Source organism: Malus sylvestris, chromosome 8 (assembly GCF_916048215.2).
Source record: "Malus sylvestris chromosome 8, drMalSylv7.2, whole genome shotgun sequence".
NCBI classification, from domain to species: Eukaryota; Viridiplantae; Streptophyta; class Magnoliopsida; order Rosales; family Rosaceae; genus Malus; species Malus sylvestris.
Window position 1 is genome coordinate 13939586 of NC_062267.1, and position 58320 is coordinate 13997905.

Consider the following 58320-nt stretch of genomic DNA (forward strand, 5'->3'; position numbering starts at 1 on the left):
GGGAAGTGATCCGCCCCGAGCCTGGATGTGACAAATGATATTAGAGCCAATCTCTGGCCGAAAGTGTGCCGACGAGGACGTCGGGCCCCTAAGGGGGTGGATTGTAACATCCCACATCGCCCAGGGAAGTGATCCTTAAATGTATATTTACATCCCTACCTAGCACGAGGCTTTTTGGGAGCTCACTGGCTTCGGGTTCCGTAGGAACTCCGAAGTTAAGCGAGAAGAAAGCCAGAGCACTCCCTGGATAGGTGACCCACTGGGAAGTTGATCGTGAGTTCCCAAAAACAAAACCGTGAGGGAATGGTAAGCCCAAAGTGGACAATATCGTGCTACGATGGTGGAGCGGGCTTGGGATGTGGTGCACCCCGAGTCGGGATGTGACATAAATAATACAAACAAATAATTATAATGTAAATTTGGGTATAGTACAAACAAATAAATAATATATTGTTATCTGATTCACGTAATTTTTCCCACTTCCAAGATTAGTATTAGCTTGTGCCAATGCGTCTCTCCACGTACTAAAAGATTGGCTAAGTAATTTCCAACGACTGGACATCGATTCTTTGGTTCTTTTCCCACCCATTTTCTTAAGATAATTGGTATGAATAACTTCAACCCATTTTCTTCACATTTCTCGCAACTGCATCTCATTACCCGTAAGCAAACTATGAGTAACTTCAACCCAACTAGTACACAACACATCTTCAACAAGTGTCCAATTTGTACCTGTATTAGTAGTCATTTTGTTGAAAAAAAATTTGGATTGAAACTTTAAGAGAAAGATAAGAATGTGGTTGAAAATGGTTGAGAAAATATGAAATTGTGGTGTAAAATAAATGATAATGAGAAGGTATTTATAGAAAAGTAAAAACAATTTTTTTAAAAAAATTTTTAAATTTTTTTTCGGATTTTTAAAATTTTTAAAATTTTTAAAATTTTTTTATTCAACTAAATAATTTCTACTATTGGATTTTAAAAAAAAAATTTTAATTCCAACACTTTAGATTGTGCCACATGGCACAACGGTAACAATTTTGAATTTTAAAACTATTTTTTTATTTATAAAGGAGAATAATATCAACCGTTGATCTCAAATCCAACAGTTGATATTAAATAAGATTTTTTTTATTTTTTTACCGTTGCAAATCTGACGGTCCACATTTTCTTGCCGTTGAGATCCAACGGACCATGGGAAGCCATGTGGCTTCCCAACGGTAACAATTTGAAACTGCGCCACGAGCCCCATTCACTGAAAACATGTCAGGTGACGCGCCCCCATGCGCGGGTGCACTGCACACACCTGACAAAAATAAAATAAAAAAAGGGGCTGACATCAGCCTTACGTCAGATAGCCTTCGGGCTTGGGAGTTGGCAATTTGTGACAGGCCTGGTGCTCGGGCCTGCCCTGTCCCTCGGGCTCCCACACACTGGAGTCAATAGGCCGGGCTCTCGGGCCCTGTTTGCTGGCCTGTCCCCCGAGCTCCAGCCAACGCTGGAAGTGCTCTAACCAATATTAGGGTAACATGAGCATTATGCAAGGACATGATAGCAATGGGAATTGGTAGCAAAACCTCCAAGGCAATAAATAAGGCGCCCGACAAAGAAATGCATATGTACAATGTGCATACCTTTGGAGCTGCAGCCGCATTCGGAGGACTTACTTGAACTGAGATCCACATGGTGATAGACTCGTTCCATGCAAATTGTTCTCTCACTTATGACACATCAAGCCAAAACACTAAGCCAAATGCCATTTAAATTAATCCTCAAAAACATCAAGTCTAACCTCAGGAAAAACAAGGCTCCCTCAACTGAGTTGCAAAATGTAAAGGAACAAAAAAAATATCCAGCAATCAAAAAGAAAAGGGGCAAGTAAACCCACGTCGAAGATAAGTTCTCCCATATCTTTCCTCTCTGCTGCAACCATGTAATGTCATTTATTTCTCATGAAAGTATTCTATTCTTCCTCTTTTCCTTCTACCAGTATCCTCTTGCATGCTTCGTAGCACATGAATGAAATCCCTGCTGCAGGCACCAACTTCATGCAGCTCGGCCCTAGCCCCTTGTATAAACCCTGAACCCCGTCATGCTCAAGTATACTGGCGAGGGCGTGAAGCACATTCGTATACTGCCTCCCACCGAGGGCTCCTACCTGCATCTGTTTGCGTGCCACTTCAAGTGGGAAAGTTGCAGTACTTGAAATAGCACCGGCTGCTGATCCAATTAAAAGGGTTTCAATGTTTCCAATCTTCTCCTGTTTGAGAAACTTGCGATAGGCTTTCCGTAATGTATCATAAGCAAAGTAATTGGTGGCAGCATATGGAATTACTCCAATAAGACTAGGGGCAAGACCTCTGTAAAGCTCTCCCGGTCCCTCTTCTCGCACTATTTTTAAGAATGCATCCAAAAGGCCATCATAAACGCCTCTCTGCAGATATAACAACATTATTATGGGATGCAACAGCCATACTTGAGATAGGCACACACTCGTGCTAGTCCTTACAATACCTGAATGGTTAGCCGCGTCTTAAGTAACTCAAGAGGGTATGTGCAAATTGTCGAGCTCACTCCAGCACAAGCACCTGCAATTAACGAGGCAGGAATTGGAAGTTTGGGCTGCTCTCCAGGTTTTGGTTGCAGTTGCTTGTTAACCGTATCATAAGCAAACAGCTGCAAATAGAAAAAGGTAGCACAAACAAAACCAATTAAACATGCAGATTTGAAATCCTTCAAATCTTTGTAACGAATATCATATTCATGCAGGGAACTTCCAAAGATTTTCTCGCCAATTTTAAGTTAACATAACATGTACACACCAAAACAATACAACAGCTACTGTACACTGGACAGGTGCCTTAAATCTCTTTATCTGTTTGTATACACTATAAACAAATGTTTTCTTGGCCACACAAAAAACAGACTAGGCCAGTTCAAACACGGTACATCAAAAGGAAGTTGCTTTCTGCATGAAGCAAGCTTCATCTTTTCTGTATTGAACAGAAGCTAGATGGGTCATCTCCTTTAACATTATAGTGGTTCTCCTCAATGATCGAAGATGCTATAACTAAAAAAAGAACTAAATGGAGAACTGATTAGCACGTTAAATCAACAATTTGCAGCAGCATTTTCCATACTATAACTAATGCAGAACACCGTACCACGAATTCAATTTCTCCAATTCACACAAGGTTCCTCCTTGAGGTTCTGCATAAGGTAGTTTACCGTACCTTGCAGATCATTTGACTAGAATGAAAAAGCACTACCATGTGCAACTAAAAGCAGCATCATACCAAAGGATTGGCAGGTTCCGAACTATATGATCTAGCAATCTAAGCATGGGCTGACTCATAGGTGCAAGGCACTTTAACTAAGATTGTTGCATATACATCCCAGTGAAGGAAAAAAGCTGAAAACAGAACTGTGATCCCATAGAAAAACATCATGATACCTTGTGGAAGCCAAAGACCAAGCTTTTCGGATTAAATCAGAAATGTTCTCAATTATAAATTTCACAGACAGCTCAATTCGTATTGGACGCACTTGATATGTTCAGAGAAACAAAATACCACATGAAAAAGTATGAAACTTGACTTACTCCTAGCTTCAACAAACAAAGGGCAAAATTAATTTACACGCAATGCTAACAACCAACAGAGGCCATACTACATCTAAAAGAACTTGTCACTAAGACATTAATTACACCTAAAAAAGAATAAGTCAAATCACTAACCATAGTAACATCACCAATATGACAAGCAAAGCACAAAAAAGTCGAAGATATCAGACATGTCTTAATCCACCATAACCCAAAACAAGTTGATACGAAAGAAATCTTCCTACCTCTATCGCCTTGCTCGGTGCAACCCGAATCACATTGACTAGATTTCCTCTAAACAACCCCTTCCACCCATCAGTCTTCATTATATTATTGAACACCTCAGTAGTAGAATGCCCACTACTCCCGACCATCAAATGCGTCCTTATCGTCTCCAAGGGCGCCACAGCCGTGCGTGAAACTGCCCCGGCTACTGCACCACTTATTAGTCTCCTCAGTGAAGGGTTTGCAATCTTAATCTTCAATTTGAGACCACCCTTCTTATTCTTCACCACCCCTTTCTCTTCCCCAACCCCAAAATTCTTAATCCCCTCCACATACTTCATGTACTGCTCGGCATACGGAAGCTTCACGGCCCCGCCATCACTGCGTGGATTGGGAGGGTCCGGCGAGACCCCAAACCCCACCCCCACTTGGCTAACGCTTGCAAATAAGCCTCCGGGATGGTAACCCCCCTCTTGGGGACTCCATTGAAATCCTAAATTTCCCAAATTGCCAACAGAGAGAAACCCATCACTCTTATCATCGAAAACTTGAATTTGCTTTCTAACCATTGTTCAAAACCTAAAGTAAAACGCTTTCTTCTAAAATTTAGTAGCAGATAAAAGCATTTTTGGCTACGGTTTCAAGCGGATTCACAGTGCTTGAGAGGCAAAGATTCGATTTTGGGCAAATGGGTAATCGAAGAATCCATTTTAATAGATGCGTACGAGGAACAACAGCGAAGAAGGAAAAAAATTGGGTGGATACAGAATTGGGTTTTGTTTTGATTCGGGAAGGAGGCGATGAAAACGAAAGGGGGAAGAGTAAAAGAGGAAGAGAAAACCTAAGAGGAGAGAGGAGAGGTAGGTGGGAAATGGATTCTCTCTGCTTGTCTCCCACACGTAGTCGCAGCTCCCTCTCTCCTATTCTGTGGTTTGGTGGTGGGGGTGGTGGTGGTGGCTGTGGGGGAAGGGGAAGGGGAAGGGGAAGTTAGTTTTGTATCCAGGTTAGTAACGTACAAAGCTACTTGTGCCACTGAACCCTCCCCAAAGAAAGAATCCTTTGTCACTTGTGTAAGCAAAGGTTGCGTTTCGGTCGCTCGAGGATTTGAATACGTTTCTTCATTTTCTTTTTTTTTTTTTCATAAATGCTTGGCTTTTAAACAGTTAATTTTGGCCATAAGTATTTTCATTTAAAAAAAATGCGTTGAAATTTATTAGACCATCTATAATTCTTAGGTTAAAATTTAGAAACAACTTTTTTGTTCCAAACCTTAAAACCTAAATTTTTAGCCTCATATTATTAAAGAATGAATATAAAACAAAAAACATTAATTAAATTAAATGTGGACCCGTTGGATAACTAACGACCATTTGAATGTGAGCAGTTGATCACAAAAAGAGCCGTTGGGCTCAACTTTATTGCCGACAAGTGTCCAAATGTTGACCCTAAAAACTACCAAGCCTACGTGGCGCGTAGGCCGAGTAATCTATAAGTTAACTACGTCCTTCGGTGAATGCGGGGTGTGCCAACTCGTCGGCCGAGCTCGGCCGAGGAGTAAAATTTGTTGATGTTGCGTTGGATGCGCAGCTGACTTCTGCGTCGTGCGATTGCGGCCGAAAAAGGAACACGTCTCGGCCTCTTGGGCTCTCGAACCTGAAGACAAGGTTACTATTCTTACGAAGTTCAATATCAAATTCGGTTTTCAATGTGCCGAATGTAATAACTGTAACACCTCACTTTGCCGAGAAGGCTAATGAGATGACCTCGACCAATAAGGATTTAGAAATCCTTCTCGACCGAGACTTGGATAGGTAATCAACCGTCCTCGCCGCAGTGCTGTTGATGCCAACGGAAGATGCTGCGAGACCGGCTGATTCTACGGTGACAGAGCTATCTACACCGACTTAAGATATCACCGGTTGCTTTCACAGTGCTGTTAATGCCAACGGAAGATGTGTCAGCGAAAAGAGAAAATAAAAAATCTCAAAGTTGTTGAGAGAGTTTGCGCAGGGCAGTTTTGTGTGTTGAATTGGAGGTCCCTTTCCATTGTTTGTAGCCTTGTATTTATAGGAACGAGCATGCCTGATGTGGCTTGATCTTCAAAGAATTGTATTTGATCTGTGGTGTGGTTTGCATGTGCAGATTAAACTCCCATCAGCCCTTATCTCAAATTGGATCATTACCAATTTAAAAAGACCATGAAAAAGCATCCATGTTTGACGGGATCAAACAAATATAATCGCATGAGGTCATCATGCAGTTATCCAACCAAATAAAACTTTGTTTAATTCAAAATCTCCACATCCTTATTGGTCCTTGGCCGTAGGATTTGATGGAGTCAGCCAACTAATTTGCATATATTAGCATATATTTTTATGCTAATAATTATCCCATCTAGGATATGAGCGGCTCCATTATCAGAGATTTCATCTTGGCATCCCACGCATAGAAGAAAACCATGCATCTTGACAATTCTAATCACACCCATCATGTTATCCCAATCTGATAACAAGAATTCCAAGCCCACTTGAACTGTACTGCTTGCTTGAAAATATAATAAGAATATGCCAAGAGTAATTAATATTAACGGATAAATATTACGATAAAAATCATAATACTATCCTTTAAAATTGCTTACCCAACGGCCTCGATTACTTGGGCCGATGGTGTAAAATCGGGTCCAAACACCAACACAACTCACGTGGGTGGGGTTGCCACCTTTAGCAGGCACTGGAGAGTTGGGAGAGTATGGCGCGTCAGTTGGGAAAGTGATCTCCAATTGCTGGTTTCCCACTCGCACAAGTGGGCCAGCTCACTAATTTTGGCTTAAATCTTGGCTGGAATTTGACTTTTTTTTTTTTTAGTTCTAATACTTTTAACCCCATTTTAGAATAAGGATTGGAATGAAATGTTTTGGAGGGGGAGGGGGAGAATAGAAGGGAAAATTTGATACTTACTCCATGTGTTTTTTTAGAAAACACTATTATGATCATTAACCACTTTTGATTTTTTGAGATTTTCGTCCAATTTATCATGACTTTTTATTTCGATCAATTATTCTCTAAATCTTTACAAATCGTCAATTACATTCTCACTGTCCTATTTGATTTACACATGACTCATCTAAATGCTGAACATAACGATATAATCCTATTAAATGGCTCACTTATTGTGCACATAATAAATATGGACCAAAGAATGACGGAAAGTTTTTAAGAAGAAATTAGATGATGGTGAGGTAATTGCATGTTTATAAAAAGTTTAGGGTGGGAAATCGACTTGACTTAAAAGTTTATGAGGGTAAATAGGCGAAAACGTCTACATTTTTTTTTACCAATTGTAGTCGGAATCTATTTTGGTTGTTAGAAAGTGATTCCAGCCCTTTGAAAAGCAGTCCCATGAGATATTAGTTTCATATCCCTACCTAACAGCCACATCATCCCATTCACTTTAGAGGACTTACCAACAACTTCAAGACGACACAATGACATTGTGGACTAATAACACAACACAACATGTTTAAAGTTTCAAACATGACGTAACATGACTGGTTTGCGAATTGATTTCAGATTTACTTAGATTAAGAATTTCTCATATCTAAAATTTTGAATGCGAATCTCACATTCCCGTTGCAAAACCAACATGTCATAGCCTCGTCCTTGGTAGAACTAAACCGATGTTGAACTGTTTGGTTCTCATCACTTAGTTAATCAAAATGCGTGATCACACGATTTGAATCGAATTATTTGACAAACAGTTCGGACTTTTTTGACATAATTAATCAAAGGAGAAAAGTGAGGCACAAGTTGAGGGAATTAAGTAATTAATAAAAAATTTGAATTTGTAAAAAAAAAAATTTGATTCAGCAGTGAATTGGGCAGGCCCGGCCCAGGCCCAGGCCCAATGCAGTTAGGTCGAAAAAATTGGGGGCACCAAAATTATTAGGTTGTATATTTATATATGTTTTTATAAGAGTATAAATTTATAAAATTTGGTTTAGTGACAAAGAAATTTAAATAGAACTAGTGGTTTTATTGTTTAAAATTAATGAGGAGGTCTTAGGTTCAAAACACCATGTATACTTATTTACATTCCATATTTTATAAAAAAAATTTAACAGTATAAAGTTATAAAATTTGGCTAAATGATGAAGAAGTTTAATTGGAAGCAATGATTTTTGTTGTTTAAAATTAACGACAGGTCTTAAGTTTGAAATGCCATGTGCATGTTTATTTTTTTCAATTTTTACAAATTTTTGTTTTGTTGTTAATTTATTTACTAGCTAGTAGCTATGTAGGTTGCTATTTTTAAATATCTGTTCCAATTCAAGTCTAATCTTCAATAAAGAGTAACGCGTAGACTAAATTTTTAGACCAAATTTGCAAATAATATTACGTGTTATCAAAATGTTTAATTTAGTATTCATTCATTACTTATACATATCCTTAAAAACTCGAAAACATTATTATTATTTTAGTATCATATCAACAAGTTTAGTAAATAAGATAAAAATACCTCACGATTTATACAAAAACACTTTAAAAGTTCAGATAGAAAACAAAACTCATAATCTATCTACTTGTAAACCCGAAGTTTTTTTGTTCCCTTTTCTCGATACAAAATAAATTAGTTATTTTGTATTTCTAAATTATTAAGTTTGAAGTGTTTTCTAAATATAATTTTATCGATGTCTTACGTGTGAAAATAAATAATTGTTTTTATATGAAGTGAGGGCACATTTTTTAGCGTTGCCCCGCGTCTCAAAAATCTCTGGACCGACCCTGGATTTGGGTTTCCAATAAAACAACTAAATTTTAAGAGGCACAATAAGATTGCAATTAATTAAGGGAGCATATAAATAATTAATCGCTTTATAGATAATCCAATTTTATTTTCATTAATTTAAAATTGTAGTTAGTTACAAAGTTTAATTTTTTTGTAATTACTCATTAATTAGACCTTTCACGGTCAATCTTAGTATTTTTGGATAGAGCTCGATTCTACAAATGCGTATGCGAAAACCATCTATGAAACGAAGTTGCAACGAAGGATAAATAAGCGAGCAAAGGCATTGGTAAAATGGTCATTTGGACCTCTATAAATAGAATGCTTCAACAAAGTTAGAGCACACTTTCTTGTTTTGGAAAGCTGATCTATGTGTGTTGACTCGACCAGGTAATGCGACCCACTTAAGCAGAAAGTTTTCAATGTGGATTCACGACTTTTTTCGACGAATCAATCATCATCACCACTACCACCACCACCAAACTATAGTCCTCGGCTTCCTGATCACAACCCACCCAAAAGTTAACTCTGTTGGGCCTTCGTTCGCAGTGGTTCATGCTGAGTTTTTCCTCGACAGCTGCCGGTTTCTCACCACTTTCCAGCAATTTCTCTTAACGGTGATGGTCACCACCACCGAGGTTGGACTCGCCTCGACAGCAGCTTCAAATCCTAGGTCTTAGATCGTCTATTGGACATTGGATGGTGGTGCGTCATGGGTGCATCATTCAAGGTCACGAGGCTTCACCGGCGATTTTCACTGTCTTCCAACCACAACCAGGCTCTAGCCCAGGTATAAAACTTACTCCCCTTGTTGTTTACTAAGTTTTTGTGTATTTTGAGCATGCTTTGGATTTGGCTGGATTCTGGCTAAGGTTAACTAGCCCACTGCCGCATGCAACGTCGTGTGAGCCAGATAGGCTAACTTTGTTTTCCTAGGCTAATTTCGATGACCTAAACTCAATTTTAATGTCCATCTGATAAGATTCCATCGTTTGACCCTTGTTTCGTAAAGGCCCCTCACTCGTCTTGAAATTGTAGTATGTTGTTGTGGAGTGACGTGACGACCTTAGAAATTTATGGATCAAAAATCCAATTTGTTGATCTTCCGGATTTGGGTTACGTAGTGCTGTGACCCTACCATTGACCATGTTAACCAAGAGTTGACTTTTGGTCAACATGTTATGAAGTATTGTTAAGAATTGAAGTTAGCATTACTAGAGATACGATAAATCTTAGTGGGCCTATTTTGGTTAGTAGGCCACCTGGGGTATGAGACCTTAGTTTGCGTGTGAGTGGCACCTTACCTGAATTTACGGGTTTATTCAGCTCCTAGGTGAGATAAATGATATGTGCAATTTTTAGTGTGAGGAAATGAGTCGGAGACCATTTAGTAGAAATTGTACGTTGTGTGACTAGTTAATTGGTTATGATCATATGACGTATGATATATTATGTGTGATGAACTGGGTATGTTCTTGCAATGCAAATCTTGTGGGTGATGCATTTTGCATGATGTATGATGTATGATGGTTGATGGTTGATGCGTGATGTGTGATAATGAGATTGCACCATGTATCAATATGGTACATGGATGATCTTGCCTGGTTAATCCGCATTGGGATCATACTCATCCTAGGGGTGACTCTGCCTGGTTAATCCATAATTGTGGATCACTGCCTACTTGGTCACATTACTTCTGTGGGTAGTCTCACTTGATTAATCCGCAATGGGGGATCAAACTATTGGACCCTTGCCTATAGTCCCGCCTGGTTAATCCGCATTGGGGGGACTATATGCATTCGAGGGGTGACTACACTTGGTTAAGGGATCACTGCCTACTTGGTTACTTGTTTGCATATGTGATCCTGCCTGGTTAATTCACATTCAAGAACTACACTATTAAATAGATGCCTATGATCCTGCTGGTTAATCTGCATTGGGGGACCATACACATTGAGTTGGTTCGAAATCCCACTTCCTATTTGGTTCCATTGAGTTGGTTTAAAATCCTGGATTCTTGTGAATACAGTTGCTTAAGGTGGATTCTTGTGTTTGTAATGAGATTACAATGTCATTATTTTGGAACCCAGGTAAGGAAATGAGGTAGATCTATATGGAGATTGGCCCTATTAATTTTGTGAGGTGACATTTGATCGTATTGGCTGATCAATGTTGTTAGATGTTAATATTGTACCGCTTTGGATCATTGAATTGTTAATTGTTGCTGATTGTGGAATTGTCGGTAGAAAGCATTGTGATATATGTAAAAGATGAAATGACATTTGTAGCATCACTCCGCATTGGGAGTTGTCTAGAACTTAATGTTTGCTGCTAGTTAATATCATGAGAAGTCTTGAAAGCCATCGTGAATACAACACTTTGGAGCTTAACAAAATGGAAAACTACGAATAACTTGATCCTGTCTTAGGGTATATAGACAGTCTAACCCAAGAGTTGTACATAAACAGTCTAACCTAAGGGTTAGATGCAACCATAAAATAAACAAGAGGATGCTACGTTGTTGAACTACTGGCTTTGTTAGTCAGGTGCTCTGGTTATGTATTTATTGAAGTACTGAACCTAGCTTGGTTATTTGTGGCTGTCCCAATACGGCTCGACGTCACGAATACCGAAAATTGGTGTGAACGAATCATATAACAAAAGCAAATGTTTTACAAACCTGAAGAATCTAACCAAACTTTTGTTCCTTCCAAGTGTTGTTCACTTTAATATACACAATACATAAGTTATGCAAGATATTATCTGTGAAATTTATTATACAAAGCACTCTATTCTATCTATTTTGTTTATATAGGTGCTTTTATCTTAAGTTAGAATAGAAACTGAGAGTGTCCCAATGCCTACACCACATTCCTAGTGTCTATTTATCCAGTTCAAAGGCCTGAACAAACTTGGGTGCAACTTGGAATACTGACGAAATTCTTACCAGAACGCCAGGTATGGTTTCAACCTTCGTTATTGTATCCTTCATCTATAATACCAGGTAGATCCAATGCAAATCTTTTTTTGCAACACTTATGAGCAAGCTTAGAGGTCGCACTTGGTGCGATGGCAAGTGCCTTCGCCCATGAGCGGTAGGTCTCGGGTTCGAGACTTGGGAGCAGCCTCTTCATAAATGGGGGTAAGGCTAGTCGACATTCACCTCTCCCAGACCCTGCGTAAAGCGGGAGCCTTGTGCACTGGTGCACTGGGTACGACGACTTATGAGCAAGCTTATATTTTTCAGTTCTCGCCGGAACTTTAATCCATATTTTTCACTGATAACTTGAAACTTTACAAAACCTAAAAGGAAACAAAAAGTTGTCTGTGTGAGATTATGATGAGAAAAGAATGAGACTATCAAACAAAGGCTGGGGAAGGAAGCATTAACTTCAAAATCATTTGAACACCACTTATCGTTTTGAGTTGTTTTCACAGGGAGTTTGATGGTCAGAAAGAAGCTTCGAATCTCGATTTTTTTCCTATTTTAATATTTCTCCACAGCAATATAAACCTTATATTAAAAAATTAGTATTTAAGACTACAAATTTATTTAGATATGGCCGCAGTTTTGAGCTTCCATATAGGGAAGAGCAAGTCAAGGGAGTGTTAGGAATATATGAAGAATGTGATGGACTGGGTTGTTGACACTTGTCACAATCCTAGATTAGTTAGTTAGTTATAATAATTAGATTGGTGAGATTGTTGTATGGGGATAAAACTGAAGTTGTAGAGCAGAGTGCTCATTGATTCAGATATAGGAATAAACAAAATACAGATTGTTCTCTCTCCCTCTGGTTTCTTTCTTCTATCTTCTTCTTCAACTATCTTAACATGGTATCAAGAGCCATTAAAGCTTGATCAGCTTCTTCGATCCTTTCTTTTGCTTCCGCTACACGAAATTCTTTCTTCTTCTGTCTTGTGGGGTGTATTAAGATTACCCAGTTCTTCATGGTAACTCTAATGGGGCTTCAATCTTGACCTGTACCATTTATCGAGACATCTGTTGGTTCTTAGTTGCTGAGCACTGCTTTCTGCAACTATCAGCAAGAAGTTTCAAGAACCAATTATAAAATCCAGACAGGTTCCTCTTTGATACAATCTTTTATCTCTCTGTGATTTCTCTGTGATTTTTCTGTGATTTTCTGGGCATTTCTCTTCGTCCTCAGTTCTTCGATTCAGTTGGGTGGTTCTTGCACACCAAGTGTTTGTTTTTATTCCTCAGTGAAAATTCTTCACCATGGTTACTGCTTCTCAACTGCAAATCTTGCAGTCTCCGATTACTAGGTTGATCTCTTCTGTATCATCTTCTGTGTCGGTTAAGTTGGATGATTCCAACTATCTTCAATGGCATTTTCAGATGCAATTACTGCTTGAAGGTTATGGGATCATGGGCTTTGTTGATGGTTCGACTTGCTGCCCGTCTCAATTTTCGTCTATCTCTTCCAGTGATTCTGAAGCTTCGTCAATGGGTGTTGGTTCAAGAATTGAGTCTGATGACTACAAAGCATGGAAAATGCACGATTATGCTCTGATGTTGCTCCTTACTGCAACACTTTCTTCATCCGCAATTTCCTATGTGATTGGTAGCACGAGCTCTCGAGAGATGTGGGTTCGTCTCCATAACCATTTTTTCTTACCAAGTACAAAAACCAGTATAATCAAGTTACAGACTTATCTTTACAACATGAAGAAAGGATCAGATTCAATTTCCCAGTTTCTTAGAAGAATTAAAGAAGCAAGGGATGGACTTTCTGTTCTTGGTGTCACACTTGTTGATGAAGACTTTGTGCTCATTGCGTTGAATGGCCTCCCTGCAACATACAACACATTTAAATGTGTAATCAGAGGGCGTGAGGGTGTTATTTCACTCGAGAACTTTCATCAACAATTACTCGCTGAGGAAGCCATTGTGGATTGTGCTTCTGTCACTAAATTTGGTGACTGTCAGACACAAGGTTCTTTCTTTCCTCTCTCTAGCTCTCAGTTACATGCTGTTTCAATTATGGTTATCATGCTCAATACAATTTTAGTTCATGCCAATCACGCTTAGGTAATAATGTTGATGGTTATAATGGTGTGTATAGAAATTTTCGATTCAAGAGTCGTGGTAAAGGGAGGTTCCATTACAATAATGGTGCAACCTACAAGTCTTTTCCTGACTGTTCACCTGGAATTCTTGGCTCCCCGCCATCTCCATATTTTAATTCTCCACCACCTGATTTTCCTACACATCAAATTTGTTCACAGAAGGATCATTTTGATGATGATTGTTATCCCAGACATAACGCTCAGTCTTCAGTTTCAACCCCTGAATCATGTCAAAGCACATTGGATCAACAATTCAAATTAGGTTGTCCAGTTATCCTGCAGAAACATGAAACACCTTTACAGAGTAATTCTGATGTTGAAATTCATAGGGTTTATGATTGCAAGTCTGGTTCTCTCTCTGACTTCATTGTTTCAGAAGATGAAATGTTTTTAGATGATGCCAAAGACCAAGTTTTTGAATGTATTGACAACGAAGGTCCAGAATCTCAGTTGATTTCAATGGGTTTACAACCGTGTATTCAAGTGACATTTACGGTTCTTAACTCTGACAACAAGACGGCCAAGATGAATGTTAAGGAATGTTGCTTGCCAAATGCTTTGAACTATCCCATGTTGGAGGAGTATGACTTCAGAAATGATACAGTTAACCCTGATCTAGATATGGAACTAAAGCCTCAGGCTCAACCACGACCTTATCAGGAGCAGAGCTTGAGTAAAATATTTGGGAACGGGAGAGCAAGATCTGGCATTATTGTGCTACCCTGTGGTGCCGGAAAATCTCTAGTTGGTGTTTCTGTAGCTTTCCGGATAAGAAAGAGCTGCCTTTGTTTAGCAACAAATGCTGTCTCTGTTGATCAGTGGGCTTTTCAGTTCAAGTTGTGGTCAACCATCCGCGATGATCAAATTTGTTGTTTCACATCTGATAGTAAAGAAAGGTTCTGTGGAAACGCTGGGGTGGTTGTAACAACATATAACATGGTTGCCTTTGGTGGAAAGAGGTCAGAAGAATCTGAAAAGATTATTGAAGAAATAAGAAATAGAGAATGGGGATTGCTTCTCATGGACGAGGTGCACGTTGTTCCTGCTCAAATTGTTGCACTTGCACATGAGTTCAGAAGATTTTATGTATTCCAGTTATGCAATGGTGGACCTATATTTGATATTCAGTTAGGCTATCATATGAGAATTTGTGACAAGGGTGGGGGCACCAGGTCTACGTTGATTTGGCAAAAGGAAACATTAGTGTTGATTTGGCAAAAGAAAACATTAGTGTTGATTTGGCAAAAGGAATCATTAGTGTTGATTTGGCTACTATGGTAGACATGATATAGCAATAATATACAAGCTCAAGTTGCTAGGAGGGTTTTCTTATTGCAGAGACTTTGTGCAGCAGCAACCTCACCTCCAATTGCAAGGAATACTGCACTAATGATTCTTTGAGAACTTGACTGCTTCAACCTCATGATTGGATGCCCCAATCTTGAGTTTGAGGGGGAATGTTAGGAATATATGAAGAATGTGATGGACTGGGTTGTTGACACTTGTCACAATCCTAGATTAGTTAGTTAGTTATAATAATTAGATTGGTGAGATTGTTGTATGGGGATAAAACTGAAGTTGTAGAGCAGAGTGCTCATTGATTCAGATATAGGAATAAACAAAATACAGATTGTTCTCTCTCCCTTTGGTTTCTTTCTTCTATCTTCTTCTTCAACTATCTTAACAAGGAGAACTCCCATATTGACCATCAGTAGTTATACATAACACTTTATATACCTTGCACAAAGCATACACATCGTCGAGCTTAGTAATGCAAGCTTGTAACCCGAGTGGGGACATCAGGGTGTTGGAACGTTGGTTCGGCCTCAGCGGGTTGGGTTTGTTTGTCATGGCTTCATTCTGGTCCCCCCATATCAAGCTGGGAGTTGGGCCACGGGGTTTGGGTGAAAGCTCATGCTTCACGGTTCCTAGAGTGGAGGGCACCGCGTAAGGCTGGTTTCACAGAGCAACGATCACCTCCCCCTCTCAGCAGTGGAGGGATAACGGGTCGGTTCCATCCGGATCCACCATGGCCCGCTAGACTGGCCCAATTGGACCAACGTCTTTTATATATTTGCTTGTGTGGCATATACAGTAATATATACCGACTGTAGAAAATCGTAACCGATAACAACCATTAAGGGAAAATAAAATTTAAAAAAAAAAAGTAATTTATTACTTTAGTCTAAAGAAGGCTTTTCAATTGCACTGTACAAATGAATAGTCTTTGGAGCCGAATTTCACTTTATTTACGAGGCTGCCATTGACTTTCTCTGCCGCTGATTTCGTGGAAAGGCAGGGGTGCGATGGTCATTTTAGTCTGTAGGGTTTCGAACGGGTTGGGTGGGTTAGCGAGTTTCAATTCCTTTCTTTCTGAGCTGCAGTGGGACTCGGTGAGACCATGCCGTCGGGAGAGAGAGAAGGAGAGGGAGAGGGAGACAGCGCGAAAGAGAGAGTGGGAGAGGGAGGAGTAAGGATCGCTCGCCGAGGGTTTCGCAGTTGGGAGGCCATGCTGATGGAGATAGAGATAGAGATCGGAGAGGGAGAGGGAGAGAGGGAGACAGAGACAGAGCGACAGAGAGAGAAGGAAAGGGAAGAGTGGGGATCTCAGCGCCATTGCTGCAGATCCTTGATCTTCTTCGAACCTATCTCCGTGTTCTTCTCACCCTCTCACAGTTGCAGCATCACTTGCCCACTTATTCACTCACTCACTACAGGTACACCTCTTAAACTCTCGCTCACTCTCTCTCCACTGAAATTTGGAGGTGATCTTCCAACCCTAAATTGATATATTTCATACCTTGATTTTATCTTAATTTATCTGGAATTGATCTGCATATGTGTAGTATAGACAGTTTTATCTAATGTTGATTTGTTTTCGTTTTTTGGGATGCTTATTTTCATCTGGAAACAAGGATGAGCATCCAAAAGTTTCAATCTTATACCCATTATTCAATACTGGCTCAATAATCATCAATTTTCCTCTGACTTTGCTTATGAATTCTGATATATAATCAAGGACACACAGGCGCACCAACGCTTCCATTTTCCGGTGAAAAATCACCACAGAACCACCACCGCTTCTCCCGTGCACGTGTCGACCATCGTAGAAAGGGTTCCGTCGGGCTCAATCAGAGTGGGTTGAGGACAGTTTGCAGAGTGACAGAGGGTGCTCCGCCTCCACACCAAGGCCAGCATCAGCCCCACCCTCCTCATCTCCAAGAATGTACCAGCGCCCCGATATGCTCACCAACCCCGGCGTCAACCCCCAAGGCCAAGCCCTCGACCCCCGCAAGATCCAGGACAACTTCGAGGTCCATCAATTTCTCTCTCTCTCTCTCTCTCATTGGGATTTTCTTTTTGGGTGCTGGATTTTTATGTCTTGAATAGGGATTTTGTTTTTGGGTGCAGGATTTTTATGAGGATCCGTTCGAGGAGCTGAGCAAGTACGGACTGATCGAGAGCTTGAATATCTGTGACAATTTGGCTGACCACATGGTATAATTTTTAATTTCTAGGGTTTTTTTCTGTGTAATTTTTTTAGTTTTTTTGGTATGTTACAAACATGATGGTCGATGTTCGTGATGCTATGGTGGTTTTATCTGCCGCTGTAATATGCTTCGTCGAAGTCCTTTTGATTGATTTGTGGTCAGTAGATGTATTGTGCTACATGACAGTTTGGTGTTTATTGCTCATTATTGCTGAACTTCCAACTTAGAGCTGAGCTATTAATGAGGACTGGGTTTATTTTGAATTTTCGATTGATTGAATTTTTAAACATGCTGTCTATCAGGGCTGGCCTTGAGACTGTTGGATTTAGGATGAAAGCAAATCGTGCATTTGCACAATCGCACATAAGAAACTTCATTGTATAATGTTAGAAGACCATATGTATGTAATAGATTTTCAATCATTTGAGTGAGTTGCTCAAATTTTAATATGTGATGGTGTTGCATAATTATTTCCTGGCTTCGCATTATCATAAACTATGACAGTTCCATGAATAAGATTAAATAATAAATCTGGTTTTGTTTATTGGAATTTGCTCTGTGGTTTTGTTTATTGGGATACCTATTTATGCATAAAGTTGTGCGACATGCCTTTTAAAAGGAACTGTTTCATAGTTGTAGAATACTCATCCCGAGTAGTTGAACGTTTAAGAATAAGTTGCAGCAAATTGTAAAATAACGGTTTGACAATGGCGGCTTCTTAAGCGGAAGATCCTATTCAATTCTCTATCTCACTGTTGGATTTTCCATTCAATTCCTTATCTTACTGTTGTATTTTTCATGGGGGTTTGGGTGCACAATTACAGGGAGAGAAAGAGAGGGTGGGTGCGGTCATTTTCTCTTTCTAAATCATTCCTTTCTCAATTTGTGTCAATGGTTGTTGGTGTTCGTCTTCCTCCTTGAGGTAAGGACTTTTCAATCAATTTCTGAAGATTTAATTTGGGTTTTACTGTTTCAGTTCTAACATTCACGGATCTATGAGCAATAGTTTCAGATCTAATGGTTTTGTTTTTAGAATTTTCGTAGCTGTGTAGTTCTCCATTTTTTTTTGCTTCTGAATCTGAAAAATGGATTGAAATCTTTTTTTTTTTTTTTTTTATTGCAGTAGACATAACCCAGAATTTATTTTTTCATTTGGTAAATTGGGTTGTAGTTCAATTGATATTTAATCATGTAAATATGTTTGCTTTTTTGTGTTTATTTTTTCTTTGTAGATGGAGAGAGATTGCCTTTGGCTGTTAAGGAGTTGGGCACATGTGATCTTTACTCTCAGGTGAGGCTTTATTTGATTCTTATTTTTCAATCATGTTTCTTTTTTGAGAGCTACATCTTTCAGTTTCATAATTTCTACTGCAACCCATTTTTACTTAGATGTGCTTCAAGTAAGATTTACATATTGTCATCTTGACATGTTGGTTATTCAATATTTTCATAGGAAAACTAATGAAAAGGGCTTGAAAACTTTGAGTTTTAACGATAAGGACAAAATAAAGGGTAAAGTGAATAGTATTAGGTTTGACTTTTTAGTGTAAAAATGTGGTTTTTCGTTAAAACTCCCTATTTTCATTTATGCCCTTTTAGACTTTTAGTTGTTTGAAAGGACTTTCTATAATCTATTTTATCTAAATGAAGCTAAATTTAGTAGTTGTCTTTGTATATTGTATTTGCATTGTTAAATGGTTTTTTTTTTTTTTTTTTGCTGAAAAATATAAATGATCACATGTAACAAATTTACAAGTTAACTACTTACATTAATAATTTAATGAACGTTTAATAGATACATCACAATTTTGTTCATAAGATTTGTACAAGTAAATCAACCCCCATAAATTCTATTTCTATTAAAACAGAACAGAAATGCTCCTAATGCTACTCACCAAGGTGCAAAATCATCAGGAAGCATTTTCTGACTCTTTCAAAGCCCCTCTGGTAGGATTCCATTTTTTAGCCCCAATTTATTTTCTCTGTTTCGGTGCTTTTGAAAAGTTTCAGTTTTTCGTAGTTCTCTAACCCATCAAACAGAGTACTCATACATGTACACACACACACACACTTATATATACATATATGCACCTTCTTTAGTTTCTCTGTGAAACATGTATTCACTCTGTTATTGTAAAGAATGTTTGATTTAGTGACTTAATTAATCTCAACTAGCCTACTGTAGTTGAAGATTTGGATTTTACTTTAGTTTATTTTAAATGAATGGTTTGCACTCCTAATTCCATGTCTTTCTTATGTTCATGGTTTTGATTAAGCTTTGTGACCGTGAGGCAGTGTGTCTAAACCTTCAGTTGGTATTTCTTAATGAAAGAAACTAATACAATAATCAAAGGTCCGGTTGGGACCCTTCTTGCGCGGGTTAGAAAATCACTTCTGAGAACAACTCCTCCCACTTTTAAGCATGTCGGTGAAGTACATAACTCTCGATTGCCACTTTTTGAAGATTCCCTTCTCTCTGTTTTGAGATTATACTCTTTGAAGAGAAATCCAATCTTCGTATTGGATATCTGAACAAGCCAATCCATGGGTTCTGCTCAGGTAACTTAGTGGTGAATTAAGTACATTTAATTATCAAATTCTTTCAAGCTATTTCCAGTCAAATGTGCTAGCTCTCTGTCAATTAAATTGTGAAATTAACATTTTTTATATTAACCAGCGGAATTGCTTAATTAAGATGCAGACAGGTTGAATGTAGGCTTAGGTTTTGGACTTAAAATTGTTTGTTTATAGCCTAAAGCAACCAACCCCTCTCCGCATGGCATAAACTCTGTATTATCTTAGGGATTCGTGGTTCTCTTTACAAGAAACATGCTTGACTGGTGGCACAAAAGAACTGTCGTCAAAGAGTGATCTGTTGATTCTTGGGATTTTTCAAATTAATTAGATCATGCCTTTTTGTTCTGTTTTGGTGTACCGAGAATTCGGATTTCTTAGAGGTTTTAGGATTCTTTGTGTGTTTTGTCCATTACCTTGCTTGGTTATTAAATTTTTATTTTTTTAAATCTTGAACTGATTAATTCAGTTCTGGTGATGGGCTTGCAATTGCATAATGTTATGATCTTCTGAAATATATTTTTGTTTGTATATGTAATAGCTGCAACCGTTGCCAACATAGGTGTTTTCAATATATCAGTTGGTGGTTTCACAGTAAAAATACCGAAGAACGAAGATAAATAGTTTAATTAATTTAGTAGAAATGTTCATTTTTGGTTTCTCGGTAATTATAAGTTTGAACTTTTATAATTTATATAATCATTTTGGAAATTGATTTCACAAGGAATATACCGAAGAAGAAAGTGGAGAAATAGCCGAAGAAGAAGAGTAATAGTTATCCTTTTCTGTTTTGGGTAACAGTTTCATCCCTGTTTGTTTTTCCTTCTGTCCATGAATTTGTTTTTAATTAATTTACTCTAAATGTTCGTGTTTGGTTCGTGGGGAATTAAAGTTTGATAATATATGGCTTATTGTTCATGAGTTGCGATCACTGCAACAATGTCTGACAATGGAGACCGTGAAAAAAAGGTGGGGTCTAGGATTTGGCTCAGCAGCTGCTTAACCAGCCAATGGATGAGGACGCTAAAAGGTCAGATATGTGTACAGGGACCAGGTTCTCTCTTTTTCTCTGCTCTCTCTAAAATCCAGTTCACCAAATTTGGAAATGTCAAAGCTCAAGTTATTTATTTGTGTAAGTTGTTGAGATACAGATAAATGAAATGAATTTTTACTTCATGTGGGAAAGAAAGGTTAGTTTAGTTGTCATTACTTATTTGGCTTATTTGAAATCAAATTTGGTCAGATTGGGTTTAGCTTAATCATTTGGTTGCGTACATTAAATTGTTGGTTGGTGCTGATTGTTGGAAAAAACCACATTTGTCCATCCTTCTGGAGTGGAGCACTATCTTTCTGATAGCATAAATGCTCTGAGAAACTGCTATGGAGACAAACGGTTGTTTACTCCGTTCTAGGTATGTTTTTCTTTGGTATTTTAGAGGGATTCTTAACTCTTCCCCATTGTAATCTTAACCTTTGTATCTATCTCTCCCAAAAGACGATGAGAGTAACAACTGTTGAAAAGCAAATTCTCAGATGTATCTGAGCTTATACATACATTGGACAAAAACCGAATCTTAAAATGGGGCAGTGAGTTCTGCAACATCCTGGTGCTGCATATATTGTCACACTTTTAAAAGTTGTATTTCTCAGATATATTGGGAATTTAATTAGTTTTATGTCATTTTCGTAGGGCAATTTAGTAGAGATTTAGCACATAAAAGAAGATGCGTGAATCAACCTAATAGTGATTTGGTTCAGCGTAAAGACTACTGCTAGGGCACTCAAGTCATTTTCTTAATTTATGCACATATATATTATACGTAACCAGCACATGTTTTCAAAGGATGTTAGTTAGTGTTCATGCTCTGCTGATATTTTATTATGTTCATTTTGATTTTGTTTTTCAGTTGTGGTAATAGGAAGTCTTTTTTTTTTTCTTTTTTTCCCCCTCTGTACAGCTTTTCTAAAATTCAACTGTTGTTCTCAATTTGGTTATTTGAACCGAGGTCAGTTAGGCTGTGCCTTTGGAAGGTCTCACTGCTTTTAAAGTTGAATGGTGCTAACTGAATATAATGCGTTCATTCTTCAGTGTGTGTGTGAGAGTGTATGTGAATGCATGCAGTGTGTGCAGTGTCACTTGGGCCGTTGGCTTTTCAAGGTATGTTCATTTATAGAGATTTGTAACTATTGTTGAATTTTTAATGTATGCTTGGATTTTAAAGGGGCACCGTATTTATGGGTTGTTGCATGATTCTAGGGAGATAAAGAGGGGATTGAGAGGTCATGCTAAGGAGAGTATATTACTTGCCACTGAGGAATATACTACATATAATAGCAATTTGATGATGTGTGGCATGCTTTAACTAAGGGATATTTTTGTGTAGTAAGAAAGCCGTATAGTCACATTTTTGGTTTTTTTTTTTTTTGGATTTGGTAACTGAAATTTTATGTGTGAACTACATGTTTCTTCTGTTTCTTAAGGAAACAGAACTTTTTTGGAAACCATCCTCATTCTAATCAAAGACGTTCAGTTTCTTCCCACTCATTGTACAATGTGTTTATATGCTAGCCCACTTGAATGTATATAAAAAGAAAACTACTTATCTTATCGACCTCATTCACTCATGTATCCCTCTGTTTGTTCATAATTGTGTTGAATTGATTCAACTTAAATGTTTTGTATTTATCCGATTACACCTGAAACAACAGGTTCCCGCAGCAACGCGCGGGCATATTTTCTCGTTTGAGCTATTTGGTACTTATTTATGCTTTGGTGGTGATGGTCCTCCTGATTTTGGCCGTGCCAAGCTAGCAATTGTGCTGCAACAAAGCTTCGAACAAATAATTAAACTTGCTGAAAACATATAATTTGCACAATCATCTTCCATTTTGACAATGGCCTAGCAGCAGTCTTGTTGAACGGCGACTTTTCGAGTCCAGTAAGATACGCAAATCTCATGGTAACAAGTTGAAGAAGCAGTGTGGGAAGCTCCAAGGCAGTTTAGCTTAGGATCAGGGTGCCAACATGAGTACACTGGAGCAGCTGCACGCGTTTTGGGTGTTCAAAGGCCTGCACAAACTTGGATGCAAACCGGAACATTGACGGACATTCTTACCGGAATACCAGGTTGTTTCAGCCCTGCTAGCTAGTGCCAGCTGCACTTTTATCTCCCAACTTGTTTTCCTTGTCGTGTCCATATCATCTAGAATACCAGGCTGGTCTAATGGTGATTTTTTTTTGGAAAACACTTCAAGTAATCTCATTTCTTTCAGTCCTTGCTGGAACTTTAATCGCGATATATCACTCATCACTCGGAACTTTACAGAAAATAAAAATAAATAAAATGGTGTTCGTGTGAGAATGTGATGAGAAAAGAATGAGGCAATCAAACAAGGCCGGGGGAGGAAGCATTAACTTTCATAGGGAGTGTGACAGTGGAAGATGGAGAGGCTTCAAACTCTCGATTTTTTCTTATTTTAATGTTTCTCCACAACAAGGTAGACCTTAACTCCCGTAACTTCTCTTGCATATACAATTTTTTGATTTAGATATGGCCATAGTTTTGAGCTTCCAAAAAGGGAAGAGCAAGTCAAGAGAGAAGCACCAACTACAATTAGTCCCACATCGACCATCAGCGGCTAAATAAAGCACTTTATATAACTTGCCCAAAGCTAAGGCACCGTCGAGCTTATTAACTCAAGCTTGTAACCCGAGTGGGGATATCAAAGTGTTGGAACGTTGGTTCGGCCTCAGCGGGTCGGCTCTGTCGTGGCTCTATTCTAACCCGCCCGTTCCAAGCCAGGAGTTGTGCCGTGGAGTTTGGGCGAAGGCTCATGCTTCACGGCTCCTAGAGCGGAGGGCACCGCGGAAGGCTGGAATCACAGAGCAACGACCACCTCCCGCTCTTGGCAGTGGAAGGATAACGGGTTGGTGCCACTCGGATCCGACATGGCCTGCTGCACTGTCCCAATTGGACCAACATTTTTTCATCCTCTTTTTATTGTTCTTATCATTTTTTTTTTGGTTGCTTTTTTAACGAGTAAGGGATTTGAATTGGTCGGAAGAGATTCGAATTGGTTAATTTCTACTTGTCCAACGGTACGATATAATTTGTATAACTACTGCTTTTGACATTGTTGATTTCCAAGTTGTATAAACAATCATTGACAAATGTTTTGAACGAGTTTGAGATTTGAATTGGTCTGAAGAGATTCGAATTGGACAATTAAACTTGTCCAACTGTATGATAGAATTTGTATAACTACTACTTTTAACATTGTCAATTCCAAGCTACATAAACTATCATTGACAGATGTTTGTTAAATCAATTAGTTAAGTAATGCGCTCGTTCCGTTGTACTCAAGTTTGAGTTTGTTTCCTCGTAAATTATAGTTTAAAATATTGTTTTGTTAATTAAAAAAGAAAGTTTGAAAGGCTGCCTTAATTAGCGGGCTTGGTCATTTGATTTCTAAGCAATTCTTTAGGGAACATTCTATCACGTTCATTTGCGGTGCTTAGTCAACCAAGGTAGGAAATAAAATGTCCAATTTGTCATGAAGTGCAAAATTTTGGCAGGTAAAGATAACAATCACCAATTGATGATGCAATTTGCGTTTACAGCCACAATTTGCGTTCCGCCGATTAATATCGGCATTCGCAAAAGCAAAATGAAAATTTGTAAAGTGCTTCTCAACTTCTCACGCGTTTTTTTCTTCTAAAAAAACAGCTTCTCATTACTTTTATGTGATTTTTTTTACTTGACATGATGAGACTTCGCACTTAATTGGCTCATATTTTCTTAGGTAATTAATACCCTTTTCTGAAACAACCCCATGACAACTTTAAAAGGCTCATCTCCAAAAGGAGAATAAGGACTACACACACTCGCGCGATGTTAATGTCATTACAAAGGAGAATAAGAACCACATGCACTCTCGGGATGTTAATGTCATTACAGGAATTCTAACGGGTGCATGTAAGTTTCTCGCATCTATAAGATATTAAACTTTGACTTGAATTTCCAATTATGTACATGATTCTTATCCTTCGCCGAAGATTTTTAAAAAGTAGTTAAACTTTTTGAGATCTAGAGAGAGAGAGAGAGAGAGAGAGAGAGAGAGAGAGAGGAGCCCCAATGCCATTATATGTGTAGTCATGCCCCCTAAACAAATGCATATATTTTCTAACTTTGTTGTGAACATGAGACTCTTATTCATGTCAATAGTGTTAAGCTTATTATGCAGAGAACTAAGGCTCGTTTCCAGTGATATCGGCACAGCAACGTCTTACGGTCCTCCTTATATACGTGAGCAAACAACATATTCTTCTCTCTATATGCTTATACAATGAATATATAAAGATATTTAATAAATTATGTCGTCAGAAATTATGAATTAGAGAACTACGTACACATTCATATATATATATATGTGTGTGTGTGTGTGTGTGTGGATTATAGTTAATGTTTTTCAATGGCATATTGTAATTGTGGTGCAGCTACAAAGTGCTTTGGAAGTAGGCAAGACCAGTTCCCTCCGGGGAATCTGTTTGTGGCGGTGAGTGAAGGCTTGTGGGACAATGGTGCTGCGTGTGGAAGGCGGTATAGACTGAGGTGCCTGAGTGGACGTAATAAGCCCTGCAAGGGTGGTGCTACCGTGGACGTGAAGGTGGTTGATCTTTGTCGAGATTCAACCTGCCCTTCTACCGTAGTCATGTCAACTGATGCTTTTGCAGCCATTTCACACTCTCCTTCTACAAGAATCAACGTCGAATATGTCCAGTAAATAACTATATAATTTTGCATTCTTTTATAGTTCTACTATTATTTTCCTTATATCTACATATATACTAATATGTCGATCGTTTGATCTACAGGATATGAAATCAGCTGAACCAGATATATGATGACCAATTACAGCTGAGAATATCATCAATTATATTGACTTTGTAGTTCACGTTGGACTCAGGTTTATAATGATATCGAGAAGCATTGTAATAATAATTAATATGATGCTACATTTTCTTAATTTGTACTACACTAGTCTTCAATAAAATGACACGCAGAGTTATTTTTTTATTTTTTTATTTTTTTATTTTTTTATTTTTTATCCAAGAAGCACCATCTACATGCCAATAAAAGAAAAAATAACATTACTTCTTTCACATTTACTGATCATATATAATGTAAACTACGCTCCCGATTTTTGTTCTTTTAATTTGCTTATAATTAAATAAGAAAATGATATAACAACATACCTCACATACACTCCTCTGTTTTTTTTTTTTTTTTGGCCCTCAATTATGATAGAGATGTTTCCGAGCCTTTGCATTTGGAAATGAGACTAGACTACAGTCTGCAGATGCAAAATCTAATTACCTCTTAGTGCATGCACATATATTATATTGCAATGTTCATCATTATTAATGTAATGGGAAATACTCTCTCTTTTTTTTCAATTAATTTTGAGTTGGATGTCTAGTTATGTTCTACTCAATTGTTTTGTAGCCCTTAAACACGCTTCATTTAGCACCTAATCAACAATACCTATCCGACTTACCCATTATAGTCATTATGCAGTATTGACTTTCCTTCGTACATACAAGTGAGTTATCACAGTACCATATTTCAAATCAATCACATATTATCATGTGTTATAATTTTTTTTATATAAATAGTACAATTAACTTGAAATACAACAACAATAACATCCCTTGAAAGTTTTTGTCTCCACTTTGAGCCATGAGTGGGATCTATCTATTTTAGCCAGCTGCACCTTATCGAAATGGAACCTCCACTGAGTCAAGATATAAAACAACTAATGGTCGTTAACAAAACGGAATGTGCATGGTTTTGTAGCCTTTCCAACCAGCTACGCCTTTTATTAGAACTCAACAACTGTATCATAAGTGATGAGTGGGCTGATGTGTAGTGTATTATCATGTCCACTATTGCAACTAAGAACTAATCGATCTCATCAGCTTACAAATTATTTTTTACATCTCTTCTTCTGGTATATGACCACTAATCATGAACTTTAGATGCATGCTACTTTTTCACCAATGCTTGAATTAATTAATTATGTAATTTCACAAGATTCGAAAGACTATGTACTCGTACTGAATGTATTCGATAATATACATATAAAAGTGTAAAACTGTACGAGGATGTCACGTACAATTGAATCCCTATTATGAGAACATTGAATTCCTATTCTAGGTACATTAACTCAGGTCAACACACATTAAATCTCTGTGGTACATTGATTCACGCTTACATATATACATGGAGTCCCTGTGGTATTGACGCCAACATCTACAATATTTTCTTTATCACAATCCCTACTCCCAAACATGCCGCTCCTTGCTCGTGTTGGATTGGGTTTAGGGCCAAACCTGTTGTACTTAGGGATAGAAGGTTGTGCTTCTTTAAATAAATCTTTTTTTTTTTTTGAAGAACTTCAAATAAATTGTGTAACATCCCACATTGTCCAGAGAAGTGGATCATGTAAGCCTTATATGTATATTTCTATCTCTACCTAGCACGAGGCCTTTTGGGAGCTCACTGGCTTCGGGTTCCATCGGAACTCTGAAGTTAAGTGAGTTTGGGCGAGAGCATTCCCAGGATGGGTGACCCACTGGGAATTTCTCGTCTGAGTTCCCAGAAACAAAACCATGAAGGCGTGGTCGGGGCCCAAAGCGGATAATATCGTGCTACGGTGGAGTCGAGCCCGGGATGTGGTGGGGGCTCGGGTTGGGATGTGACAATTTGGTATCAGAGCCAATCCTTAGCCGGAAGTGTGCCGACGAGGAAGTGGGGCCCCTAAGGGGGGTGGATTGTAACGTCCCACATTGACAATATCGTGTTACGGTGGAATCGAGCCCGGAATGTGGTGGAGGCCCGAGTCAGAATGTGACAAATTATTTGTCGTATTTGTATTCGTTCATTTATGTATAATAGTATGATTTGGTTTAGTTAGTAGCATCGCAGTCCCAATGTAAACTGAAGTCAAGACAAAATTGAAACGAGGAATTCCTATAGTACCTTAATAAGGTTTTATTTACAACAATATGAATTTGAGATACATTAGATTAGATTTATGAAAATAAGAGATTTATTTTTCCCCTTTTTAATCAAGAATATGATGAATGATGAAATGTTTTAGATATATAATAAGGATATGAAGAAGAGCCTAATTTAAAGTGAAGCCCAAAGTACATGTTTTGTTTGTCTTTCCTCTATGCCGCCATTGTGCAATCCAAAAATCTCAATTGCTTGATTATCTCTTACTTAAACAAGGTAGTGTGAAATCTTCTTTATTGACCTTGTAAGTTTGATATTGATCTGAAGAGGGATATTCCATTATAAGTGGAGAGAGGATTGAGCCAGACTGCAATAGGTCAGCTACTTATTATTGAATTCATCACAAATATAATATGCTATTTTCATCGACGTCAGTCGAATATGAGACATCTCATTTACTAATGAAGAAAAATATTCTTATAGATTGTAGTTTAGTTGGTAAAGTATATAAAAAAAAAAATTGTTCGTACCATTCATTTGTATCATCTGTCTAATAGAAATGGAATCCACATGAGTTCATAGGCCCTACCTTTATTTAAGAGAAAATATAAATAGATGATAAGTGTAACATTATTCAAAGTATAATTACTCATCGAGCCGCCAAACAATTAAATAATGGAGACAAATCATTATATCCTATTAAATAAGAAAAGTGTTATTAGCACTCTAAAAATCTTATTTTACACTCTTTATAAGTGTATTTTTCTTTCTTAATATAAAAAGTTTGGAATGTAAAATAAGAGTTATAGAGTACTAATAACAATTCCTTTAAATAATTGAGATTAACTTGAAGTCATCATATTCAGAGAATCATGATTCAGCATAAAAACATGGAAAATGTCTTATCGACTTCGAAAGCAAAGTGGCATGGTAGTTATCTCGTAACTGAGGATCAATCATCTCTTAGTAGTCATAAGAATCCTAATAAATAATTTATTTATTTATTAATTTTCTTATAAACTGCGAGTTCAAAGAGTCAAAGATGATAACAACTCAAGAGTGACAAAGCAAAACAAAATTTCTTTTTCTCATCTACTTATAGTTAAATGAAAATAATGTGTAATTGAAAATTATCCAAATTTCCTCTATAACTATTATTCTTCATTCCTCTATAATTATTATAAAGGTCGCACTTGATGCGATGGCAAGTGCCTTCGCCCATGAGCGGTAGGTCTCGGGTTCGAGACTTGGGAGCAGCCTCTCCATAAATGGAGGTAAGGCTAGCTGACATTCATCTCTCCCAGACCCTACGTAAAGCGGGAGCCTTGTGTACTGGGTACGACATGACATGAGGATAATGTTCTTATGACAGAGTTTTGGACTATTACTTTTTGTGCAGATAAGTTTGAGTCACACGCAATGGCGGAGCTAGGAATTTAAGACAATAGGGTCAAAAAATAGCTTTAAAAAATCTATCACACTTTCATTTATAATTGTTCACGACGTGTTCTCATATTTTGAAAATGTCGTATTACAACATCATTATCAATAAAATCAAATACCTATTTCTCAATGTATACAACCAAAATATCATTCAACCATTGATCACCCATCCTATTACGATGTGGATTCTTCACAATTTTCACCACCGAAAAAGCTCTTTCAACTAAAACAGGAGCAACAAGTAAATCAATACTAATTTCACTAGCAAGTACACTAATTTGGATCACATGTGGGCTCACATGTTCCATGTTGAGTGAGCCAACTTGGGTCAATATTTGTTGGCCATTGTGGCCCACTCAACCAAGATTACTTACAATAGCAACTTTCTATTGTGAGTGATGTTGCAGCGCTGCTACTACAGTGCTATTATAAGGGTCAATTTTTTTAAAGGGTTTCGTTCACAAAGTTATTGGGGGTCAAAGGGAGCCCAATGCCCCCCCTCCCAACATTGGCTCCACTAGTGGTCACACAACGATTTAGTTGGATGGTTATATTCTAGAGAGAACAAGTCAAGAAATAACGCACTGGTTCGTGAAATTTTATCAAACCGTAGTGTGCTTTCCTTAAAGAGAGATACTCACACCACAACCTAATTGTCTATGCACTTCTTAGAAGAAAATTTCAATTTTCTTGTAATTTTCCCAAGATAACCTAAAATGTACCAACTGACGATAACCTAAAAAATATTTTGTAATTAATGACAACAAATTTTGTATTTTTTTATGTTTTAAAGGGACAATATATAGTTTTAACATTAATCTACGAGGATTCAAACTTAGTTGCAATGAATCATTTCAGAACCAAGGTCCTTGTTTCGTTAGTTTATTTGTTTTGTTGAAGATTTGTATGACACTGTGTTGTAATTGTCACTCCAAAAATGTCATACGCACCGTTCCCTTTCACGTACAAATTCTCTCCTCATAAAATTATATTGAAATTGGTACCAGGCAGAATATTCTATAATTAAAAATCAATATATGCTAGATTGAATAGTCAACGACACCGGTCAACTAAGTTCAGATTTACTAGTTTACCAAAAGCGAATTAATCAGTTAAACTTAGATTACTTAAGTGATCCAAATTAACTAAAGTCTAGTTCAATGCTCATGGTAACTTTGATAAACTTAGTCATAAACATAAATATATTTGCAAGCCATAGAAATAAAATATCACAAGCAAATGAACAAGATATGCAAACAAGAAAAACAATCAACAACACACGAAGTTTTTGGCCAAAAAAGCCCACATCTGGATTAAAAAACAAGGGACTTTACTGAGTCCAATTTGCTAGTGGAAATAAGGTTCGTACAAATTATCACATCAAGCTCATTTCCTAGATCTAATCTAAGGAACAATTTTACCTTTATGCAACCTTACTTTGCATATGATGGAGATGTCTTTAGTCTTCATTAGGAGGCAGCTCTAACCTTGAACTCTTCTTCTTGTGGCACTAAGACCAACACAATCAATGTAAATGATATTATGATGATGATAATGTGAAATATGGATACAAAAGATCAGTCAGTTTCTCCAATCAAATAATTGAAAGAAGAAATCTATATGAATCTGAAAACTAGGTTTAAATGAAGATTTGAAACTTAAGGGACCATGAAAATAGTGCAAATCTATTTCTCAATGATGGGGAATTTTATGCATGGAAATCAGTTTGGCAGATAAGGTTTCAAGTGAAAAACACAAGAGGAAGCTTAAAGTTTTTTTAATGCAATCTTAAAAAATCTAGACTTTTTAACCAAAAGAGCAAATGAACCCTAGGACCTGTTTTTAAGGAAGGCATGCATGTTTCAAACAAAGAGAACCAGGAGACATGTGTCAAGAGCAAAAGCAATCTTTACAAATCTAGGGTGGAAAATTCACTCTCAGGAAAAATGTGTCAGTTGGCTCATGTGGGATGTCTTAAAGTGTGTGCCTAACTTGCGTGAAAGCAGTGACCAATTATGATGAGACAACACAACTAGACAGAATGGATTGGAAAATTAAGCATGAAATGAATATGCATGAACAAACCTTTGAGGAGACAAAACCAAACGATTGAGTGATTATTTCCAGCAGTATGATCACATAAGTGACAAGGATCGTCGTGCTGGAAATTGCAGATAAGAAAGAACGAATGAAATATCAAATTTCTTTATTAAAACACACTCACAATCTTGACATTGTGTGTTAATTGTCAAGTAATGGCAAGTTCAGACTTCTTTGGATTTTCTCCTTAGTTCATACCGTAAGGAGATACAAATGAATGGAGAATTATAAATGGACAGGAAGAAGTAACATTGGTACAACAATTCTGCTGCTTAATATGACAACTGCGGCTGTATGTTTCGTGAAGATATACTTTCAAATCCCCGGCGTTGTTTCTGGAAATACGGATGAAGACTGTGGACTCCCTCCAAATATACGGGCGTCTGCATTTCAATCAAGCGCGACACCTACACATACGGATCATCCATTCAGAATATTGGAAGATTAATCTGTCTGGCCAGAAACCACAAGAAAATCCAGAATAAATAAAAGCCCTGAAGTTTCTACATTAACTCATCGCTGTCATTGGACCACCTAAACTGTTATGAGAGCCAAAGAACGAAATCAGAAACAAAGTGGTCTGGAGAAACAAAGAACCACTTACTGCTCTGCGGAAAGCAAACATCTCTTCTTGACCAGATAGCATGGATATTATACCAGTTGGGGCACCTCCTGAACTAACATTACCTTCTGCTAAAACATCGCGACGAAGCTTTGAACCTTCTGTCTCTGTTTCAAACTGGAAACTGACAGCAAGCAAGTACACATGTTTAGACTGAAATACTGACAACCATAACAATACTAAAAGAACCATTGAATCAGAATTGCTAGTACTATTAAGCAAATGTATCTCCTTAAGCCCTTGATGGTACAAGAATCTTTCAAGAATGTATCCAAGTCAATTGATATTTCCTGCACGTTGCGCTCTTATAACTGAGCTGATATTTTGGTGACAGTTTCCCCAACCACCGATAAATTTGCACAAATGCAATAAATTGTGTGTGCAAGCAGGAGAAAGTAATTTTTACATGCATCTACTTGAGGATATGCAAAACCTATCCGAGAGTATCGGGCAAGTATTGGATACGGGACCAAACAGAAGTATCCGTGCATCATAGTGCAAAACATATGCGAAAGGAATACAAGTCAGAAACAAAGCAATGAGCGGTAAGTCCTGACCCAGAATGATGAATCTCAAAGCCCCAAGATTTCTTGATATAAAATTAATAAGAAATGAACAAAAACGGACACTCACCTCTCCAGATCAAAAAGAGTACCCTCTTCAGTTCCTTGAAATAATTCATCAATAGAAGATGCTGCAGAACAAAATAGACGGCAATGATGATTGTATAATTCATCAATGAGGGTAATAAACCGCCGTGCCTGAAAAATTGGAAGAAAAAAAATTATTTAGTTTATGTCAAATGTATACTCATTTGAACTAAAATTAAATGTGAGATATAGTTTTTGAGACATTTGGATGTTTGTATTGATCTCGTACAATACATATGCATGCATGTCAATCCAGTTATCATTGACAGGATTGGGACATGATGACTACTTAATGCTTTCATTTTCTGTTTCTTTTTTTCAAGCATTAACCTGAATAACTGCAGATATATGTTCAAAGTGGTGGAAAGTCACCCCCCCCCCCCCCCCCCCGACTCACATTACCAGATATAACTAAACCCACTTTGCATACAATGTTTTAGTCCTTATTGTCCGATGAAGCTTCACCAACTTATGTGGAACCCGAACATGAAACATGCCAAACAAAAAACTAGAGAAGTTGAGTAGTACCTTATCACGGATACGCATACTCATCATTGGAATGTCAGATATAAATATAGTGTGATAATTTTCTGCAACTGCAATATAATCAGCTGCACCTACCTAAATTCAATAACAAAAGCAGAGAGAAAATATAAAACAATCATCAGATATAGAAAATAGATGTAAGATATAACACGAAACTTGCAAACACAGACAAAGGCAAGAGTAATACCGGCCGACCACAGAGATAATCAAATGCGAACCGTGCCGCTCCATTAGAGCATTCGGGAACCTCCAGTGTTCTGATTTACGAACCAAGTGTCTTTAATTACATAATGGATTATGACAAATAAATTGTTATTTCAAATTTTAGAAGTACCTCCCGAACATCACTCGAATAGTATCCGAGGCAATCTGTCCCCCTATTTGGTTTGTGACTTCATGCCACTTCTTCTCAAATTTCTCCATAGCAACGCTGTCTGAGGGCCAGAAGTAGTGAACCTGTATGTTTAAGCTGGTCAAGTTTTACGCGACAGTATTATCTATATGCCTTTTCTAACTACTAGATGGAAACAACTACTCCAAAATGCAAGAGAGTAGGAACTCTGTTTCTATAATTTAAAAAAAAAAAAAAAAACAAGATACAGAATTGTGAATGGACTGATGAGTCAGTGAAGCATATCCATCAAATACATGAAGAACAACTAAAGAATGACGGGAAAATAGCCATGACTTACAGCACTCATATATGAAGCTGTTGTCAACGAGTGCAACGAAATAGAAGTAATATTTCACATGTATTTGCCAAAAAAGAAAATGCTTCATGCTTACCTGGTCTGCAGATCTTTGACTTTGAGCTATAACACGACGATAATCAATCTCACTTCCAATGAGAACAGTCTCACAGTGCTCATTCAGTTTGCGAACAAACTTTTGGAAGATCTCCCGCTGCATACCATCCTGCATGAGAAATTTTTGTTTCAAAAGAAAAAGGTAGAGAAATGTTGGTCCAAGAAAAAAGGATGAAAACTTCTTATCAACATAACAATCAAGTTGCTAAATAATTCAAAGATCGTTTACAAAGTATTGATTTTAGGCCATCTTCATCACTCCTTACCCATGAAGTTACATGAATAGGCACAATGCCAAAGGATTATCGAGAGAAATAAATTGGCAGGGAATATGGATGGTTTATCACAGTATTAAAGAAACACAAATGTGCACCTGATTTAAGTCTGTTGGCGCTCGATTACTGGTGGCAACAAAAACAGTTCCGGTACTTAACAATCTGCTAACAATTCCAGATAAGGCCACAATAGCAAATACATCAACAGTCTGAAATAGAAAGAAAGAAATTCCAAGTCACAAGATGAGCAGCAGAACATTTAAGCTAGGTTTTCCCCCAGCGTGTTGTAGAAAATACGGAACCATTATTGATACATGAATGCCAAGTTGATCCTATTTAAGTTTAACTTAACAAGTTTAATTCAACCTTGCGATTAGAAAAAAAATGATCACAAACTGCAATAAACAATAAATAAAGGACAAAACAGCAAGACCTAAAAACATTAAATCTTGACTGACTGATCCATTAGAAACTTTACGATCATTTCTGTAAGGCATTATAGGCTGCATATAAGCTATGGACTAGGATCCTTCAAGCTTGATTTGAGACAGCAAATACTAGCTCTATTTAATTGGTAATAGGTTACAAGTCATACATGTGTCCCCGATTAAATCTGTTAGCCCACATTAATCTGACCTGTATTTCGTCAAAACAGAGAATGCTACCACCCTTTTGATTTGCCTGCCGGTCTATGAGCAGCTTATCTGCTACAGCTGGAAGGATGTTTTTCATCTGAACCTCTTGCTTATATCTCTCTTCTGCAGCGACCCACTCTTTCACCCTCGAATCAAAGGGAAGATTCATTACCCAATTGGAAAGGCTTGAATGCAAAGACTTTTCCTCCACTTGGCTTTTCCAAATCTGATGCATTTGTTCGTTAATCTTTAACATTGCCTGCAAGTAAAGATGTTAAAAGAATAACTTGCATTCTCATGGTCAACTTGGGTAGAAGATGATCCACATATTTCAAGGACGTACGGTTCAAAATAAAATGGGTATGATCAGTTAATGTCATCCAAAATTTGTCGAATCACACTCAAAAGCTCACCTCGTGAAAGTGATATCTCTTTCGATGCTTAACTATTCCTTCAGTGGCACTAAAAAACATGTCCATAAGCATCGTCTTTCCTGAATAGAAGTACCGAATTTCGATTCAAGCTGGCACACATTTGCTTTACAGATGATACACATACAAAAAACATAGCAACATACCACTTCCAACATTGCCGTAAATATACAGTCCCTTGGGAGCCGGAGGAGCAGTTGGGCGGCGACCAACGCGTGAATCTAACTTCCTCTCTCGATTAAGATACGAAACCCATTTCCCCACTCCGGGTTCTGCTTTATCAGGTTTCTTCCTGAGCCAAACAGAATCACAACATTGACATTCAGAAAACAGTAAAAAGAAACTGAAAATCTCTAAGCTTTTTCGACAAGCAATGGTATGCCTATGCCTTACCGGGATAGCCATCTCTGCACAAACTTATTGCGCTGGTTGGTGACTGATGTCCATACATCATCTTTCTGCTGGCTCTCAGCTTCCTCCATTAAAAGCTTCCGCCGCTCGTCCTCTCTCCGCCTCTCCCAAATCGCAAGCTTTTCCTGCAAAATGTGAAGAAAATTTCAAAATTCTCCGACCAGTTCTCAAATTACAACTTTGAATTCAAATGTAGGAGCTGAAAATTAACGATTTTTTCACATGATAATTCTCCATTTCTCTCTCGTACTGCTCCAATCTCCCGAGCAACTCCTCCAATTGAAACGCCACCGTCTCTTGCTTCGGATCATGCTGCAGCTTCCCTTCCTCGATGAGGCTCTTGTACTGCGTTAGTGGCCCTGAAAGCACAAGGATTCCAATTGAATTTCTAGAGAGAGAAATTCGATTTGAAATTCTAGAGAGAGAGAGAGAGAGAGAGAGAGAGAGAGAGAGAGAGGAACCTGGACCTGGAGGCTTAATAGAGGAAGGTTGGGCTCGATCACAGTGAAAACGCACCGCATTGAAGCACCGGAGCTTGGAGGTTGTTTGGCCTCGAACAAACCCTAGAAACAAACGCGCTGAGATCGACGACGCTTTTCTCATTCTTCCACCCAGCTACTTGGATTGGAATTATCAAACTCTGGAGTGGCGTTATTGATTTCTCACCAACTGTAAACGAAACATCAGAAACCAGAAAAGCGTACCAGTAAGTCGAGAGGTAGACGACGACGTGACGTGGTCACAAATTCCACCAGCCACGTGGAAAAGCGGAAAGTGCGGGAGGATCCATTGTCGTTTTGTTAAATCCTGCTTTTGCTTTTATGTTTTTGATTTACCGTTAACCGTTGGGAGCTTTTGAAATGCAAAGGCTCGTCAAGACCGCCATTTTTACCGCCAACAGAAGAGAAGCAGAGCAGAGCTGCTTGGCGCTCCTCCAAGGGTGCGACGCCGTTTCAAAGCTCTCCCAGATCCACGCCCACGTTTTGAAATCGGGGCTCCAAAACAATCCGCTAGTACTCACCAAGTTCGCCGCCACGGCCTCCGACCTTAAAGCCATCGACTACGCCTCCTCCTTCCTCTTCTCCGGCGACGCCGATACGCATCTTTACGATTCGTTCCTCTTCAATACTGTAATTAGAGCTTACGCGCAGACCAGCCATGAAAAGCATAAAGCTTTGTGCTTTTACAATGTTATGGTTCAAGGTTCTGTTTTGCCTAATAAATTCACCTACCCTTTTGTCCTCAAGGCCTGTGCTGGAATTGGGGACTTGAATTTGGGGAAGTCGGTTCATGGGTCGGTGGTGAAATTCGGGTTCGATGCCGATGTTCATGTTTGTAACACTATGGTTCATATGTATTGTTGTTGTGGAGGAGGGATTGAGTTTGCCCGGAAGGTGTTTGATGAAATGCCCAAGTTGGACTCTGTTTCATGGAGTGCGATGATTGGTGGGTATGTGCGTGTGGGGTGGTCGACGGATTCAGTTGAGTTGTTTAGGGAAATGCAGATGGCGGGAGTTAAGCCGGATGAGATAACTATGGTCTCCGTTCTGTCTGCGTGTACGGATTTAGGTGCACTTGAGCTTGGGAAGTGGGTTGAGTCTTACATTGAGAAAGAAGGGATTCATAAATCTGTGGAGCTTTGTAATGCGCTCATCGACATGTTTGCAAAGTGCGGGAATGTGGATAAAGCTTTGAAATTGTTTAGAAACATGAGTGGGAGAACAATTGTTTCTTGGACTTCTGTGATTGATGGTCTGGCAATGCACGGCCACGGAATGGAAGCCATTGCTTTGTTCGAGGAAATGATTGGGACTGGGGTAGCACCTGATGATGTTGCTTTCTTAGGGTTGCTTTCTGCGTGTAGTCATTCTGGGCTAGTTGAAAAGGGTAAGAGGTACTTCAGTTCAATGGTAGAAAAGTTTCAAATTGTACCTAAGATAGAACACTATGGATGCATGGTGGATATGTTTTGCAGGGCCGGACATGTCAAAGAAGCATCGGAGTTTATCCAAAAGATGCCGATTGAGCCAAACCCTATAGTCATGCGAACCCTGATCAGTGCTTGTCATGCACACGGTGAACTCAAGCTTGGAGAGAGTATCACCAAGCAGTTAATCAGGAGTGAACCTATGCAGGAGTCAAACTATGTCCTGCTTTCCAACATTTATGCAAAAATGAACCATTGGGACAAGAAAACCAAGATTAGAGAGGTGATGGACAAGAAGGGGATGAAAAAGGTCCCTGGGAGCACTATGATCGAGCTAGACCACGAAATTTACGAATTTGTGGCTGGAGATAAATCGCATAGACAGTCCAAAGAGATTTACGAGATGGTAGAGGAGATGGGGAGGAAGATGAAGAAAGCTGGGTATGTTCCCACTACATCAGAGGTCTTGCTAGATATCAATGAAGAAGATAAAGAGGATGCTTTGAATAGGCATAGTGAAAAGTTAGCCATTGCTTTTGCCCTCCTGAATACGCCTCCAGGAACTCCTATTCGAATAGTGAAGAACTTACGAGTTTGCGATGATTGCCACTCTGCTACTAAGTTCATCTCTAAAGTTTATAATCGAGAAATAGTGGTGAGGGATAGAAACAGGTTTCACCATTTCAAGGATGGTATGTGTTCTTGTAGAGATTTCTGGTGACAAGCATATCAGAAATGGTTCCAAATGGGAGCTTATGAGCATATTTTACAATGAAAATTCCTTACAAAGAATGGCATTTGATCACAGCCACAAAACAACTTGCTGTTGGTATAGCTCATCATTTTGCTTTATTAAGTGAAGTTTTAACATCTAATTAGCTGTAAGGGATTGTTTTGTTTATTTTATGTACTATTGGATCACCTTTTGCTTTACTAAAAAGCTAACGCATAAAATCAAGCTCCGAGTGACTTAATTTTTAAAACTTGTTTATCTTTTATGTTTGGAAATCTAAGCCTTTTCTGGATGAATCTTAAGCCACTTGTACTTGCACAGAGCTCACCATTGTGGTATGTATTATTGACAGAACTTGTACTACAACTAGCGGAGGAGCATACAATCTGCATTCAGCTTTTCTAGTCATAGCAGGTGCAAATCTATCTCCTCAAAAAAATTTCATCTTTTATTTATTTTAAATTCATAATCACTTGTTTTGTTTTATGTTTCCACATATCCATTTGCTTGAAGCTTTTAATCTCTTATGTTTGGTGGTTATATGTTTTGATTGACGAATACGATTTAGGGATATGGATGTATAAGACCAGATGTGAATCTCAACCTATTAAGAAACAGTCTCCTTCTTGCCTACCAAAAAAAATAAGGGAAGTGATTTCACCCTGTTTGTCCCCCTGATTATTTCTCGTGAAATATGAGGAAATCATTTACCTAAAATTAAAAACGTCTATAAATTTTCACATATGGTTATACAGAAGATATTTACTACTCATAACTCATGGCAAGGCCTTTAGAATTAGCCGTTGGATTGAAAGGCGGTGGTTTCAAATTCTTTTCTTTTTTGGTAATTGTTTATTTACTTATTTTTTTAGTTTTCGGTCATATCAAATCTTGGAATGTAACGAACGAAAGATAGTTTGTTGACTGTGAGTGAACAGTGATCAGCTGTAATCATCCCTGTGGTCGTAGCACATCAAAAGGAAAATGGAAGGAAGCAACCAAGTTGCTCCGGATGAAACAAAAGCCTCTCAGATAGCAACCTTCCATCTATTCTATTATTCGACTCTTTGTAAAGACCTGAACACGCATTGCAAGTCGTCCTGGAAGTCTGGAACCTGTTTTCAAGGCAAATTTGAGACAGAATTACTTCAACACACCTTGGGCGGCTATTTCTGTCAGTGCAGCTGTTTTTCTCCTTCTCACGATCATGCAAACCGTGTGGTCTGTCATTTCTATTACTTAATCAATCAGCAGTAAGTCTTTCCTTCTCTGTGTCTAGTCTTGTTTCTTTTTGATCAACTCTCTCTGTCTAGTCTTTGAGAGAGCAATCTGTATTGAGACCCCGAGTAATTTGTGTACGTACCCGCGTACGTACATAGAAGTACACGCGTATCGTACGTCGAAGAGTAATAGCTCTTTAATTTTTCTGTGAAAGTTGGCTGTGTGTATTGAGTGAACATTTGAAGTAATAATTCCACTGCTTGTTTTGTTTGTTGGTTTCATTCTTTTCTTTTTGGTACTGGATTACTTCACGCGTTTTCGACGAGGAAATCTTGAGGCTGCATATTAGAACTTATTAAGGTCCAATTCGCATCATTAAGCTCGATAAAAGGAGATAAAAATCGGAGACAGATGTACTTCGAAGCCCTACATTAATCTATACTAACTGAATGAGCAGAGGGTTTGAAAATGGCCACCTTACAATTTTTTTACTATGTCCTTTTTTACTCAATTTTTTTTAACATGATACGAAACGGGCCCTAAATTGTTGGATGAATTTTGACGAGTATCTCGCCAGTTGGTAGAGAGTTCATCACATGAGAATTTTGATAGTGTTCACGTGCATACTATTGTTTGTTTAATATGTTGATATCGTCATGTTCTCCTAGGCTCTAGTGACCAAGAAAATGGTGGTCACTCACCTTAGATCTTAATGCAACGATGCAGAAACAAAAAGTTAAAGGGGAACTAATTGTTGGATTAAGATCTAATGGTGGGTGACCAACAGTTTCTATTGGAATCTAGGAGAACAAATCTGTACTGACAATATCTTTAGCACAACCTTGAACAACCATTAGTTGAAGACTCAAAAGTTCATGTAAATTAATAAAACGCACAGCAAAAGTATGCATGCCATTATAATTAGGCTAGCTACAATTAAGCACTGAATCACAACATATATATTTTAAAAAATGGGATTAGTTGTAGGGTCCACGTCATATCTAACTCTAATGATCTGAATCGTTTATTTTTCAAATTGCACCTCTTAGATCATCTTTGTAAAATATTAGTCAATCAGAAATATTTGAGACATCTAATTGAGTTCAAAAAAATTGAAACAATGAAATTTTATTATGATAATTAAATAGACAAATAGTTTCAGATTGAATTGAATTTTTGCAAGAATGATTTATGAATCCAGACTTAAAAGATGGACGGTTCGGATCATTGAAGTTTGATATGGAGCGGATCCCGCAACTAATCCCCTCTTTTTTTTAAAAAAAAAAAAAAGGGGGGACTCCTTCCCTTAAAAGCCTCCTATATATGTAGTCATTGTATGATTAGTCACAACTTTTTATCATAATCATTGCAAATATTTTATCGCACGGCATATTTTATTAGTTTTTGGAGCCAAACTTAACCTGCCCTGGGCCTACATGTTGGTTGTTGTGAAGCCAAACTTAGTCTGGTTCTTTTAGCCTGATTTTCTTTAGCCTTTTGGCTGGTGATCGATTTTGTCAATTTTAGGACAAAATGTGCCCTATAACTCTTGACCGGAGATGACCTAAGTTTCATTATTTGAGATTAAGACCATGTAAAAGTTTGTCAATGGAGATAAGCTTGTTGATTTATTAATTAGTGAGATTTATTTATTATGTCGAATAGTTTTATATTTCGATGTCCATAACTGGATGAGGTAGAAAGTGGAAGATGTGTGGGTTAGGGTTGTTGGTACCTTGGAGGTAATAAAACTATATCCATTTTGATGAGACAAAAGAAGGTGATTGTTCATATCAAAATCTTGGTATGTAATACAAATCAAAGACAATCAATTTGCTAATTGTGAGTGACCATTGAGCTGCCTGCCTCCAATCATCAACTGGAAGTTAATGGAAGAAGTTAATCCAGGTGCTTCAAAAGCCAACTATGTTCCATTAGAAAATCTAATGAAAGAGGAGCTGGATAGCTTGTCTCCCCCTTCCTCTGAGTACAATATCTACACAGTTCCCGATAGCATACATCATGTGAATCAAAACATTTTCGAAGAAGATGTCAAAAAGTCGACGTCAACAATAACAGTAAAAAAATAGACAACATTAGTGAAAGAACATGTGGCAGATAATTAAGTGTATGACCCGTTCATTTAGACTGTTTAATGAAATACACTTTCCTTGACAATAATAAAATAGCAGTAATCCCCATGATGCACCTGATAGGCTGATAGAATCGCTCTGCAGTTTCAATCTTATTTCTTAGCAATTCATATAAGGGTAATGTTAAGGAGATTACACTTGTAGACAAAATTTTGTAAACTAAATGACATGTAAATTAATTATTAAATTATTAATTAAGCATTGATTAACGTGCTCAATTCTATTGGTGACGCATTATTTAGTTTGCTAACTTTGTCAACAAATTTAGTCTCTCTAGCATTACCCTTCATATAATAATAACACTAAGGAATGAAAGTGTGCATACGTACGTAGAAGTACACATGAATCAGAATATCTTCAAAAGAGATGTTAAAAAGTACACGTGAAGATTTGTCTTCCCCTTCATCTGAGTGTAGTATCTACACAGTTCCCGGATAGCATATGCCATGTGAATCAAAATATCTTCAAAAAAGATGTCAAAAAGTCGACTTCAGCAATAACAGTAAAAAAAACAACAATAGTGAAAGGACACGTGATAGATAATTAGGTGTATGGCAGTTCATTTAGACTCTTTAAGGAAATACACTTTCTCTGACAATAATAAAACAACATAAGCCATATCATGCACCAGATAGGCTGATAGAATCGCTCTGAAGTTTCAATTTTTTTGTTTTTTTAACAAATGATAGTATCTACACTAAGAGGGTGGGGAATAGACTAAGCCTTACAATGGACTTGCCATAATAATGTGGTTCAACTTTGCTTTTGGCAAGAATTGAACCTAAGATATCTCACTTAAAAATGAAGAGAAATACTACTACACCGTAATACTAAGTGACTCTATTTCTTAACAATTCATATAATAATAACACTGAGGAATGAGGAAGTGGGAATTTAATCATGGGCCTCTAGAGAAAAGTGGCTTAATGGGCCTTATGACCATGATGGGCCCAAGGGACAACATATAGAAATGTTGGGATCCACAAGGCCCGATTCCTTACTTTGTACTGATATTGTGTTCATTCAATTACCCATTTGGCCCTACAATTTTTAATCACAAATCGTTGCCCTACAAAGTTCAAATAACCGGCCAAATGAAGCCAGCATTCCAAAATTATAATATTGCTCAAGACGTGACACCTTACTTCATTTGTATTGTTGTAAGCATCTAACACAAAAACGGTATATGCTTGTCAATGTTACATTTTTGGGAATACAAAGTAATATTTCGTAGTCGACAAATGATATCTAAACTGTCAGGGTATGAGATTAACGTATTCATTTTTTACACCAAATGACGCGTATCATTTTTTTACACCAAAAACGGTATATGCTTGACAACGTCTCACACCAAATGACGCGTATCATTTTTTTACACAAACAACAAATATTTAATGTCTATAAAACTATATATTTTTTATTTGAGAAATGTAGCACAATATTTTATAATATTGACATAGAAATTAAATTTAAAAATGAGGTGGTAAAAAATTTATAGAGAGTCCTGTTTTGAAAAAATCTACTTATAATTTCTCTTTTTGTTTTCCATCTTTAATTTCTTAGTAGTTTTACACTTTGGCCATCTCCAATGGAGATAGCTAAAAGTGTCACAGCCCGTCCCGGGATTTTATTTATCGAGGACGTGAAATGACGGGATTGCCCTTAGTGGTTACTAAGGTATGTGTGTGTGACATATTATTGGACTAAATACACATATTCCATAAACTTTTGGAAAATTATTTAAGTTGGATTAAAATTTGGGTTGTAAATTTGTGTGGTTAGGGAATGAAGTTGTGACTTGTTTTTGGGTGGACCACACAACACACACACGGGACAACCCTCTCCCTTCCCCCGTGCTCTCTCTCTCTCCTCTTCGTTTCAGTCTCTCTCTCTCCCTCTCGAAATTGTACAGACAAAGGGCCAAACCCTTGAACTTTCACGGATCAATGCCAAAAAGGTAAGGTTCTTCATCCTTTCGACCTCCTGAGTTGAATGGTACTAGTTTTAGAACGGGAAACCTTAGAAATCACGTTGAAAACCCAAGGTCCGATTTGAGTACTGTTCATGCATTCGTGATGTGTTGATTTTCAAGGAATTCTAAGCTTATAGTGAGCTTAGTGAGGTCCTAAGGAAGCTCGGAGTACTTAGTTTGAAGGTTTTGGACGTCGGGATCATTGAGTTCGAAGTTGGCCGGTTTTCTTGGAATTTCTCCGGTGAGATTTCGTAGTTTTTAGAGCCTTAAAGTAGTGTAACGTGATTCTACATGCTTAGGGCTTCATTTTGATATAAAATACATGAAAAATGGTTGAGAAATGACGGAGAACAAGGAGATTGAAAAATCTCCAGTTTTCCGGCCATCGGAAAAACCAGTCCAGCGAGCCCAAGGTAGGAGACGCGCTCCCACGCGCGTGGACCCGTGCCTGTCCCGGTGCGTGGGGGCGCGTGACAAGCCCAAAAATTATTTTAAAAATATGTCGACGTCCGTGACGTCGAGTAGGTCACTGTGGTATATTCATATACCCAAATTGAGCACCGTATGAGAAGTTATTACAAATTGTCGGTTATGTGCTTTAAATAACGTTGTTTTAGTTGTTTCGCATATAGGCGATACCTATCCCGAGGACGAGCGCATCCAGGGACGTCACGGGGGTGAGTGGGCAGTTATTTTTTGTATTTACCTATATACTATTGATTTTCCCATAAATTGAATTTAAATGAAAGTATGTTTTTCAAATGCCATGCATGCATATTATGAATTATATGAATTAGTAATTGATGCATATATATATGTGAATTGGTGCTGTGGACGCACATGTGAGTATCAGGTGAGTTTTATGTTAATCATGTGAATTGTTGATAATGTGAATTATGTTAAGAGCTCATAACTTGCACCCCTGGTGTTAGTGCTTATAGTATTCACCGCACCGCACACTCACCTTGGATCCAAGTAGGTGCATGTCGTACAGACCATGAAAGGGTTCTGACATGCTAGTCGTACAGATCACTAGAGGTGGTTCCGATTGGTAGGTGACCTTAGATTATGCGCGCAGATGATTGATGAGAGAAGCACTAGAGTGTATTCTTACACCTTTCTTGTCGTATAGACTACTTCAGGTAGTTCCGACTTATGTGCAGAGTAGCGCCGTACAGGTCACCGTGGTGACTCCGGCTGGGTTGGATATTGAGCTATATAATTAACCGTATATTGAGCTATAGAATTAACCGTACAGAACCAACTACAGGGTCTCCGGTTGATTCATTATGTCACCTGTTATATTGATGCATCCATATTCTGTCATTGACATTTATAGCATGGCATACTTGTTGGATTTTGATAAAGATTGATGTTTTGAGAGATTTGAACAAATATTATGCTATTATGTTATTTTCTGGGAAAGTATACAGGTTTTACAGCGAGGGGTTAGAAGTGTTTTGATGAAATGTTTTTGAAAAACTTTGGTTTTACTGACCCACTCAATTTTGTTTTGCGCCCCTCCAGGTTCTAGATAGCAGCATTGGTGGCTCATGAGGTTTTTCTTCGGCGTTCTGACAGACTTCCTGCATGTAGGACTCACCTGCGGGTGTTGTAATTTAATTATAGCTCTACTTGACTGCACCTAGTATTTCTGCTTTGAAATTGTGTACTGCACACTTAAACTCACACTGGCATGCTAGTTGGATATTACTCCTAGTAGTTGGTTTTTATTCCTTCATATTTCTCATATCTTTTGCTTCCGCATCGCACTTTTGGTTACGTCACGCTCACGTGACGGCCAGCACGCCTTGATTCTAGGATTGGGGTGTGTTAAAAAGTCCAAAAGTCAAAAAATGGTCTAATTTGTCAAAAAACTCATTTTCAACCGATGGCTAGACTATAATTCTATGGAGACCACCATACTATTATTTGGTCAAAGAGGCATCATGTTGGCCAAATGTAGCCCCCTCTTAGCCCTTTTTTTTGTCCAGCTCTACAGTTGCAATAATTGATTCAAATTCAACGATGATATATTTAAAAACATCAAACAATAGTTTAACTAAATTAATCAATAAATTTAAAGTATAAACTTAAAACAAATGAATTATTGAGGGGGCTATGTTTAGCCCCTTCAGTTGAAGATGATATATGAGCATGTCCTAACATTGTTCATATAAAAATAATTTTGTGTAGGGCTATAATTCTGGATGAAACTATGTTCGGTTGAAGATGACCTTATCATCTACTTGTACCATCATTTGTATCATCTCTCTAATAGATGTAGATATTGCCAAGGCATGTAGATCTCATCTCTATTGGAGAAATGATATAAATAATAGCATTTTTGTTAATTTCTAGCTAAAAGCCTTAAGAATTTTTTTTTTCCCAAACAAATAACACGTGTCATTTGAAAAAGTGAAAAGATTCACAAAGGTTACTAGCATTCCTTTTATTTGTTTAAATATATGTTGATATCGAAAAACTGTTTTATTCCATGAATAAGCAATGGAGTCAACTCTTTAAAAGCAAAAAGAGACTCTTCTGCTAAAATATGGATTCCATACGGATTCAAAATGTGAGGGCCCTAGGAATGTGGAGATCTCTAGGATCCTCATAAAGGAGGATCCGAAGAGGATGATTATCTCTCCTGCAAACTAAACCCAATTAATTAACAATTATTTAATCATAACAACTTTGCACAACCTCGTGTCGTGTCAGGAGTTGAGGGATTCGCATACGTTTTTGGGATCGAAGTAGTAGGCCCTAATTGTTAATGGATTAAGACTTACATTGTACGGACACATGAATACACGGCTACGGTGACATCTCTTGTTGTCGTGAAATGTCCAGAAATAGGTGGGATGTTTTGGACTACAACAGAAGACAATGTACCAGAAATAGTTTCTATGTCTAAAAGAGCAAGTAAGAGCGTTGTACTAAAAAACATCTAAAGTTTCCAAATCCAAAACTTAACCTCACTAATTGCAGTTAGGACTTCACTGATGCTAAAAGATAGAGATCAAACATTTTGAGACAGATGTTTCAACCCTAAAGAACTACAAACAGAAATTCCGTGATTTCTGCCATTCGATGTTTCAATCAACATCCGAGAAACCAAAACGTGATCAAAATTATGATGTTGTAGTATTCATCCACAACAACAACCCATTGAGACTGAAAAGATAATGAATATGAAAAAATAAGCATTAAAGCTAAATAAATAAAAAATAAAAAAAACAAGGCATCTGAGATTCTTAGTCTACTAACATACATGATTTGGCAGTATCAGCAACAGTTGCAGAATCTCAAACCCCTTAAACATCACTAAATATTGCTAATCAGAAGAAACCCGAAATCTAGAACAACGTACCGAAAACCCGAATTCTTTCTTCATCTTCAAGAAGGAGAAGGAAGCCGAATTTCCTCCGCCTCCGAATCGAACCCGTTTTAAGCTCTTACACCACCCACATTCCCATTTTTTGTTCTTATTATCGTAATCTAGCTCAAATTCGATGAGGCTCTGGATCAAATCCGAGGACTTGGAAAGAATCAATTCTGCGATTCGTTCCTCTTCCCAATTCCTTCCCCTTCCCTCTCCTCCATGAGCCTACTGGCCTCCTCGTCGTGCTGCGCCGTCTTCTTCTGCGCCTCTTTGGCCTTCAGAGCCTGCAATTTGGAGTTGTTGTAGTAGGCAACGCCCAAAAACGCCAGGCCGTAGCCGAACAGATTGATCGGGGTCACGGTGTCCTTGATCACGGACCACGAAAAGGCGATCAGGAGCCAGTCTTTCACCACTCCGGCCACATTCATCGTCAGCGCCGAGGTCTTTCCGACGAGCAAGAACACGGCCAGATTCAGAGCAAATGCGCAGATAGAATTGGTCCCAAAAATCAAGAAATCGAAATGGAAGCTCGACGAATCGCGCAGAACCGGGTACTCGACGAAGATCCAGGGGACGAAGAGGAAAGCCAAGCAGCAAGGCGCGACGTAGTAGAGAGATGTGATGGGGTTAAGGGTAATGCCTTTGGATGTGAGGAGGATCTGGATCAAGACAAGGCGGGTGGCCTCAAATGCGACGGCGCCGAGCTGGAGGATGACGCCCCAGGTGTCGAATCGGGCCTCGCCGTAGGCGGCGATGGCGACGCCGATGGAGATGGAGATCATGTTGACCATGGTGTCGGTCTTGAAGGACTCTTTTTTGAAGGAGACGCCGATGGAGTAGACAGCGACGGGCATGAGGGCCTTGAGCATCTGGATGAAGGAGACGGAGAGGTAAATGTAGGCGGAGTTGGAGAGCCAGAGGGAGAGGGAGTAGAGGGCGCCGATGGGGACGACGGAGGAGAGGTAGAGGTCGCGGGACATGGTGACGGGCTCGACAAGGCGGAAGACGCGGACGAGGAGGAAGGCGAGGGAGGCGCAGAAGGACATGTGGATCATGGTGAGGGAAATGGGGAAGGGCCAGTTGTACATCTTCTTGTCGAGGATGTATTTGTTGTAGACGATGACGCTGAAGGAGAGGAAGATCCAGATGGCGACATAGGTGTAGGAGAGGAGGATCTTTTTTATCACGCTCTCGCTCAGGGAGCCACCCTTGCCCATTTTTGAGGTGGGTTTTCGGCGGTGGAGGGGGTAGTTGCGGTGGCGCCGGTGGTGGTGGGGAAGTAGGGGAGAGAAGGGTGGTGTGGGGGGGGGGGGGATGTTAAGGAGGAGGAGGAGGAAGGAGTCAGATTCGAAGTGATAGGAAGGGACTGAGAGCTGGACTTTAGTGAGAGAAATGGGGGAAATATAATATTAAATTTGGGAGTGTATTTGGTTTAGGAGTTTGTGGGAGTCTGATAGGATGGGGTCATGGGTATACTGAGGTTTATATGGTGTGGAGTTAGATGGGGAAGGGACCCAAGGGTTGAAGTGGTATTTGGCCTTTCAAATGGATTGAATTTCCTGATTTTTATTTGTAACAAACGATAATATTTATATTAAATATATAGAAGAGTCGACTAAATTTTACAATAAATTTGTCTTAAAAATTTTTATTCAACTTCGTTTTTATCAACTTAAAACCTCTCACTTATAAGTGAAGAGAAATATTATTGAACCGTAATACTAAGTTGTGAATTTCTTGTTCTATTAAGTAGGAAAAATAAAATGTCCTATATTTTTGTTTGTTATCTACTTATTTGAACTTTCATGGAATTTTTTAATTTGATCCATGTACAATTTTTTTTTCTACAAACAGGATTGTTATTGAGTTAACTTGTTAATTATTAAGAAGGAAGTCGATCGAACTTGCATAAGGGTTTATGGGCATATTATTTTTTGTCATTGTGGTAAAATACGTACGAAAATGTTTTTTTATTTATTGTACAATTATGCATTCGATGTAGTCACGATTTTTGGGGATTTGGATTTAATTTGTACTTTTATCGTGGGACTGTGGGGAGGGTGGAGAGTTGGTAATATGAAACTTTGAAACGTATATATATTATTATTGGGGTTGCATCAATCTAAAGATAACGTATCATTATATAGTGCAACTGCTAATGGGAGTTTCTGCATCTATTAGTGGCATGTATATATAAACTTACATAAGATATTGTCATATAAAATCTAACATAACATGTTTTATTTGTTTGTATTGATGCATCTTATGATAAATACAAAACAAAAATAAAAAATGCTACACACTTTACGATTTGTGATTTAATTTGAGCATCTTGTATCTTTTTCCCAAGTAAAAAGCCTCCTTGTTACTATAATAATAAAGTCAATATTTCTTGTTCATAATGTGGATGTGTTTTTAAGTTTGTAACCTATTTAGTACTACGCTCTAATAATTTTCATTTAGATCGAATTTGAACTACATTATTACTAGTCTATTGTGAAGCTTAGCATACTCTCCCACTTTTTTAGTGTAGATAATATCGTTTGTTTTAAAAACAAAATTCCACTTAATAATACGGTTTAATGGTTTTTTTTTTTTTTACTTATAAGTAAGAGGTCTTACGTTCGAATTTTGAAAATAGCAAATTCCCAACCAATTTATTATCACATCCTCTCAGTGTAAATATATCGTTGTATTAAAGAAATTTGTTCTATCATTGCTATTATTCTTAACATTTATCCTTTTGTATTTATCTATAGCTATCCTTTCAACAAACATAAAATTACTTTGCAAAAGTATGTGTCCAATACTTTAGTAGATAGGGTGTTGAGTTTCAAACCATGTCAACTCCCCCACCTCTAAATTAAAGAGAGAACAGAGTGAGAGATGTCGCTTGTGTAGATGATGTATTATTTCTCTTACGCAGTGCCTTTATTTATAGTAATAAGGGAGTGAAGAATCTTTCTCATCTAAGGAATACAAGTCCTAATAGAGAATAATAACTAATATCAAATCTAATCTCGGATTTACACAATCACACTTTAATACAATGTTTATAACATGTAATACTTTCGAATCCTCTCGCCCATTCCCAACTTTAGCTCATGTCTTTTTTTATTAAAAAAAAAAAATCTTAGCTCATGTCTTACGTTCGTTCTCTCTTCCCCAGTATGATTTGTATAAAAAAAAAAGGGGAACTTTAACGAAAAGCTCCCAGTACTGTTCACTTTAACGAAAAGAATTGTAACTATGGTCCCTTAACTTTAACTCAGTTGTATGTCAAATTCTTTGAGTGTTGTTTTTATTTTAGAGTATATACTTTTCTTGGGAGTTTCTTTGGTAGCAGACGTTATTCTTATCAATTTCCAAAATGGGTTACGACCGTTGGAAATTGAAAATCCTCACAAGATGTTGTGAAATATGAAATGTCTTTCATCTTGTCAAATTCTATCAGCATTTCTTAACTATTCTTTGAGCTTAGACCTACTTCCTTTTTGGCTAAGAAACCAGTCAACCTTATTGCGATGCTAACGATGAACGAAGTTTTTGACAACGGGGTATTGTCTCATCTGATTGTAGCATTTACACTTTCGAATTTCTGCGGTGGTGTATTATTAAATGTTTGGCTGCACGCTGATGCAGCAGGATCAAGTCACGTGTGTGCCTCTTGACGATTGAAACTGCATGATGTGAACCATCCTATCTTTGACCTAGAGCTGATATTGATTTTTCTTGTTGTAAAATTTGGTGACGTTTTCTCTACAGTGAGAAATGTTGTATCCTTTTTTACCAAAAAAAATGTAGTGTGTTTTCACATAGAAATAGTTGAGTTTATGACTAAAGAGGTGGATGAAACTCATCGGTGAGTTGATTGCACCTTTGAGTACCATCATGGTCAGGCAACTGTCATAGCTGATGCTCTTAGTCAGAAATCCCATGACAGTTTACCTCTATCCAAGCTATCCACATCCCACTATTGTTTTCTCTCTGAAGAATTAGTTTTACTTTGGCGTTCGACCCACGGTGAGTATTGTCGGCTCACATTTCAGCGTATGCCATGCATGTTGGTAGTATTAAATTGTACCACTGTTTTTATCCACTTTATTACTGGCATTGTATGAATGGGATGTCATTGAATATATGAGTAGATGTCTAATTTACTGGTAAGTGGAAACGGTGAGATGGAAGCCATTGGACTTATCTCAATTTCTTTATATTCTTGTTTGGAGGTGGGAAGAAATTCCCATGATTGTCCTTCTTGGGTTGTGGATGACCCATTAAAGATGTGAATGGAAATGGGTGAATGTCACCATAGATTTCCGGTACAAACCATCTTGTACACGTGGAGACTATGATGACGTTTCGGTATTTGTTGATCAACTCACTCGTCGTATTATCTACCAGTCTTTGTTAGATTGATGTCTCGATTACCATCGATTTCGACCTTGATCTCAGTTTCACCTCCTGGTACTAGAAAGCATTTTAGTCAACTTTGGATTCTTGCTTACCTTACGACACTTCATATATTTTCACTTCGTATAGTTTCTATAACAGACAGACTGTTTAGGAGAACCATTAAGATCCGAAAGTTTTAACCAGAACCATCAGTCATTCAACCACCCATTAACATCCTATCGATTGAATCATTACCACTGGTGTTTGATCATCCTTGAGTTTATCGTTGTAACAAGTTGTTGTGAAAGTTATAATGGGAAAAAAGTTTGAGTTCCCGTTTATCAGATTACTTTAGACTACCACCCGAGTCGAGTCCACATTCAACCATTTCGACCTGCCACCACATAATCAAGTTAGGTACTTACACGTTGTTTGTACCATACTTGACCAATCCCAAAACTACTGAGCACCGATCAACGTTATACCATCAAAGACCCAGAAGAGTTTCCTTCCAACCAGGAGGCCAATCACAGCGTGACACGTGTCGACATCAGAAGCCTATCATAGCGTGACACGTGTCAACATCAGAAGCCAATCACAAAACAACACGAGTCAATGTCAGAATGAAACTAGAAACTCTTCTATAAATAGAGTTCATTCTCTCACAATATTTCATAATGTCATTTGTACTAAATCATTCACTAGTACTCATTAAAGGAGAGCTTGAACCTATGTACTTGTGTAAACCCTTCACAATTAATGAGAACTCCTCTACTTCGTGGATGTAGCCAATCTGGGTGAACCACGTACATCTTGTGACCGGAGCAATCTAGCGAAGGTCATAAACTTAACACTTTCTATTGTACCAAAGTCATCACTGATTTTGTGCATCAACATTTGGCGCCGTCTGTGGGAACGACACTTATTCCCACTCTCTTCAGCTTTGTTAAGCTGGTTTCCACCATTCGTACATTTTTTCTTGACTAGGCATCCCTCTCCAACATGGGGAGCGAAGGAATCCACAGCACGCAGAATGACACCCTTCTTGCACTTGGTGCGAGTCAACGAAAGAAGGAAGGAAAAAGGGTTGCAAAGTTGATGAGCTAGAAGCTCAGAATAACAAGATAGCAATAAAGAATGAGGTTCTCCATGAGCAGTATGAAAAGCTCTTTGAGACGCTCCACAAAACTAGGCGTACTCGAACACGCGAGCTCGTTACCCCTATGGACATCAACCATCATCTGGATGTCCCCCAACACGGAGGGTCGCCTTCCTTCGACATGGGTATCCCTGATGAGGAGCGAGCTAATCATCAAAACATTGATCAACATGAAACTTCTCTTAACCCAGCTGCTTCGACCCGAAGTAGGAGAAGTGGAGGAAGACACCTCCTTACAGAAGGAGTGGAAGGATCGAAAGCCGTCTTTCGCGACTGTCGAGATTTCCCAAAGTAACATCGAGACAATCCCATCCATGTAAGCTCGAAGATCAATGACCCAAGGGTATCTGAAAGACTCGGTCTCCTCCCATGTCCTAGGTCAACTACCAATTTGGGGAAAGGGCAACAAGTCTTAGAGAAACACGAAGGTAAAGGAGACTCAGAGATGTTCCGACAGACATACCTTGGAAGTCAGTACGGCAAGTCTAAGGAAAAATCACACGCTCTTGATCAAACCTTCATACTTCCAAGAGGATATGGAGATTTACGAAAGAAAGCTCTAGTGGTACATGACTCCACTCAGGACCCTCTTGTCCTACAGCTTCTTAAGGAAGTAAACAAGTTGAAGGTCGAACGACAAGCTGAGATACCTGATTGGAACCAACCTAGGCTTGACCCTCTTACAAGAAGAATCCTCGACACCCCCCTTTAAGCGAAGACAAAACAAAAGCTTGGTTTACAACTTTATACTGGAAATGAGGACCCAATTGAACACCTTAACCTCTTTGAGTCCACCATGGCATATCGGATGCACACCAACGAAGAGCGATGTCTTCTCTTCCCCTCCACCCTCTCTGGCGGAGCTATAAACTGGTATTGCCGTCTTCTACCTGAGACAGTAGACTTATTTGAGGAACTGAGGAAACTGTTTTTCTCTCAACATATCTTTCAGACCGATCGCTTGCATTCTGCAGATGACTTGTACACTATTCGCCAGAAGCCGGACGAGTCACTACGAAAGTATGCTGGTCGTTTCAGCCATGAGTATTCTCGCTGCGCTGAGGAAGATAACAAGACCGCCCTTAAGGCTTTCACGGCAGGCCTACGTGATTGTTTATTCATGTACATGATCAATACCAACACTTGGAAGATTTACTCTGAGGTGATGGCACAGGCTTACAACCATGCATCCGCCGAGGCAAGGACATATCAAGGGAAACCTCCCACAACCACCCTTTATCAGCAAGTAGGGAGTGAAAGCTAGATCCAACCAAATGAGAAGACCTCGACCTTCCAAACGGCAGCGGTGCCTCCCCCTGCCTTACTTAATACTTTGCCAAGTCAATAGACATATCAATCTTAGGGCAAAATGAATGATTTCCATCCTCATCAGTCTCATTTTAGTAGAAGGAGTAAATGACACTACCGTGATAACCAAGGGTATCACCATGATAATCCCCGACCCCAGGCAGTCAACATAGTGGGTCAAACACGTGTCAAGACAACCCCTACCTTGAGGTATGAGGCATACACACATTTGAACGCCACATGTATGGCCATCTACCCCAGTATAGCACACCTGATACCGAAGCCAAAGTCAAGGCACCTGGATTACAAGCCCACAAAGAACACAGGCACGTTTTGTTGATACCACGAGCATAATGGCCATGACGGCGAGAAATGTATCACCCTTTGTAATCATATTGAAGCTTTGGCACGTGAAGGAAAAATTGATCAATTCCTCCTTCACCCTTCAAGGGGTAACCGTAACCAACACTAGGTGAATGTGATATATTCCATAAGTGGCGGCACACCCATATCTAAATCTTCCAATAGGGCTATGAAAAATAGTGAACGAGCTTTAAGGTTTGGCCACCAAGTGTTTCACGTGGAAGACATCAGGGGAGGTAAGTATCAAAAGCCTAACTGTGATCCAATATGTTTTTACCCTGAGGAAGAAAAAAGTATCATCTACCCTGACAACGACCCACTGATTGTGGAAGCTCACACAACCAACTTTGAAGTACGACGAATCCTGGTAGACACGGGGGCTTCGGTCAATATCATGTTTGCTAAAGCTTTCAGGGCACTTAATGTAGCTGAACACTTGCTCGATCGCTCGATTTCCTCTCTGATAAGCTTCTCCGATGATATCGGGCAACATTTGGGGAGCATACACTTACCTTTCACCATTGGTACAGGCCCTTACACAGCTACCATTACCACTAACTTCCTGGTGGTTGATTGCCCAACGGCATACAATGTCATCTTCGGACGCACATGCATCAATGATCTCAAGGCCATGGTATCCACACATATGTTGTTAATGAAATTTTCGACCCTCTATGGCAATGGTTACATCAGAGGACATCAACTTAGTGCACGATCATGTTACAACACTTCGGTCAAGCAACAACACCTGTCTGTGCCCAAGGAAACCCTTTCTATACATGACCAAGTCATAAAGACCAGCCCAGACGAAGCTAACTTGGATTTTCACGGTGGCAACAGTCAACCTGACGATCCTCGAGATGACTATTTCACCCAGTAAGCACAACCCGCTGAAGAGTTGGAGAAGGTCTCTATCTCAAAAGATTATCCGAATCGCATGGTGAAGATTGTCACCACCTTGTCACCACCCATTCGGTTGACATTGATCTTTTTTTTGCAAGAGAACACTGAGGTCTTCGTCTGGTCATACGAGGACATGCCAGGCATCTCTCCTGATATCATATGTCATCGCTTAAGTATTAACCCCAAGACTAAGCCAGTGAGACAAAAGTGAAGATCTTATGACGCTAAACAGTATAAGGCAATGAAGGCAGAAGTTGAAAAACTCAAAGGCATAGGCTTCGTCCGCGAAGTTAACTATCCAACATGGGTAGCAAATGTTGTCCTTGTTAAGAAGAATCCGACCAAGGAAAGTCTCCTGCTCCAAAAGGTCTTGTGGAGAATGTGTGTCGATTACATCGACCTAAACAAATGATGCCCGAAAGATAGCTTTCCTCTTCCTCTCACAGATAGACTTATAGACTCTACGGCAGGGTGTGAACTTTTGAGCTTCATGGATGCTTACTCAGGATACAATCAAATCCTCATGAACCTTCTGGACCAAGAACACATAACCTTCACTACTGACAGGGGACTATATTGCTATAAAGTTATGCTCTTCAGCCTAAAGAATGCAGGAGCAACTTATCAGAGACTGGTCAATTCAATGTTCGCCGAACAGATTAGGAAGAGCATGGAAGTTTACGTTGATGATATGCTAGTCAAGAGCAAACATGCTGACCAACACATCACCAACCTATATGAAACTTTCACCATTTTGAAGAGGTATCGAATGAGGTTGAAGCCCAACAAATGTGCTTTCGGCGAAGGCTCTAACAAATTCTTAGGCTTCAACGAGGCATTGAGGCTAATCCCGAGAAGATCAAAGCAATCCTCGACATGAAGGAATCGGTAACTTTAAAAGACATCCAAAACCTTACTGGCAATATGGCAGCGTTAGCTAGGTTCATCTCCAAGGCCACAGACAGATGTGCTCATTTCTTCAAAGCACTTAAGGGAAGTAAGAAGTACATTACATGGACTGATGAATGCGCTGAGGCATTCAAGAACCTCAAAGACTACATGAGTAAAGCCCCTCTGCTTTCTAAACCTAAGGTTGGTGACACTTTCATTATCTATCTGTCGGTATCGGTTTCAGCAAAAAGTTCCATTCTCATTCAAAATGATGGTAATGTCGAATGGCCTGTCTACTATGCTAGCAAGGCCTTACAAGATGCAGAGACACGATACTCCAACATTGAGAAATTAGCTCTAGCATTGGTCATGTCTGCTCGAAAACTTCGCCCTTACTTCCAAGCATACTTCATCATCGCGCTTACCAATCATCCTCTTCGACAGATACTCCAAAGTCCTGACACTTCCGAGCAAATGATCAAATGGGCGATAGCATTGGGTGAGTTTGACATCTCCTACCAACCAAAGCCAGCTGAGAAGGGCCAAGCAGTGGCAGACTTCATCGCCGATTTCACATATCCTGTTGACATTGTTTGTACGCCTAAAGAAGTGGTTTCATTACCATCGGAAGCTCAGAAAATAAAACCAATAGGCCTAGCATGGAGTCTATATGTTGATGGCTCGTCCAACTAACAAGGTTGTGGAGCAAGACTAGTCCTTACGACCCCTGACAAAGTGGCGATGGAGTATGCTCTTCATTTCAAATTTAAGGCGTCGAACAATGAGGCCGAATATGAAGCCCTCATAGCAGGCTTACATTTGGCCAAACACTTTGGGGTTCAACAAATTGATATCTTCAGTGACTCCCAATTGGTGGTTAACTAGGTCACCAACAACTTTGACGCTAAGGATAACTTCATGGCAGCATATCTGGCACAAACACAATTGTTGTTCAAGCACTTCCACTACCAAATCACCCAAATTCCTTGAGCGGTAAACAGTCATGCAGATGCTTTGGCTCGCCTCGCCTCAGCGGTGAAAGACAAGATTGTGAGAAAAATTTAGGTCGAATTGTTGGCATCACCAAGCACCATGGATGCGGAAGTGTGCAACTTACAACAAGGAGATTGTTGGATTACTCCGATTTATATATTCCTTGCTTATGGCACCCTTCCAAATGACAAAGTCTAAGCTAAGCAGATTCGATACAAGGCTACCCGTTACTTGATCATTAATGACCAACTCTACAAGCGGGGTTTTAACCTACCATACCTAAGATGCCTTACACCCATAGAGGCGGAAATTGCCCTTCGGGAAATACATGAAAGAGTCTGCGAAGATCATGCTGGATCTCGATCCCTAGCACACAAGGCTTTTCGCCAAGGATATTACTGGCCAACACTCCACCAAGATGCCATCAGAATATCCCGCTCATGTGATAAGTGTCAACGCTACGCAACTATTCCTCACTCCCCTCCCAAGCCGTTCACTCCTATGATCAGCCCTTGGTCCTTCGCCCAATGCCTGCAGAGAAGGGCAAGGTTCGCTATGCAATCGTTGCAGTTGATTACTTCACAAAGTGGGCTGAAGTAGAACCCTTGGCAACCATTACTGAGGCAAAAATATAAGACTTCGTATGGAAAAACATTTGCAGCCGTTTGGTATCCTATGTAACGAAGACTATTTGGCATGAATTCAATAAAGAAGTGATTTAGATAACTCGGTTCTAATCCTCTTACATTCCTAGCAATGAAACACTCGGGTTCAAAGCTTCAACATGAATGCTTCCAACATGAAACAAAGTCTAAGTATATGTCAACAAGACTATACAGATAAACGAACAGCTTCACAGTATATTCATTCAATCATAGATTCCAACATATTCATACATAAGCCAACTGTGCTTTGAAAGGGTTCAACATACTTTGTGTCATTCGACACTTGCTACAATGTGCCTAGACACCTTGCCCTTATTCTCACCAACCAAGTGATGAAATATGAAGAAGGAACTCATCTTCATGCCACCAACCAGGTGATGAAATGTACAACCCGTACTCTCCTTCATGCCACCAACCAGGTGATGAAATGTACAACCCGTACTCTAATATCATTTGGCAACTTGCCACTCATGCCATCAACCAGGTGAAGAATGAACTCATCTTCATGCCACCAACCAGGTGATAAAATGTACAACCCGTACTCT

General features: G+C 38.7%; 6 protein-coding genes across 13 annotated transcripts; 3 read left to right on the forward strand and 3 right to left on the reverse strand.

Annotated features, from left to right (window-relative positions):
- Nucleotides 1-1739: 1739 nt before the first annotated feature.
- LOC126632895 (adenine nucleotide transporter BT1, chloroplastic/mitochondrial-like) lies at nucleotides 1740-4895 on the reverse strand. The gene is made up of 3 exons (XM_050303424.1): nucleotides 3847-4895; nucleotides 2515-2676; nucleotides 1740-2434 (listed from the first exon to the last, which is right to left on the reverse strand). The coding sequence occupies exons 1-3, from the start codon at nucleotides 4393-4395 to the stop codon at nucleotides 1964-1966; spliced, it is 1182 nt and encodes a 393-aa protein (XP_050159381.1). The 5' UTR covers nucleotides 4396-4895; the 3' UTR covers nucleotides 1740-1963.
- An 11135-nt stretch (nucleotides 4896-16030) lies between these two features.
- On the forward strand, nucleotides 16031-22308 carry LOC126630937 (splicing factor U2af small subunit B-like). Of its 5 annotated transcripts, XR_007626159.1 has the most exons (8): nucleotides 16031-16419; nucleotides 16722-17016; nucleotides 17114-17200; nucleotides 17496-18115; nucleotides 18426-18484; nucleotides 19062-20561; nucleotides 20690-20797; nucleotides 21857-22308. XR_007626159.1 is itself a non-coding variant. In XM_050301089.1 (7 exons), the coding sequence occupies exons 2-6, from the start codon at nucleotides 16927-16929 to the stop codon at nucleotides 20537-20539; spliced, it is 363 nt and encodes a 120-aa protein (XP_050157046.1). In that variant the 5' UTR covers nucleotides 16031-16419; nucleotides 16722-16926; the 3' UTR covers nucleotides 20540-20561; nucleotides 20690-20956. The 5 variants fall into 5 exon arrangements, 2 of the variants coding, with proteins under 2 accessions (XP_050157046.1, XP_050157048.1); XM_050301089.1 differs by lacking the exons at nucleotides 17496-18115; nucleotides 21857-22308 and having other exon boundaries at nucleotides 19062-19140; nucleotides 20492-20561; nucleotides 20690-20956; XR_007626158.1 differs by lacking the exons at nucleotides 17496-18115; nucleotides 21857-22308 and having other exon boundaries at nucleotides 20690-20956.
- Nucleotides 22309-24903: 2595 nt separating this feature from the next.
- LOC126633014 (EG45-like domain containing protein) lies at nucleotides 24904-25850 on the forward strand. The gene is made up of 3 exons (XM_050303559.1): nucleotides 24904-25073; nucleotides 25265-25547; nucleotides 25643-25850. Exons 1-3 carry the CDS (start codon nucleotides 24923-24925, stop codon nucleotides 25647-25649), a joined length of 441 nt encoding a protein of 146 aa, XP_050159516.1. The 5' UTR covers nucleotides 24904-24922; the 3' UTR covers nucleotides 25650-25850.
- A 5570-nt stretch (nucleotides 25851-31420) lies between these two features.
- On the reverse strand, nucleotides 31421-36440 carry LOC126632546 (uncharacterized). 2 transcript variants are annotated; one of them, XM_050302970.1, is made up of 14 exons: nucleotides 36169-36440; nucleotides 35930-36066; nucleotides 35690-35832; nucleotides 35443-35588; nucleotides 35279-35358; nucleotides 34867-35124; nucleotides 34329-34439; nucleotides 33936-34064; nucleotides 33484-33605; nucleotides 33337-33406; nucleotides 33132-33224; nucleotides 32587-32714; nucleotides 31936-32077; nucleotides 31421-31738 (listed from the first exon to the last, which is right to left on the reverse strand). In XM_050302970.1, exons 1-14 carry the CDS (start codon nucleotides 36308-36310, stop codon nucleotides 31604-31606), a joined length of 1836 nt encoding a protein of 611 aa, XP_050158927.1. In that variant the 5' UTR covers nucleotides 36311-36440; the 3' UTR covers nucleotides 31421-31603. The 2 variants fall into 2 exon arrangements, with proteins under 2 accessions (XP_050158927.1, XP_050158928.1); XM_050302971.1 differs by having other exon boundaries at nucleotides 36175-36439.
- Nucleotides 36441-36537: 97 nt separating this feature from the next.
- Nucleotides 36538-39869, forward strand: LOC126632547 (pentatricopeptide repeat-containing protein At4g21065-like). 3 transcript variants are annotated; one of them, XM_050302974.1, is made up of 3 exons: nucleotides 36538-38463; nucleotides 38720-38781; nucleotides 39240-39869. In XM_050302974.1, the coding sequence occupies exon 1, from the start codon at nucleotides 36568-36570 to the stop codon at nucleotides 38353-38355; it is 1788 nt and encodes a 595-aa protein (XP_050158931.1). In that variant the 5' UTR covers nucleotides 36538-36567; the 3' UTR covers nucleotides 38356-38463; nucleotides 38720-38781; nucleotides 39240-39869. The 3 variants fall into 3 exon arrangements, with proteins under 3 accessions (XP_050158931.1, XP_050158930.1, XP_050158929.1); XM_050302973.1 differs by having other exon boundaries at nucleotides 39284-39869; XM_050302972.1 differs by having other exon boundaries at nucleotides 39306-39869.
- A 7015-nt stretch (nucleotides 39870-46884) lies between these two features.
- On the reverse strand, nucleotides 46885-48557 carry LOC126633242 (probable sugar phosphate/phosphate translocator At5g25400). The gene has a single exon (XM_050303813.1). The coding sequence runs from the start codon at nucleotides 48313-48315 to the stop codon at nucleotides 47266-47268; it is 1050 nt and encodes a 349-aa protein (XP_050159770.1). The 5' UTR covers nucleotides 48316-48557; the 3' UTR covers nucleotides 46885-47265.
- Between the last annotated feature and the right edge of the window lie 9763 nt (nucleotides 48558-58320).

Excerpts from the sequence above, each read along its gene's own strand:
- LOC126632895 (XM_050303424.1), bottom strand. The coding sequence starts at position 4,395 with ATGGTTAGAAAGCAAATTCAAGTTTTCGATGATAAGAGTGATGGGTTT. Across the intron at positions 2,677-3,846 it reads CACCGAGCAAGGCGATAGAG|CTGTTTGCTTATGATACGGT; the intron begins GTAGGAAGATTT and ends TTCTATTTGCAG. Across the intron at positions 2,435-2,514 it reads AGACGCGGCTAACCATTCAG|AGAGGCGTTTATGATGGCCT; the intron begins GTATTGTAAGGA and ends TTATATCTGCAG.
- LOC126630937 (XM_050301089.1), top strand. The coding sequence starts at position 16,927 with ATGTACCAGCGCCCCGATATGCTCACCAACCCCGGCGTCAACCCCCAA. Across the intron at positions 17,017-17,113 it reads AGATCCAGGACAACTTCGAG|GATTTTTATGAGGATCCGTT; the intron begins GTCCATCAATTT and ends TTTTGGGTGCAG. Across the intron at positions 17,201-18,425 it reads ACAATTTGGCTGACCACATG|ATGGAGAGAGATTGCCTTTG; the intron begins GTATAATTTTTA and ends TTTTCTTTGTAG.
- LOC126633014 (XM_050303559.1), top strand. The coding sequence starts at position 24,923 with ATGCCCCCTAAACAAATGCATATATTTTCTAACTTTGTTGTGAACATG. Across the intron at positions 25,074-25,264 it reads TTACGGTCCTCCTTATATAC|CTACAAAGTGCTTTGGAAGT; the intron begins GTGAGCAAACAA and ends ATTGTGGTGCAG.
- LOC126632546 (XM_050302970.1), bottom strand. The coding sequence starts at position 36,310 with ATGAGAAAAGCGTCGTCGATCTCAGCGCGTTTGTTTCTAGGGTTTGTT. Across the intron at positions 35,125-35,278 it reads AGAGATATCACTTTCACGAG|GCAATGTTAAAGATTAACGA; the intron begins GTGAGCTTTTGA and ends CTTTACTTGCAG. Across the intron at positions 34,065-34,328 it reads CGCCAACAGACTTAAATCAG|GATGGTATGCAGCGGGAGAT; the intron begins GTGCACATTTGT and ends TTTCTCATGCAG.
- LOC126632547 (XM_050302974.1), top strand. The coding sequence starts at position 36,568 with ATGCAAAGGCTCGTCAAGACCGCCATTTTTACCGCCAACAGAAGAGAA.
- LOC126633242 (XM_050303813.1), bottom strand. The coding sequence starts at position 48,315 with ATGGGCAAGGGTGGCTCCCTGAGCGAGAGCGTGATAAAAAAGATCCTC.